The sequence below is a fragment of the Sander vitreus genome, chromosome 12, assembly GCF_031162955.1.
Source record: "Sander vitreus isolate 19-12246 chromosome 12, sanVit1, whole genome shotgun sequence".
Classification (NCBI taxonomy): Eukaryota; Metazoa; Chordata; class Actinopteri; order Perciformes; family Percidae; genus Sander; species Sander vitreus.
This window is the reverse complement of record NC_135866.1, coordinates 5,763,525-5,835,396: the sequence shown is the minus strand read 5'-3', so window position 1 is coordinate 5,835,396 and position 71,872 is coordinate 5,763,525. Positions and strand designations below refer to the sequence as shown.

Genomic DNA, 71,872 nt, shown 5'->3' with positions numbered 1-71,872 from the left:
CCCTATTAACTTACATTGTAGCTTGTTTCGCCGCTGCCGACTGCAGCGATCTCTCTTAATACTGGACCAATGTCAAAGATTGTTGTTCCCATCAGTCACTTGGACACAAAAACATAGGAAAAACACCTTGTTACCCTTTAACTGTAACACCTAAATACTACATGTTGCAGTTATGCAAGAGAAAACTAGTCAGCAAGCAAGTACAGAAGTTTAAACAGGTAGCTAAAAGTAATGAATAATTGGTTGAAATAGTTAGCTAAAAGGTTAGTGGATAAATGATCAAATATTCAGCTTCATTCTAAGTAGTAGTAGCCTAGTAAGCTAATATTAGTGGGATTGCTGACCAAACCAACCTTAATATTGATAGTTCAATTGTATGAAAAACGTAACAATATCTAATCATGAAGTGTCATACATTTGGAACATACATTGAGAATCGATGAATGGGTACAAGAGTTCATCTGACAGGGCTGTGGGGGAACCTCTGACCAGAAATGTTGGGAACCACTGCTCTAATCCATAACTCTGGCTTTTGTCTCTATTATCATTTGTTGTTATGAACCAGATGACACATTCAATGACATATACTGAGTTTAAAGGGCCGTCCACACCAAGAACGATAACTATATAACTATAAAATATAGTTTTAAAAACTGTTCTAACTCAGGCGGATGGCAGAGCACACACCACGACTATGACGTCAACGACAGTGGCGAACGATATCGTTGGGATCACTTTCAGAGTGATTTGATGAAGGATAGAAACACTGACAGCCAATCAAAATCAAGATCCCCAGCTCTCTGGAGATCTGTGCGCCGCTGTTGCTTGGAGAAGGCAGCGATGTCGGCCACCGGTATACTTTTTTGGTTCATGAAATGTACCTGAGTTTACGAATATCTAGGATATTACTACAGACGTTCCTCTTACGGTCTTACGTTGCAGCATCTGCTGTATTAGTGTATTATGTATTATCAGCTGGAGCAGGATGGATGCTCACATTGTTATGAATGAATGAATGATATTTTATTTACGTGTCATGCCGCTAAGTGACCCATTCCACACGGAATTACATGACACCAATACAAAAGACATTTCATCCACAGCTTCCGGGCCAGTGTCCACACACAACATACTCTACTTTGCACAAAATAAAGAATAAAGAAAACATATTACAGCAGCCACAAAACGATAGTGTGAGCCATAAATTGTCCAAGTAAAAATGTCATACATTAAAAAGCCACAGAAAAATAAATGAATAAGTAAATAAATAAATAGGGAATGCCACTTCCAGACAGAGAATCATCAATACAAAGCCGTCTTTCTTTTATTCTTTTAACCCATGCTTGTTCTACAAAAGTCTGCAAATACAAATGTTTTATGTTCAAACAACCAAACTAACAGATCTATATCCTGCCTCATCTCTTTTACTTCAACTTTGTTAAATAACTGCAATCTTAATTCATGATAATATGGACAATACAAAGCAAAATGAACTTTATAGTTATATTTATGTTTATAGTCATCGATCTTGGTGTGGACGGCCCTTTAACCTTAGATGTGAAACTCAAATGTCAAACTGTTATTTTGCTCTCTCTCTCTCTCTCTCTCTCTCTCTCACTTGAATATGAGCATGAGTTAAATACCTGAGATGCAATCTGCTAATCTCCCCTCCTCTCTGCATGTGTTGTCTTGTAGAAAGCACCACCAATAACTCATCGGGCCAGTCCCGGGCCATGATAGCAGCTGCTGCCCGCCGGAGAGACAACTCCCACAACGAGTTCTACTACGAGGAGGCCGAGATGGACCGCAGGGTCCGCAAACGCAAGGCCAGGTCAGATACACGCTCCTTACTTACAAACACCTGCTGGGATCTGACAGAAGCGGATTCATTGTGATGTGTGATTGGTTGGAGCAGCAAACAGACAACGGCAATGCACCGAGAGAGACGCACTGCAATGTAGTCTTGGTCTGTGTGTGGAGAGAGGGGAGTCGGTGACTAAAGGGGTCGTTTTAGGATGAACATTCAGATGTTTTATCTGAACCCATGTTTCAGTTTGACACTGGAAGATAAGTGGAAGACATGGGGCGGCATATCACAAGTAGGGCTGGATCCAAATCTTCAGATATTTGTTCGTTGGCTAGGTATTCGATTTTCAATTTTGGGATTCGAATATTGTTTTTTTAGTTTTCTTCTCTTTCAATACTGTAATAAAGTTGAGACCGATTCAACTTTCGGAGAAAAGCCACCCGACGCCACGCTGTTTTAAAACAGGTAAAAAAAAACAGGAGTTTGTGTAACAGCTGACTGTTTCCTCAGTCCCTCTGTCTCTTTTCTTTCTCTCTTTCTCCGGGAAATGAAGCTGCCTTCAAGTGTGGTCAAAAATGTTGAGATCTATAAACGATCTGCTGGAAAACAATACATATTATATACTAGAAATAAAAGACAAATAAAGTCTATTTGTGCTACATTGCGGCAATCGCTTGTTGGTCCGAATGTGCCCGGAGTCCTGATCAGTTCTTTGAGGGAGCCTCTTAAAAAAATTGTTTTTATGTTTTGTATAAAAAAATGAATATTGGCAGATGTATTCTAATCAGATAAAACTCTCAAATTGAATATTGTATGTCTGGGCTCTACCCGGCTACACAATGTGTCCTGCAGATATCGGGCATGTTGAATGTTGGGAACAGCAGGTCAACTCGTGCATTTGTATTTGTGTATGACAATTTCAGTTTGAATTGAGCTTTGCCTGCGTTGAAGCTGCCTTGAGTCTGTCTCGTGTGTAAACGGGCACTGGCTCTCACATATCTTCATTGTACCAGCTGTTTGTGAATTAATGCAGAAACTCTGCAATTAAACAGCTCCTCAGTTTGCTGAGAATCTCCTGGGTAATGTTTGGGGCTGCCTGCCATACAGTACCCTGGAAATCCAGAGTTCTCGCGAGAGCACAATTTGAATTTGCTCAGTGAGTCACTCTGGCGTTGAGTAATGATGCTCATTAACTTTGCCCTTGTAGCCGAGCTGCACCAACCACATCGGTGTATCTGATATAGGCGGGCCAGAGGCGAGCTAAACAGATGACGACAGTTTAATCTACCAGTTAGCTCCGCTGGTAGCTAAGCTTTCAGATTTGGGTCTGGATTTCCAGGCTAGCCATACAGCACATACAGTACAGATTCTCAAGGGAAACGCTACGTCAAATGCTAGCTAGAGGTCTCTGTTGAGAAATAACCACGTAGCTGCTGAGTCTGTTAACGGTGCTTTTTCTCAACCCTCTTATAGGTTGGTTGTGGCGGTGGAAGAGGCCTTCACACACATCAAGCGTCTCCACGAAGACGAGGTCGCCTCGTCCCCCAAACACCCGAGGGAGGTGATGGATCCTCGGGAGGCGGCTCAAGCCATCTTCGCCCCGATGGCCCGAGCCATGCAGAAATACCTGAGAACCACCCGACAGCAGGCCTTCCACAGCATGGAGAGCATCCTCACACACCTGCAGTTCTGCATCACACACAACATGACGCCCAGGGTAAAAGAATGGATCACTTTGATCTAGTTTGACACAGCAACTCAATTATTAGCTGTGTTTGAAACCGTTCCCTATCAGAATCAGAAAAAGGTTTTATTGCCACAGTAAGTACACTTATGTGGAATTTGCCATGGTGAAAGTGGCACACATAAACAAGCAAACATTAATATGAAATAAACAATTAATAAAGAAAAACAAATATATACATACAAAATAACTGTTAACTGCATAAGAAAAAAGAGGCTGAATGGGTTGAGTGCAGCATTTGCAAAGAATATACAGTATATGCAATGAAAATAGTGCACTATATAACATGTTCACCATTTTGTAGTGGTTAATTTCATTCAGTATATAGTCCGCTATAAAATACCCACAATGCACAGCTAATTGGAGCATACATGTACCCTACATTTTACTCCCATATACCACAATTACATTTTGAAGTGTAGTGTCCGAAATCTCATTTGGTCATTCCCTATATAATTCACTATTTAATAAGTGAGTGAGTGAGTGAATGAGGGGACGTTTTCAAACCCAGCCAGTTTTCCAGCGTTTTCCATGATAACTAAGCTGCTACATGGTCCCTGTCAGGCGTTCCTGGAGCGGTACCTCTCCCCGGGCCCCACCATGCAGTACCAGCAGCAGAACGGCAGGGGGCGCCAGTGGACCTTAGTGAGCGAGGAGCCGGTGACCTCGGCCCTGCGCCAGGGTCTGGTCTTCTCCCTGCGACGCCTGGACTTTTCCCTGGTCGTCACGGTGACGCCGCTCCCCTTCCTGCGGCTCGGGGAGGAGTTCATCGACCCAAAGAGCCACAAGTTCGTCATGAGGCTGCAGTCGGAGACCTCGGTGTGAAGGCGTCTTCTTCCCCCCCCCCCCCTCCTCCTCCTCCCCCACGCTGTCCTCTCTAGGTGCTCGATCCTGCTGGATGTGGACGGGACATGTGGGAGGCCATGTGGCCCACTCCCCCATCCAATCATCATCCTCCTCCTGTTCCACGATCATCACAGATGCTCTGATATCAAACTGTGATCAGCTCAACGATTGTTCAAACCTGGAATTAAACAGATGCCTTGACCTTTTATTTTTATTTTTATGTTTTTGTCTTTTCCTGTGTTGTAAAATCTCTCTTTGTAGAAAAAAGGGGGACTTTTTTTCTCTCTTTTTTGCTCCCTCTGTTGCTGTAACCACTGGACTGCTGACTCAACACATGAACAACAGATAAGGGGGATTACATCATATGTGTCACTTCCTCTTTCTTGTGTATTAAACACAGACTACCTGGAGCTCAGCTCTGACTGCAGCGCTGGTGTGCCACTGCCCATACGTTTCCGCTCAGTGGATTGTTTTGTGTCAAATGACAAGGACTGTTTTTATATCAAAGGGTGTGACTTTTTTTTTTTTACTTACAGAATGTAGCATTATGTGCTTTGAATTAACACGTGGCTTTTCAGCGGCCTAAAGGCCAAAACGTCTTTTATATATCTGACTGTAAAGAAAAATGGAAGTACCTTCCTAAGCTACTACAGACTACATAATTCATGATTGTCTACATATGCAGGTTTTGTTTTATTCTACACTGTCATTTTTACTATTCATTTTACAATTTAAGCAAGAAGACTAAACAAGGGCCCCATGTATACTTGTTATAATCATGCAATCTGTATCTGCTTATCTTACCTGGATAAGGATGTTAAAGCATAAGCCTTGAGTATTATTCTGAATTTTCTTTATTGTCAACAAATCCCATTAAAATCCCAGAAATCCAGCAGTGTGTTAGAATTTGTTTCGATACTTCCTGACTTCCCTGACCCTGTCTGGAAATCTGAAGTCCATTCTTTAAAAAAAAAAAAAAAACGTACACTTTAATAAAAAAAAAAAAAGACTAAACAGTAATTTCCCTAAACAGCTGGGCACAAACATAAATAAAACAAGAGTACGTGTTGCATTTACTGGGCACTATTTGAAGCCGCTGACTAATTTGCTCTATTGAGTATTTACAGCCCCAGGAAGTGCATGTGAGATAAACTCAAATTAACCACAGTGCTCGTGTTCATAATGAAGGAACATGTCGCCCAGTGCGGCGCTGTGACTCACTGATGTCTTCTTTATGGTTTTATATCAGGCTTTGGATGCACAGACGATACTTAGGAGGTTCGGAGGAGCAGTTCATTGTTTTTTTTTGTTTTTTTTGTCTTTTAATGGGATTCATTGAGAATAAGAAAAATAAAGATTATCTCCAGACTTATCTTTTAATGCAGGGTGTAAATGCCGAACTACTTAACGTGGAGCTGGTCTGTATTGCATTGGGATTCGATGTCAGCCAGGTGTACGTGCAATCTGTACAATTTTAGCACATTTAAAAAGGAAGAAAACAAAAAAATGACTCATCAAGTTGAAAAGTCATTTTAACAACAACGCTTCCTGTCTTCTCAAACTGTCTGGTAAAAATGGACAGGCGCTCCCTCCCTCTGCCCAACCCCAAATAGAGTTAGAAACAGCGTTCTCAACCCACAGTCCAACTTACTTGTTGTTTCGGAAGCTTTCAACCACATCTCAGCCTTCGTCAGTGGATGGAGTTATGTTTTCATGTTATCTAAATCTGGAATTTGGGAGGAAGAGGAGGAGGGGGGCCGTCAAAGACTAGGGTTACAATCTCCACCTCGTATATGACCATACTCGCACCTGAGCAACTCTATCTGGGGAGAAATGTTTGTTTTTGGTTTAATGACACTATTCTTATATAATGTATTTATAGTAATACAACATATCTGATTCATCACGGATAGAACGATAAAGTCGTGGACCTTTTTTATTTTTTATTTTTTTTTTATCAATACGGAGACAGGCATTCAATGTCGGATATTAAGATATTTTAGAGAAAGTCATTTTCAAAGAATCGATCAAATCTTTTGAGGAAGTACACAATGTGAAAAGGCTCTGGAAACCAAGATCATATAATTAAAGATAACGGTTCTGAAACAGTACTTAGGTACAAATATCAAATGAATGATTGATTTGAAACACATATTGAGGTCTCCTCTCATCTAAAATGAATACGATCTAGCAGCAATTGTTTAGCATTTGTCAGGACATGAGATGTTTTTCTTTTCCTTGATCTTGAACGCACCAAGTCCCTGAGCTCTGCCTTCCCAGAGCACATGTTAATACCAGCTGGATATGGGGACATGGCATAGGCGTAGATTTCAGGGGGGGGGGTGCAGGGTGTATGTCCCCCACGCAATATTTAGAAGAGGTAGATTTGGCCCCCCTTTAAAAAAATATAAAAGACAACGCACTGCCCCCCCCCCCCCCCAAAGGTGAAAATAACAGGCGGTTCAGGGGGCGCAAAACATGTATGGCAACCAACAACTGTGTCTATCTATGCAACATGGGGGGGGAGGGGTTAAAGAACAGGGCCGTAAAAAATAAAGATGTGATTTCATGTCTTTTATGCAGGAAATTTAATGTTGGATGCTCAAAACTCCAGACCCCCCCCAATGTTGAAACTAAACCTACGCCCTTGTGTCATGGTCTATTCCAGGCTTTTTAACAATGTACACATTAAGGAAGTCAGTCCAGTTCAGGCAGCTGTAGTTAAACTACAAGACGACGTCTGTTATTTTTTTTTTATTTTTTTTTAATGAATTTCAACATTTTTATGACTTTCAACAAAAATCCGAAACCTAGACGTGTGATTGTAACTCCTCTCTGCACAGCAGCAGCATTAGCATCACCGCCTCGCCTTGTGCCACAAGCTGATACAAGCACAGTGAACACGCTGCCTCCATCCCACAGCCTTACTCTCCACATCTGGAGGACCAGCGATGGGGCACATCTGTCCTCACTGGATCCTCCTCCTCCAGGTCCTGAACAAACTTACTGTAAAGCCGAAACTCGCCTGATGTAGACACTTGAGCCGATATATTGCATCTACCTACAGTTTGACTGACTGTTTTTCTTTCTGGTGAAAATATGGTTTTAAAAGGCCTTTACATTACTAAAAAAAAAATTTAATTAAATAAAAAAAAAAGATACCAAATACCAGGGCCAATGTGTATGGCATTTCATCAGAGTGGTTCAAAAGGCTGATGTTTATATATATAAAAAACAAGCATGCTAGAGTCATTTCGGGCTCCAAAACCTTTTTATAATAACTTGTTTCCTCTCATTTTGAAAGGTGCCTAAGTTATGACGATGCAATTTTTCTGAATGTTTTCACTTTTGAAAAACAAGTGGCTTGTAAAAAAGAAAGAAAAAAAAAAAACTTTGTAGAATTGTCATGTATTTTCTTCATTTTTGGTAACTGTAGCTTGTATAGTGTGATAGGCCTTTTTTCCATATTATTAAACCATTTATTCCTTATAAGGCTTCTTTTTTTTGTTGTGGCTTATTTTGAAGCTTGGGATGTTGATGGAGTTAAAGCTATCTTTTTAAAAATGACTCACGTTTTAAAAAGAGGAAGAACATTACTAGTTAGAAGAACATTACTAGTTAGAAGAACATTACTACGTGCATACGAACAAAATGACCATCTGTGTTTGGCTATTAGTGGTTTTGAGACATGGCCAGATTCTGCTTTCTGTTTAATATTGTGTCTGTTCTCATTTAATGGTGTTGACAGCGCTTTGTCACTGGATTTGAGCAATATTTCAACCAACGATAGGCAGGAACTTCTGTAAAGAGAGGATGGCAGTGTGGGAGGCGTGTGGTTTCACATTTTGAAGAAGAAAAAAAAAAACGGACAGAGCCCCGGACTTCCTGTTCGCTGCTGTTCGCACAGAGCTACTTTTTTTTTTTTTTTTCAAGAGATCTCGCTGACAGCCGACAAGGGAGCATCAAAACATACCCTTCATCTAATCTACAGCCCAGACGGTAAGATGGCACACGCAACGCTCATCGCTGCCTTTCTGATTATGTGTCCCACAGGCACCGGTGAGGAGGAGGAAATGTAATGGGGGGGGGATTTTTGTTTTGTTTTTAAAGATACCTGTAGCACTGCAAATTCTTAGACAGTAAATGGATGAAACTACTATTATGCTGGAGGTGATGAAGGGGAATGATGAGGGTGATGTGTTTTTCTGTGTGCAGAGGCCATCAGAGAAATGAACATTTGTTTCATCCTGGATGGGATTCTCATCGTTTACGGCGTCATTCTCACCGTCTTATACTGCAGACTGAGGGTAAGACAAACTGGAACAACATACGCACACACACACACACACACACACACACACACACACACACACACACACACACACACACACACACACACACACACCCCACCATGATGGCTGTTAGAAAGTTCACAACTGTTCCTTGTGCTTGCGTGTGAACGTTCTTCAGAGTTATAAAGCTGACAATCATGTAATCATCACAATATTTGAAGAGTTGTGTTCAAAGATGTTCTATATTTGAAGTGGCAAGAGACGTGAAAATGCTCCACCAGCTTAAAAAACAAACATAGATTATTCTGTCGTAAAATGATCATATAGCTCTGTATGCTTTTCCTTTTCATATTTTTTTGACTTTAATGTTCAAGTGTAGCAATGTATCTGACAAATTTTTTTTTCTCCAATCGTCGGCTCATTTTTAGAAGCAAAACTCTTCACATCGTCTTGAATATTTCAGCACTTTTATCAGATCCATCTCTCACACACTGAAGTCTAATTTACACCTGCTTATAAATATGACGTGAATCACTCCATCGTGTGCTTTATGATTTATTTATTCTTTATTTCTTTTTGACAGATGGGTCCAGCCAATAAAACGCTTGCCAACCCCCCTGAGGTAAAATTGAAGTTCTTTATTACTGTGAAAAAACTAAAACACAAAAATAAGACGGGTGTGATTTCTGTGAAATGTCCTGCGAAAATGATATTCAAATGCTTTGGCTCCTTTTTGATTTTTTTTTTTTGGGGGGTAGGCTATTTCGACCTTCAAAAGCAGTAGTTCTGCTTTAAAGCCAACCCCAGTCTATCATTTCCTGTAAACTCGAGCTGACCACCAACCTACATTATTTATACACTGTACACAGTCACAGTTTCCTCCAGTGTTGTTTCACAGAAAACAAATGTGTCAGATCCAACTTCCTGTTAATTGGTATAGCCTATACATGCAAAATGGCAATTAATTATTGATCCTCAAAGCTTAGAATGAATAAAATAATCCACACCCAAATGCATCGGTGGAGGAAGCATTCAGATCCTTTACTTCGATAAAAGTACTAACAACACACTGTAAAAAACACTCTGTTACCAGTAAAAGTCCTGAATTGAAAATATTACTTAAGTAAAAGTATGTAAGTAGCATCAGGAAAATGTACTTAAAGTATTAAAAGTCATTTGTAAAGGAACTAAAGCTGTCAGATGAAGTGGAGTAAAAAGGACAATATTTCTCTCTGAAATGTAGCGCAGTAGAAGTAGAAAGTGGCATGAAAAAGAAAAGACGTGTGTGTAGGCTACTTAAGTACAATAGCCTACTTGCGTAAATGTACTTAGTTACATTCCACCACCGGCCAAATGGCTGAAAAGAGGAACTGGATATTTCACATGACAGCCACGGCTCTGTTGTGTTTATGAAGAAAGGATTGTTACTGCAGCACTCTTATGATAATTCCTTTAAACTGTTTCCGTCCCACAGAAGCAGCCCACTGAGGGAGGCATCTATGCGGTGAGAGTTCTCATTGTAATGATTAAAAAGACATTTAAAAAGGCACTTGAAGGAAAAGTGACAGCTTAACGCACAGCGAATGGTAAAGGACATTTTTTTTTTTTTTTTTTTACTTGCCTACCTGTCAGTAAAGAAACACCACACTTAGACATTGTTTTGTAGAAATGTAACATAGATAGATAGATATATATACTAGCAGTCAAAAGTTTGGGGTCACTTAGAAATTTCCATTCCACTCCATTATAGACAGAATACCAGCTGATCTGAGTGGTTAGCTGATCTTTAATACAATATCTACATTGCCCGTTATCAGCAACCATTCATCCAATGTTCCAAAGGCTCATTCTGTTTACTAATCTGATATCATTTTAAAAGGCTAACTGAGAAAACACTGGAGAACCCTTTTGCAATTATGTAAGCACATAATGTAATCTAACAACTGCTGCCCTGGTTAAAATAACAATGCAACTGATCTCAGCTGGTATTCTGTCTATAATGGAGTGGAATGGAAATTTCTAAGTGACCCCAAACTTTTGACCGGTAGTGTGTATATATATATATATATTTTTATTTTTATTTTTTTTTTTAACTTTTTGAGTCAGGTATCTGTTACTTCTCACTAGCATCATGTTTGTGTCCTGCAGGGTCTGACCTCTCAAAGCACTGATACCTACGAGACCATCAAAATTTATAAAAAGCCTATCGTCTGATGGAAGAAGAGGGCCGGGTGCAGAGAGGATGCTGAGCACACAAACGCAGTGTCATATCTCTCCGAGCTTTATGCTGTATATTAAGTTGCGTGAGTTTCTATACATGACTTTTCTCCCTTTTCTTTTTGTAAAAAAAAAGAAAAAAAAACTACTCCCATTTCTAAACTTTGCATGTGTGAAATGATAAAACTAAATGAATGTAACAATTCACTAATAAAGGCTGCGTCCGAGTGTTTTCACTGTGCAGTCGCTCTGAGTTTCAGAGCTAGTTTTACCCGAGTAGAAAACAGAAGTTGAAATGGATCTTTTCTGTTCACGTGTTCCCTTTTTCTTTGGTTGAACTAAGAACTATTTTTACTTCGCTGTGTAAAAGAAAAAAACATGAAATGTGTTACAACTCATTAGTAGGGGTGCAACTAATGATTCTTTTTAATAACAATACATCTGATTATTATTACTTTTTCGATGTTTTGCTGTATAAAATGTCAGAGAATTATAAAATATGCTCTTCAAAATCTCCTAAAGCCTAAAGTGACGTCTTCAAATGTCTTTCTTTGTCTGACCAACGGTCCAAAACCTAAAGATAGTAAATTAACAATTATACAAAACAGAGAAAATCAGCAGATTCTCACAACAAAGAAGCTAGAACTAGCCATTTTTGGTTTTTAAAATGCATTTTCTATTGATCAACTAATTGATTAATCGACTAAACCCTACTTATTATTAACTACATTTGATTAGTCCACATTATGTAATGGTTTCAGGGGTTTGAAGCTGCCCATGAGTATTAATAAACAGACTTGGACTTGAGAAATGACTGGATATACTCTATACTGGATATAACACATTGTCATCAATCTGGTTATCCTATTTCAGTGTTTGAAACACAACATTTCATTATGGGAAACATTTGATTCCTGCAATATCACTCAAGCTTTCAAATACCAAAAAAACAACAACTGAAGAACTGGTTTTAATTGTTCTAGTTTTCTCTGACATGCTTTAAATAATAACACTCTTAACATTACATGTTCATTTGTGTCAAATCATCTTGATTTTTGGAGGAATATTTAAAACCAAAGTTAGTTTCGATCCTCTAAATAGAAATAATTAACCAATTCCCCCCTCAAGTCTGGACAGTATATATAAAGTCTCCCAAAATGCTCATTCATGGCAGAAAAATAAAACAGCACCAGAGGGCAATCACAATCTTTCACTGTAAAAGATGTTTCTTTCTGCATGTGTGACAGTCTCACCAAATATTTACATAGAAACATAACTGGGAAAGTATTCAAAACAGATTCATAAGAGCGTGTGCACTCTGTGGCTTTGCACTTTCCCTCAGGCTTTTTGACACAGGAAACTCACTCACTCATCCAGCCTCTCTTGCAACATACCCACCTGATCCTGGGAAAGAAAAGATACTCCGTTTTGGAGTCACAGCGGCATTTGGATACTGGTGAAATTTGTATTTATCAGCCTATACATGTTTTCTGGGTTATCGCTCATATGATCATTATCAATGATAGCCATTAAACATGCCTCTGTGAGAGAAGACAATAAGAAGACAATACATATATTTCAATCAACCTTGGCTTGTGTGTGTGTGTGTGTGTGTGTGTGTGTGTGTGTGTGTGTGTGTTTTGCACGTTTAAAAAGGCAAAGCCTACGTATGCAGCTATACTCCAAAATCAGAAATTAGAATCAGAAAGGGATTTATTGCCAACTAAGTAGCCTATCACTTACAAGGAATTTGCCTCGGTTGTTGGTGCATCCATTAACATATTAAACATGAATATGAAATAAACAATAAACACACAACAAACAATAAATACAGAAACATTGCCTAGCCTACTTTTACTCATTGGCTTGTAACTGTGTTAACCAACCTTTCTGCTGAGGCCTCTGTAGGAGTTTGTTGTCTCAAAGTAGGCCTACATTATAAAACCAAGGGACTTTTTTATTTTGTTTTCTCTCATATTCTCTCCTTTCTTTTTTATGGGTTTTCTTTTTTGTGTGTGAAAAGTGCCGTTAAGTTGAATTAAGCTGAGTGTGTGTGTGTGTGTTTTACTGCTGCCGTTTTATAGACTTTAAGCTCTCTATGCACTTTTCTGTTAACAGTGTAACATTCCACAGAGATGCATTTGATGTATTAAGCTGATGATAAAGGGAATGACTGCAGCAGGGGTGTTTCACTTGTTTCAACATGCTGTGTATATACATTTTGGGGGAGAACAGGCCATGTGAATAAACACCCATATGCATGAAACGGTCTGATTTCATTTCATGTTTTTCATCATCATCATCATCACAATTTATTTGAAGAGCACTTTAAAAAACCACCACAGTGGGCCAAATTGCTGCACAGAGGAATAAATAAAAGACATAAAATAGACAACTCACACAAGGTGTAAAATACAAAGAACATGAGAAAAAGATAATACCAGCCATACAGTAAAAACAAATCAATACAATCAAGTAATTTCCACATCATACAAAGTGTCAAAAGCCATGGAAAAGAGGTGGGTTTTAAGAAGAGATTTTAATACAGAAGCCTGTCTAACACGCAGAGGTAGATCCTTCTACAATTTAGGAGCCGCAACAGCCGAGGCTTGAGAGCATATACTGTACTTATACTTAGATTTTGGGTGACCAATTCACAGTCTTACTTTACTTCTAACTTAAACATTCTAAATGTGCCAAGTTGACTTCCTGTTGCAGTGTGTGTGAATGACATCAACTGACAGGAAGTTAACAAGTGGCCAGGCTGTTGCCTAGCAGTGGAATTCCATTTAAAAAGGTCTCAGAGATGTAGGGTGGGCAAGTCCATTAAGGGATTTAAAAGCAAATAAAATCATTTAAAAGTGGATCTTAAAATGTGCGGGCAGCTAGTGGAGTGAGGCAAAAAAACAAAATAAGCTTTCTCAAGACAATGCACGAGCCATGCACAGCAACAGGGAGCAGCAAAACATTAGTACAGTAATGAAATAATTACTGTACTAATGTTACTGTACAGGTACAGGTACAATAATTAAATAATTACTGTACCTGTACTAATGTTTTGCTGCTTCCTGTTGCTGTGCATGGCTCGTGCATTGTATTGAGAAATCATTTAAAAAGGCTAACTGAGAAAACATTGGAGAACCCTTTTGCAATTATGTAAGCACATAATGTAATCTGAAAACTGCTGCCCTGGTTAAAAAAAATAATGCAACTGATCTTAGCTGGTATTCTGTCTATAATGGAGTGGAATGTGGTAGTGTGTATATATATATATATATATATATATATATATATATATATTTAGTACAGTAATACATCAACAATGTCCACTATTCAGTACATGTAGCCAATGCAAGCAACACAAGCAACAAAACACTGCCAAACAATACCAGGGGCCCGTTTCAGAAAGCAGGTTTAGTGAAAACTCGGAGTTTGTTAACCCTGAGATGAGGGAAACTCATCTCAGGGTTAACTTAAACTTAAACTCAGAGTCAGTTACTATGGTAACTGAGCCTGTGAACCTAACCTGAGGCCTGTTGCACAAAACCAGGATAAGGGATTAAGCCGGGATATTCAAGTTATCCTGGATGAATTTAGCTCTGATTTGGTTGCACAAAAGCAGGTTGAATTAAACCCAGCTAAGTAACCATGGAGATTTATTCTTTGCAAAGCTAATGCTTTGAGAGTGGGCTAACATGGCCAATAGCTGCTAATACTAAGCAGTAGCTTGAAGACAGTTTCGTAGGCTACACTACAGTGAGCCGTAACAGTCATGGCTAACAGTTTCACGTGCTACACAGCCGGGCTAACAGCTGCTAACAGCTAAGCTAACAGCCGGGTTAACAGTGGCGTGATGCTAACATGCCAATGAGCTGGTTAACAGCTCTAGGGCTAACGAGCTGCAATAAGATTAATCCTGGAGTTCTGATGTGTTAAATCAGCTGTCTGTCCTGATCCCAAAATAAACATGTTTAACAGTTATTCTTTAGTCTTCTGAACGTGTTCTGCTTTATTTTATGATTAACATGCATTACTTGTTCACTATTACGATCACAAGCTTTGATTTAAATCCTACTATTGCAGTTGTTTCAGATAATGGTAAATGGTTGCACTGGTGCCTGGAGATAAAGTGTGGACAATGCGGAGGAAAGGGCTTTTCTCTCTGCTCATCCCGTGAATATGCCCTGCAGCGATGGAGGCATGGGGAGGCGGGGAGCCTCCTACACCGTCAGCAGAGGACTCTAGAAGGAGACTTTTTAGCGCTATCAATTACATTACAATGGCACCTGACCAACGTCCGTATTTTACGAGATAGAGTGGGAATGCTGGAATGCACACAAAAGCTTCTTAATCTTTTTATTTTGGTGCTGTCACGCATCTGGGAGTGAGAAAAACCCCCTGAATAATAATAATAATAATAATAATAATAATAATATAATAATAATAGGCTATATTGTTTTACAGATATGCTTACAGTGTGTTTGTCACTCACTTTTTTCTAGTTTTTGTCCAGTCATGTTTGTTCCGTATGAACATTAATTGTAGAAAGATATTTAGAATTATAGCTTATAGAGATTTGTGGATATGGTTGTAAAACATATTCTCTCATTATGAATAAGGGTTTAAATTAAGCCTAGTCCTTAGGGTAAATTGCCTGGATGGAACATTGGAACATGAATTCCCTCTGCTCACTTTTAAGGCAAAGTAGGCTAAATAATAAAATGTTTATTTATATAGTGCTTTACAGGCTACTCAAAGACACTTTACAGTAAAACCTGCACATTTAGCACATAAAAACAGATAAAGCAATACAACCAACACATAAAACAAGCATATTAAAAGCAATTAAAACTTTGTAAAAATGTGGAGTGACTAGTAGGCCCTAAGTAGATCTTTTTAAATCCTTACGCATTGTTTTGTCTGTTGGACTTTTTCTCTCTGTCTGATAACAACAGCCGTATTTCCCTTTCTGCATATTATATGTTTCACCTCCTCGTAATTTTCCATTAACAGCTGCTGCTCAGCGGGTCAAACATATGCCGCACGCGTCTTCTCCATTTCTGCATCAGTAAATCTGTGATGGATACCGTGGTCTATTTAAGAAAGCCGTGAACGTGCACTTATCCCAGCTATCTACACCTGGCTTGACACAGCTTCACCTTCTCATCCTGGCTCGGCAAACGTGCAACCGATTAAGCCGCGATGAGCGGACCACACTAAGACAAGCTGCGCTTTCTCAGTTATCCTGGATTTCTTCATTCTACTTTTGTGCAACAGGCCCCCGGTCGGGAGCAGGTTTATCTTCAATAAACCTCGAGTTTCTCTCAGTCTCCTCCCTCTCATACAGTGTCATAAATTGAAGTATCTGATTGACTTAAGTATTTGTTATAACACTAGTATCTGATTGACTTAAAGTCTGAGTTATAACAAACAGGGTTCCATTTGGCTGAGGTATATGGTTAGAGGGCACATTCCAGAGGAAGTGGCTCTGTGGGAGCAAATGGGGTTTCTGATTGATTGACCCCAGGACCTGGATTCATCTACCCCCATCACAACGTCTCATGTTACACACAGCTCAGGGTACATGTCTTCAGGTTTGAACAGAATAACGTCAGAGCGACAATATTTGAGGATTGGGTTGGTCGTCTCTCCGAGCTCCTGCAGAAGCTTGTACATTGATGCTGGAATCTTTGATGTAATAAACCTTTTTTATAATCAAGAACAGTGTCAACGAAGTTCCTTTCCCACACATCGGCAACGCAGTGCTGCAACTTAATTTACCACAAAATCAAACTTATTGTTAGGCGGATTATAAAACGTTTTTTTCTCAAACACGTCATGTCCTTTTGTCGACGATCCCGTTGATGAAAAAGCTGTATTACTTCACAGAGAGTTTACGTCGGGAGATGATTTTGAGTCCCGACTAAATGTATTTTCAGTCACATTTTTTCACAGTCCATCAGCTATGTAGATATCCGTCCTCATATCACTAACATCCACCATCGTGGACATGCTTTATTAACATCCAAGCAGATTCTTTGTGTCGCATTACGTTTTTTGCAAACGGCAGTTTTCTTTATAACATTGGTGATGCGGATCATACTGTAATAGTAAAGGGCTGTATGCAGAGCCGTCAGAAAAGTGTGACTCGCTCTGAAACGTTTTTTAAACGTTTTTTGTAGTTGTTCCCTGGAGACAAACCAGTGAGAGCCATTAAAAAGAAATACATGTTTATAAATTACAGTTCTGTTTAATGATCATGGTGCTGCAGCCTCAGAATGAGATATAGTAGTAGCTTACTTTTTCGCCCGCAGGATTGCACCCAAATGAAATTATAGGTGTAATACAATTCCAGTTTTCACCAGTAATATTATAAGTTAACTGTGATTAAATAGGAAATGAATACACTGTTAATGCTTATGCATTGACTCCAGCAGCAATTTTCTCCCACACCAATTCTCTCTCTGTTGCAGCAGCAGCCGCTGTCCTGCTTCCTTAACGAAATGCATGTTCAAACTCGTTGTTTGTGCGCATGAGTATTTCCGCCGACCCGTTTGTTTGTGGTTGTTGCCATGGTGAATCGTAGTATCATGGCTCCATTCATGCTGGCTTTTTATTGTGGTGTTGCACAGGCGTGAACATACTCTGAGTTGATTGAACCAACTCATATCAGCTGTTCTGGAACCGAAAACTCAGAGTTTCCCATCTCAGGGTACATCAGCTCAGACATCAGGGTTAGACTCAGAGTTTGTTAAACCTTCTACCTGGGGTGGGATAAGAGATCCTTTAAAGGTGCACTATGAGTTCCTGCATGACGTCACTTCTGTTGACGTTCCAAGTAAATAGCAAACAAAACAGAGCAATCTCGCCCCTCCCCCCATGTTTCTGTAACTGTCATGACTAACTGACTAACTGTCACTAACCCCCACCCCCTCCCCCAACCATCTCATCTGTGATTGGCTGGAGTGGTTTGTTGTATTTTGGTGCCTATCCTGTGCCTCTAGTCTTTGTTTGACATTTACGACCCCCTGTGTTGTCTCCCGAGACCGGACAAAAATGAAATTGGGCTGAAACCATGCAGGAACTCATAGTGCACCTTTAAGTAAAAGTACTTATACCACACTGTAAAAATACTCAAGTACAAGTAGAAGTTAAAGTTCTGCATTTAAAATGTGACTTAAGTAAAAGTATGTAAGTATCATCAGGACAATGTACTTAAAGAAATAAAAGTAAAAGTAGTAATGCAGAAAAATCCTCACATTTTAGAAACTGGAAACGATCCAAACAGTTGTGTGTTTAATGTTCTAATCATTTCAGCTGGACTCGTAGGCTGTTATATTGTTGGCTGGTTTGATTTATAATAAAACATCATATTTTATAAACTACATGTGTTTTCTGGGCAAAAATCTTAATGTGTAAAGTAACTAGTACCTAAAGCTGTTGTTTTTTTTCTTCTTTTTCTTTCTAGTCTGTTGACTATGTGTTGAGGATGTCAGAAACGTTGATAAAAGGGGTTGGTGATGTAATGTAATGGATGCTGATGTTGTTGACGATGGTCGTTGTTGATTATATTGTGTCAACTTCGTAGGCTGATATGCACTTTCCCTACCCTATGTAGGTTACTTTGACGCTGCTATCCATGCACTTTGTACTGGTATTTATTTGTCCTCGTACTGTCACGGTTGTGTTCCAGTTGGACTGTGTGTAGAACTTGTATGTATTTATGTGTCTTGTATGTGTTTATACTTACTGCACACCTAATCGCCCTTCGGGGACACAAATAAAGTTGAAGTTGATGAATGTAGTGGAGTAAAAAGTATAATATTTCCCTCTGAAATGTAGCGGAGAAGAAGTACAAAGTGGCATTAAAAGAAAAGACTCAAGCAAAGTACAAGTTCCTCAACATGTGTAGGCTACTTAAGTACAATAGCCTACTTGCGTAAATGTACTTAGTTACATTCCACCACCGGCCAAATGGCTGAAAAGGGGAACTGGATATTTCACATAACAGCCACGGCTCTGTTGTGTTTATAAAGAAAGGATTGTTACTGCAGCACTCTTATGATAATTCCTTTAAACTGTTTCCGTCCCACGTACCTCAACATGTGTACTTAAGTACAGTACCTGTGTAAATGTACTCAGTTACATTCCACCACTGAGCAATACTGATTATATCCATTTTTGACCCATGTAAACATGCAGAGCAGCAATAAGCAATGAGACATAGGGAATAGATAGATAGATAGATAGATAGATAGATAGATAGATAGATAGATAGATAGATAGATAGATAGATAGATAGATAGATAGATACTTTATTGATCCCCAAGGGGTATATTCAAGGTCCCACTAGATTACATACATCACACACAACATACACATACATCATAACAGGATGATAAAATAAAATAAAATAACTAAAAACAAACAAATCCACATGAATAATATGGACAATAAAAGAAAAGGTACTAAATAAACTAAATAAAAAATCCACATGAATGTGTTAAGGGATGTAGAAGCATAAGACGCTTGCAGTGACAGGGCAATTGTATTGTGCATAAGGTGCTCTGTGGTAAGGTGCTCTATGAGAGTGTGTGTCATGGTGATAGTGCAAATAAGTCCAATAGTGCAAGGATAAAGGGAGGGTTTGTGCATATGGGCTAATATAGACAGTAAACAGTCTAAACAGTGTAAGCAGTAAACAGTGGGCCAGTGGACAGTCAGTACTTAACTATTATTATAGGAGGAAGTGGAAGTGGTGGAAAGGGAGGAGAGGCAGACAGCTATCCCTCCTCTATTACTCTTCCCTTTTCTGAAACATTGCATGTGTAACAGAGTGTGTGGTGTTGTAGTTGCAGATTAATAAGCGTCATCAGATAGAAACTTCCTGTCAGAGATAAACTGTCAAAGATTGTTTTGGAAAAACTGGATCATTTGGAATTTCGCACGAAATCATGCTGCGTTCCTGTCCTCCTGGGAGATTCAAGCTTCTGTATGTGAGAATTGTTGATGGGCCTATATGTGTTGTGTGAAGAAAGGGCAAAATCACTTTAACACAACATTTTTGGAGAAATTAATGTAGAGATGCCAATGTGTTTACAGCTCTTATAACCAAAAGCAGTGTGTATTATTTTCACTACTACTACTGCTACTACTACTACTACTACTACAGGTAAGCTTCCAAGTTTTCCTCTATGCCAGGGGTCTTCAACGTTTTTTAGGCCAAGGACCCCTAAACTGAAAGAGAGACCGACTAGGTACCTCCTAGTTTGTACATATATTGTATACAATTGAGTTGCATATTAAACTGGGCCGGATGGATGTAAATGAATAGATATGGATTATGTATACATAATGTTTTATTGTTAAATATAAGTTTTTTTTGTGTGTGCATCAAAGTTTTTTTTCTTCTTCTTTTAGATCATTTGTTGAGCATTTTAGCCTTTAAAAGACAGGACAGCTGTAGACAGGAAAGGGGGGAGAGAGAGGGGGAAGACATGCAGCAAATCGGACTCGAGCCCTGAGCCACTGCGGCGAGGACTGAGCCTCTGCATATGGGCGCTTGCTCTACCAGGTGAGCATTTTTAAAAACATAATTTGGCGGCCACCCCCTGCATTAACTCTGAGGACCCCATAGGGGTCACGGACCCCCTGTTGAATACCTCTGCTTTATATATATATATCTCTATATTTTTATAAACATGGTCTACTTTTACTCATTGGCTTGTAACTGTGTTACCTTTCTGCTGAAGCCTCTGTAGGAGTTTGTTGTCTCAAAGTAGGCCTACATTGTGAAACCAAGGGATTTTTTTTTTTTAACTATATTTGAGTTTTTAGTTTTCTTTTATATTATCTCCTTTCTTATGCTCTGTTTTTCTCTCTGTTGTGTGAATAGTGCTGTTAAGTTGAATTTAGTTGACGTGTTAACCGCCATTGTTTAAATAAGTCGAAAAGAGTAAATCACCTTGTTAAGCCCCAAAATGTCTATTCTTGTGTTTTAATTTTCCGACAAGATATTAGAAGAACTGACCTTCTCAACGTCACGTGAACGCAGCATTGAGTAGGCGTTTCCACCTGAGCAGTGGGCGGAGCCACACAGACAGGTGTAATGCTCCAACCTGTTGGAGGTGCGTCTCTCCTCCCTGTGCGTGACAAGCCAACAGGTTTCTGTTTGGTCAGGACGAGCTTTATTTTCCTTCTCTGCATTAGCTCAACTATTATTCCCACGGTTTCTCTTCATCGGTCTACTTTTTGCTGTCTCTGTTCGTCCAGGTGCTGCGGAGGACTTTGCACTCGCAGTTTACAACTTGCATTAAACAACATTCAACTAGTGGACAACAGGTGGAGGAATCTTGTTCCTGAAGCATCATATATTGAATATTGGGAATTGAAGAGAAACACCTGTTGCACCTGCCTACCTGCTTTGGACTTTTTTAGGTTAGGTTTTTTCCTGTCTGAACGTCATGCAGATATCGACAATGAAAGCTTGATCACAAGAGTTGAACTTTTTACCGCTCAGAAAGGAAGGTTTGATTTTTGGACTAACTATGGAGTTGACGGTGCAAAGGGCAAAGTGTCTGCCGCTGCTCTTATTAGTTGGTGAGTTATTCTGTTACATTGATTCATTAACATTGACAATTCACAGCTTCATGTTACCTTCAATGTCTATGCTGTCATTTCTGTTGCTGTTTTGTAAGCTGTGGGGGTCCAGAAATGACAATATAACAAAAAAAAGATATGTAGGCTTATTATCTTCTTGTAGCCTACTTTTACGCAATGTTATTCCATTTTCTATAGAGTCATTCATATTCCTATAACATTCATAGCATTGGAAGAACAGAAAACAGAAGTAAGCAAACTGCTTTACAGTAAAACGAAAACAGGGAAGATGGAAATAAATAGTATCTTTATATAGTCCTTCCTGGTAACTTACATTTCCGTTCATGTTGCTATAACAACACTAATATATATATAATATATTATAATATTCCTATGTGCAACTGGAGGGAGCCTATAGTCACGTTTGCTTTTAAAGGAGTACATCCTATTATATTTGTATAATATTGGTTACTCTTTGAATATTGTTCTCTAGTGACATGGTATGGCCAAAAGTATGTGGACACCACCACGTATTTTGCCCCACCACACTGGTTCATAGTGTATTTCTGCCTCATTTGTTATTTGATGTGTGGTGGTGTATTTCTTTTCCTTTGTCTGGAGATAAATGACCAAACATTAAGGATGATGTTTCAAAGCTCAGGTTTCTCTGTAAAATTGACTGTTAACTGACCGACAGTCTATCTGTTTTGTTGTCTCATTTAAGAAAGGGGCTAGTAAAATAAGATTTTTGTCTTCACCCAGCTCCTTTTCCGATCATGGATATGTAATGTAATATAGCGAATCATCTATGGTTGGATTATAAGATGTGTCTATTTCCACGAGTATAATTAAAAACAATTTGAAGTGAAGTATATGGACAGCCGTGTCCAGGCCTCTTAGTTCCAGCGAAGGGATAGTCTGAATGTTACAGCATACAATGGTGCTTTTAGACAGTAGTGCGCTTCCAACCTTGTGGCAACAGTTTGGGGAAGCCCCTCTCTTTTTTTCCAACCACCTGCTCATCAGCTCCTGTGCACAAAGCCAGGTCCATCAGGAAACTATAAAAGTTTCCTTAAGAAGATGGTTTTCCCAGTTTGGTGTGGAACAGTCTATATCCACGACGTTCCACTTCTGGGATTGCTCCGGTGCCGCCGGAAATTGCGCCGGGTGTCCTTATTTTCGGCCGGATGTCCCTCACCTTCCTCTTTCTTTGTGTTGGCATTCTAAACTCCGGTTGATTTATGAAGACTATGGTTAACTGTTCTTCAGATATCTGCAGGGTAAATCCAGACAGCTAGCTAGACTATCTGTCCAATCTGACTTTTCTGTTGCACGACTAAAACAACTTTTGAACGTACACACGTTCCACCAAAACAAGTTCCTTCCTGAGGCTATTTTGCAGCGGCACCGTTGATTGTGATTGGTTTAAAGAAATGCCAATAAACCAGAACACGTTTTTCTCCCATCCCGGAATGCTGTGTGGACTAACCAGACCCTCCTTCCTGTGGAGGAAGGTCTGGCAATGCGAGACTAGGTGTGGAAGAACTTAACTGGCCTGCACAGAGCTCTGACCACCTCAACTTCACCCAACACCTGTGTGAATTGGAAAAGTCGACTGTGAGCCAGGCCTTATCGCCGAGGCTTAATATTAAGGAGGCACTGGCCATCCTTGCACCCCCCCAGAACCGCCACTGTGCACAGTCCAACCTCACTAGTGCTCCTGTGGCTCAATGGGAGCAAATCCCCGCAGCCAGGCTCTGCAGTCTGCTGCAAAGTCTTCACAGAAGAGTGGAGGCTGTTATAGCTGCACATTAATACAGATGCTTTTGGAACCAAATGTTCAACAGTCACTCATGGGTGTAATGTTTTGGTGTCCACTAGGGCTGCACAATATGAGGAAAATAAAATTCAACGTTGTTGAATATCGCGTTAACGACATTACTTGTGATAAATAAACAGATATTAAAGTGTACTCAGTTCTGCTGCTTTCAGTATTCTGCTAAAATACAACAAACTGCTCGTTGTATTGAAAGCGAATGAAAGGAAATCATTTTGAACTTTCTTTTATTGCACAAATTGAACATTGAATTGACTATAAAAGGCACACTTAAAAAAAAAGTGACAGTTACATTATAAAGTGCAGTTTTCTGCTGATATTTTCTAACCAATCACACAAAAAATCTCTGTCTTTCGCGATGTGTCGCAGCCTTTCTCGATGTGTTTATTGCGCCAGTTGATATCGTGATGACGATTTAAAAAAAAACTGATAATTTGTGCGGCCCTAGAGTTCATATACTTTCGGCTCTGCGGTGTATGTATGTGTGTGTGTGTGTGTGTGTGTGTGTGTGTGTGTGTGTGTGTTTGTCCCTGTAGGTGTGGAAAAAGAAGCAGTATAACAGAATGCGGCTCAGTCACATTCTTACTTCTAGTCAACATGAATCAGAACTTATTACCCAACTTGCATCTTCCTGTGGTTTTTGTGACTAATTCTGTTGACGCACGGTTGCTCTTGTTTCTTTCTTCGGTGGAGATTAAATTTAAGCTGTGCATATGTATATATAGTGCACATATTAAGGTATTGTTTTTCTTTAATCCTGCAAGCACATGTGTGATAATGTTACTGTGAGCCAGAGTGAACAGGAAAAGCTTGTATGGCAGCCTTGTGACTTATGTGGACCTGTGTTTGTCTAGAATGTGTGTTTAACCCTTTCTTTCAGCTTGGTGTTCATCTCTGTTCACTCTCACCTCTGTCTTCATTTCTCTTTGCCTTCCTCTAACGTCAGTCTTACCCTCGTGTCTACCTCTGTCTCTTCCCTTTCTCTCCCTTCATTGGCATGAATCATTGAAGTGTTCTTCTTCTGTCGCTCTTTTACAACTCTGTCTCTTTATCTCTCTCCACTCCACAATTGGGTCATCCACACTGTTGTTCTTTGTTGGCCAAATTGAAACTTTTCTGTGTGAAGAGACCTGTTTCCCTTCCTCTCTGCGTCACCGTTTTGTCCATGTGTCCGACTACGTGTGGGATTTCATCTGTGGGAATCCGTGTCCCATATTGGCTGTAGTATAATCATTAATTGAGCTCATGAATCAGTAACCACAGGGAAAAAAAAGAAAATGTGTGTTAACCTCAGAAATCAAAGGGCAAATGTTTGGTTTTCCCTTTTTCGAGTTGATGGAGCATTGCTCTCACGCACCCTTTTCACTCATGTGTGTCTGTTCCAAGCTTAGATGTAGACTTTTAACCAGGTGTGATAAAGGTACAGTCAGTCTTAGTCATTCATCAGAACTGATGACAGCTTTGACAGTTCAACACCTCACTGCTATGAGACATAGCCAGTGGTGGAATGTAACTAAGTTTACTCAAGTACTGTACAAGAGTACACATTTTGAGGTACTTGTACTTTACTTGAGTCTTTTCTTTTCATGCCACTTTCTACTTCTACTCCGCTACATTTCAGAGAGAAATATTATACTTTTTACTCCACTACATTCATCTGACAGCTTTAGGTACTAGTTACTTTACACATTAAGACATTTGCACACAAAACACATGTAGTTTATAAAATCTGATGTTTTATTATAAATGAAAATACCCAACAATATAACGACCTACGAGTCCAGCTGAAATGATTAGACCATTAAACACACAACTGTTTGGATCGTTTCCAGTTTCTAAAATGTGAGGATTTTTCTGCGTTGAGTACTTTTACTTTTAATACTTTAAGTACATTTTCCTGATGATACTTTACATACTTTTACTTAAGTAACATTTTCAATGCAGGACTTTTACTTGCTACTGAGTATTATTAAAGTGTGGTATTAGTACTTTTACTTAAGTAATAGTACTATAATAATAGTGTACTGAAGCTGTTAAAAGCCATTATGTTGGGTTAATACTGAATATTCTTTTCTAATCTTTAAAAAAAGAAAAGAGTACATTTTCATGCAAACTTTTAAACTTTTGGGCTGGCAGTAGTTCAGTCCGTAGGGAGTTGGGCTGGGAAAGGGAGGGTCGCTGGTTCAAGTCCCCGTACGGACCAAAGTACAGAGTGTAGATTGGGAGCTGAGACCAGCTACCTGGCAGCCCCCTCACTTTGAAATCTCTCCATTTTGTGCATGAAAGGACCTGAGCATGTGTGTGTATTTCAGGCCTGTGAGTAGTGATTTCTAACAAAGGGAATGTAAATTGTAATTTCCCCACTGGGGATCAATAAAAAGTATAAAATTAAATAAACATGGACTTTTGCCAGGCATTATATTCACAAAAACATCTTTATACTAAAGCACCAAGCTGCAATTTTAAATTCATGAGGCAATTACCACATCCATAGTTGATAAAAACATGAATATTATAACACAGGTGGCATACTGTAATGTCAGGATCACAATACAATACAAATGAGAAAAAAGGAAAAGTATATATTATATCCTGTAAGATATTAGATGGGCAATGAAAAACAAAAGATTTTTTTTTTTTATTCGTTATGTGATTGGACAAAAAACTGTCTCAAACATTTTGTTATGACAGCAGAATAATTCACTATCAAGGAATTTGAAGTAAATAATCTAATGTAAAATATCCATGTGGAAGAACCTCTAAAACGGCACCTAAACCATCACATACCACTAAAACTCTCCACGGTATCACAGTAGCTCTTTCTAAACGTGTCTGTTAACAAACAGCGAAACATTTCTGCTTTTAAAGAAAGAATAAAGACACATAAAAGCACTATTGTTCGACTTGTTTGCACTGTCGCCTCCCAGCATCAAGATCCTGTGTTCAAACTATTCCTTCATCTCCTTTGTGGAGTTTGCATTACTCTCTGTGTCTGCATGCCAAAAGACAAGCTGTCTGTAGGTGGGAATGTGTTTATCTGTCTACACACAAACCTGTCTGGGCTATACCTCACCTCTCGCCCCAATGCATCATGGGATAACATCAAGGCCGCCTCCTGCCATCTTGAACAGGACACAGTGTGTTAGAAATGGATGGATGGTTTTTCGTGCAAATGAATAAATACATGTATAAAAGGAAAGTTGTTTTAAGATTTACATATGTCTGCAATTGTAGTCTAGAAGAAAGCTACATACTGTATCAATGTAGAAAATAAAAAATTAGGGCTGCAACTAGCATTTATTTTTATTGTAGCCTAATCTATAAATTGTTTAGTCCGTGAAGTTATAGAAAACAGTGGGAAATAGTCATCACAAGTTCCCAGAGCTTAGGTGATGTCTTCAAATGTTGTTTTATCTGACCAACGATACAAAACCCAAAGATATTCAACTTGCAATGTCGGTTGGTCAGTCAGTCTGGACAGCTATTGGATGGATTACCATGAACTTTTGTACAGACATTCATGTTCCCCTCAGGATGAATTGTAATAACTGTAAAGTACTGTAACTTAAAGTGCTCACATTGTGCTCATTTTCAGGTTCATAATTGTATTTCAAAAAACACCATATTTTTGTTGTACTGCACATTGCTGCAGCTCCTCTTTTCACCCTGTGTGTTGAGCTCTCTGTTCTAGCTACAGAGTGAGGCATCTCACTTCTGTTCCATCTTTGTTGGGAGTCGCACATGGGCAGTAGCTAGGTAAGGACTACTAGCCAGTCAGAAGCAGAGTATGAGGGCGTGCCACGCTAGCAGCTAGGCGAGCATTATAACGTGTGTTACAAAGTGACGCATGTTTGTCTCTGAAGTAAAGGCTGGACTACAACAGAGCTGTTTGGAGCAGTTTGTGAACAGTGTTTTCTGTTGGAGATGGTAAGTCCCTTTGGGGTGGACTTTGGGATTTTTCACTTTGTAAACCTATAACATGCACAAAAAGATATAACACAATAAAGGTAAGGGAAAAGCATAATATGAGCACTTTAACTATTTTTCACTTTAGTCTATAAATGATAAACAGTCAAAAATAATGGCAATTACTAGGGGGTGGGATTTTTTTTTTTAAATCGATTCTTTTCCCTACAATTTATATTTTATTTATTTATTTCATAACCACTGATTCACCTAAATATGTTCTGTTTATACGATACCGCCGATGGCGACTACATCATCTCTGTTTCCAGCAAAACAGAAAGTCCATGTTCTGTTCTTCTTTACAAATGAAATAAATGTCAGACTGACTGACTGACGTGATGTGCATTCTTCTTAGAAAACAATTAGTTTTTAGAAATGTCTCATGATATATTGTCTCTAGAAGTTTATTATTCAGCTTTTGTTTTTGTTAAAGAAGAGAAAGAAAATCACAATACTCAATACTATCCAATCGCAATAAATGAAAATCGCAATACAAATCAAATCGGCGCCCATGTATGGTGAAAGAATCGAATCAGGGAAAAAGCATGTGGTCCAAGCCCTAGTATTTAACAGAGGCTAACATTACCTTCCAATGACTCACTATAAGCAATTCACAGCACTCTCCACATCCCTCTTACTGTACAATCTTTAATCTGATGATCTCCTCTCTTGTCAGCGGTGTGTGTGCAGGGCGGCTTTGTGGAGCCTCCCCAGGCCGTCACCTCCCTGCGTTCCTTCGCAGAGAGCCAGACCAGGCTCCCCTGTCACTACCAGGTGGACGAGGGGGAGAAGGTGGTGCAGGTCACCTGGTACAAGGAGCTCCCAGACGGCAGCACAGACCAGATCATCACGGCCCACTTCACGGACGGCCACACAGGTAGGCTGCAGCGAGGGCTTCACACTGGAGAGATACCAGTGGTGGAGGAAGTATTCAGATCCTTTACTTAGGTTAAAGTACTAACACCACACTGTAAAAATACCCTGTTACAAGTAAAAGTCCTGCATTGAAAATGTTACTTAAGTTAAAGTATATAAGCATCATCAGGAAAATGTACTTAAAGTATTAAAAGTAAAAGTACTCAATGCAGAAAAATCTTTAGAAACTGGAAACGATCCAAACAGTTGTGTGTTTAATGGTCTAATCATTTCATCTGGACTCGTAGGCCGTTATTTTGTTGGGTAGTTTCATTTATAATAAAACATCAGATTTTATAAGCCACATGTGTTTTAGTCAGAATCCGAATCAGAAAAGGTTTGATTGCCACAATAAGAACAGTTATGTGGAATTCGCCATGGTGAAAGGTGCATACATTAACAAACAAACAAACAAACAAACATATAAAACATTAATATGAAATAAACAATAAATATAGAAAAAGAAATGTATACATACCCTCTTGTCACAAACCGGCTCAACGCATGTGACAAAGAGGGGAGACCAGACAGGCTAAAGTGCCAATTAACTGTTTAAACAAGTTAACTATTAACAAAAGAATCATAACATGTGTGGAATCAATGGTATCAGTACTGTGTGTGTGGTGTGTGGGTGAGTGAAAGATGTGTGGACAAATGATGACTGCAACAGAAGACCAGTAGATGTGGAGCCTAGGAGAAGGAGAAGTCAGAGACACAACAATAGGCACGTTCGAGATGAGCCAGGTCTGCGCAGAATCGATCACCGGCGAACGCCGCCCAATGCATGCCGGTTAGATTTGTGTCCGACTTGATCCAGACTTGCTCTGACGTCAAGCACACGTGGGCAACGATAACCTCACGAGATCAAGGCGGCCGCAGTTCTGAGACGCAGGCAGCGCAGTTGCTTTTCACCGACTGCAAGACCCAGGCTGACCCAGGGCATGCTGGGAAACGCCGGCCTCTCAGCTGATCTAACAGCTGATTGGTTCAGAATCGACTCAACATGATGACGTTTTATATAAACTTTTTATTGATTTTGAATTGGAGGGATTTTAACTGCTATTTGTCTGATTTTAAAGGCTTATTCTGTACAGAACACATGTTGTGTGGCTGATAGTTAAGTTTAGAAGTCAGAGAGACTAAATCCGTTCAGATTACAGATCATCTACAGTGTGTTGTTAATTAAAATCAGCAACAGATCACATGTAGAGCATTTTGACGGCTACTCTGTCATAATTAAAACAACTGGAGACTGTGTACAAGCTAAGCTGAAGGTTGCTGGAATCGGCTGGAAACTGTCCGACTTGACAGCGGATTTTTGTCACCGCCCCCGGCTGCTGCCGCCTGCTCTCGTCTACTTTACAGGCGAGGCACAGTTCTCGAACAAGCCTAATGAGACATGACTTGCATAAATAGTCTTGGTTGAGGCCTACCCAGGTGTCCACCAGTTAACTAACGAACCCTCCCAAACTGCCAGCTCGGTCAGGCAAGCCAGAGAAGCCAAAAGCAGGCAACAAAGGGAGGGGTCGTAACAGCCCCCTCCATAAGAACAGGGTTCCTCTAAGAACCACGTCAACAATCATAACACTACACCTCTAAAGTTATGTCCGAAGGCAAATTGGCTAGATGTTCAATACATTACCCATAGTCCCATGTAAATACCACTCTCCTTCTGGCTACATCCTCCAATGCAGTCCATCTGTCTCCAAGATCCAGCAACCCTGAGTACCACAGGAGCAATTTAAGGCAATGAATGACAGAGGAATAGGGGATAGCTCAGAAAAGAGAACAGTTGTGAACATTCAGGATCTATGGGCGCGCGAGACAGCGCGTCTGTAATTACATTGGTCAACCCCTATGATATGACGAATATCGAAATTATATAGCTGCAAGAACAACGACCACCTCATCAGTCTCTGGACTGGGAGGGTAACCCACCCTCCCAGTCACCAGTCGCACACTGGGAGGGTAACCCATCTTCCCAGTCACCAGTCGCACACTGGGAGGGTAACCCATCCTCCCAGTCACCAGTCGCACACTGGGAGGGTAACCCATCTTCCCAGTCACCAGACAACTCTTACGGTGAACGTCTCCATTACTTCCAAAAACACTTTTGTGGGTCAACACATACTCATCTGCCAATATTGCAGCCTCTCTAGGAGTTTTTACTTTGTGTTCATTAATAAATGTAGCAACACTCTCTGGAACTGAGTTTTTGAGCTGCTCTAAGATAACCAGATCACAAAGATTCTAAAAAGTGTCAACCTTAGATGCTGTACACCAGCGCTAAAACAACGATATCAAGTCACAAATTCAATAAAAACGGGGTTCCTCTAATCTTGTACGCTCAGTTGTGTGCCCCATGGTCCGAAGCTGCTTCTCCTTGTCATATCTCAACGTCTCTAACTCCACTTGCTGCTTAAGTTGCAACTCCAACAACTCCTGAATGGGTTGAGTGCAAATTTTGGAGTAAATAAGTACAATATTTCCCTCTGAAATGTAGCGGAGTAGAAGTAGAAAGTGGTATTAAAAGAAAAGACAAGTGAAGTACAACATTTTTACTTAAGTGCAGTACTTGAGTAAATGTACTTAGTTACATTCCACCAGTGGAGAGAGTTATCCTCAGACTGTTCTGTGCGTTTCTACAGTTACCGTTTGGACATGAGGCCCAGTGCAAGCATCCTTAGGTTGCAAGTGCACTTAAAGGATCTGTCCTTATCAGGCTTTTGTTCCGGAATTGGACCTTTAGACATTCAATATTACATCAACCTTAATGCCAATAATAATATACAATGTTCTACTACTGAAATATAACTGTTATTTGATTTAATATCTTCTTTAAGCAAACACAGTCCTAAATAATCATAAAGGACTCTATATTAAATATATGTACTTGAATACAAAAAAAGTATCTTATTTAAAATGTACTGCATGTAAATAGAACTTTGATGACTTCAAAGGCCAGATTTCTGTTCTTTATTTCACTACATATGACCCATAGTTGCCCTTACACCAGCTGTGCTCTATAATGGATGTGATTTCAACTATAGTCAAGAACTCTACTTAAGTAGAGAATGACTGAAATGAAAATGTTGAAAATGTTTTTGTTCTTTTTGTACCAATTGGGCGATTTCCTCCAAGTTAGCCTATATACCTATAAATTGCCCCCTCCTCTTATCTGAGTAGTATGATTAGCATTGACAGGCACTGAGTTCAGCAGGTAGGGGCAGTCCAGTTTATTACATCCATCTTCATCCGCTTATCCGGGTCGGGTCGCGGGGTAGCAGCTCCAGCAGGGGACCCCAAACTTCCCTTTCCCGGGCCACATTAACCAGCTCCGACTGGGGATCCCGAGGCGTTCCCAGGCCAGGTTAGAGATATAATCCCTCCACCTAGTCCTGGGTCTCCCCCGAGGCCTCCTCCCAGCTGGGACGTGCCTGGAACACCTCCCTAGGGAGGCGCCCAGGGGGCATCCTTACCAGATGCCCGAACCACCTCAACTGGCTCCTTTCGACGCAAAGGAGCAGCGGCTCTACTCCGAGCTCCTCACGGATAACTGAGCTTCTCACCCGATCTCTAAGGGAGACGCCAGCTACCCTCCTGAGGAAACCCATTTCGGCCGCTTGTACCCTGGATCTTGTTCTTTCGGTCATGACCAGTTTATTACAGCTAAGGCTAAACCTTTTTTCTCTTCAAAGTATTATTGGGTCATAGCTCTGTGATGAAACGGAGCACTACAGCACTACAGTGAGAAATTAAATGAGATCATCTCTGTTTGGATTATTTGCCTGTAGGGTGGGGTTTTGACATAATTGGATAAGTGCTGGTTTATCAGATGTCTAATAATAATATATTTTTTTGAAGTTAATGTTTTGACTAAATATTTCTCATTGGGAACGTACTGTTTCCATGGTTTGGTTGACCGATTTTCAAAGTTTTTTATATCAGAAATATGGCTTTCTACAATCAAATTGCCCAAAAATGGATGTACGTTGTATGGAACCCATACAACATTCGGTAACACTTTACTTGAAGGTATCTATATAAGAGTGACATGACACTGTCATGAACACATGACACAGTCATGACACATGAACACTAACCCTAACCCTAACCCTAACTTGTCATGACAAAAACCGAATGACACTTAATTACAGAAGCGTTATGTCATAAACGTTTATAACTTCTTGTTTATAATGTTTATGACACGTTCATGACAGTGTCATGTCACTCTTATGTAGATACCTTCAAGTAAAGTGTAACCCAAAAGTCTTTGCAGGTAAAATTAATGATTACTTCCATTGAATTTTACGTGTTTTATTCAATTTCATATTTTTTCATTTTTTTAAAATGGTTTTAAAACAGTATCCTGACTAAACGTTGACATAAACCAGTCTGTGATCCACTCAGCATCCTCTGATCTGAACTTCTGATCTGAATTTCTGCCTTTCTTTTTTTTTTTTTAAATAGCACCAAATTAAACTTCTTTTTTCAATTTTGACCCTGAAGGACAACAAGTTCATGGTCGATGGGAAGACAACACAAGGGTTAAAGTGTGTTTTTGTGTCTGTCTGAGTGTTGTTTAAAGGGTGATGGACATATTATCTGGCCTGAAGCTGAAGCTGAAGTCTCTGTTATGTATTCCAGAGTTTGGGCGTTACTCCGGTCGGGTGAGATTCGAGAGCGGGAGCCCCACGGTGAACTCGGCTCTGCTCATCCCCAGCACAGAGGAGTCGGACGAGGGCAGCTACGTCTGCCGCATCTCCACCTTCCCCAACGGGAACTTTGACAGGCACATCACACTCACCGTTTGGAGTAAGAGTCATCCTCGTCCTCTCTCTTTCTCTCAATTTCATTCAATTTTTCTTTGTTGGCATGAACAAAGACATGTTGTTGCCAAAGCAGTTCACACAAAATGCATATATAGTAATTATCACATATTAACAGGGTTTTTCCTGACTCAGAAAGAGCCTTTGGGGTTGGGGGAGGTGTGGGGGGGGTGACTACGCAAGACAGAAAGCATGATCGGTCCGCGTACAGTAAAGGCAATGAGTCTGTGTTACATTATTTGACAGAAATCTATGCATTTTCCTGTTATTATTTCTGACAATTTGATAGTGGAGCGCCAAAAATTCCTCTATGCAGGAAAAAGCCTGATTAAATACATACAGTACAGGAGGTGTCACATCGATTCTATACTGTACTGATTGCTATACACCACACTACAAAATGATTACATTACACAATATAATATGTTACAGTTTTGTATAATATAGTTACTGTACAATACTAAACCAATCTGTAATTGTGGGATCTTACAGTGGCTGGAGTCCCTCAGGCTGTGGTAGACAGATACATATTTAGCTGCCAGTGGAGCTGCTGTCCCTTCTCCTAGGAGAACTTCCAGCTTCTTTTCTGGTGTTAACATTGGGGAAGTTTGCTATTTTTTTGGGCTATTTTTTCAAAGTGTAAATCTCTTAGTTAAGAGAATATTTCACACTGGAGGAGGAAGTGCATCTCTGTTTCTACAGCAGCATGGTGGCCCAGTGGATAGCACTGTGGCCTCGCAGCAAGAAGGTTCCGGTTGTCCCAGGCCTTATTTTGTGGAGTTTGCGTGTTTGCGTGGGTTTCCTCCAGGTGCTCCGGTTTCCCCACCATCAATCACATGTAGATTAGGTTCTCAAGTCAGTGCCCTAGATCTGGCTCAGATCTGGAGTTGGTCCCCGGGCGCTGTAAGTTGCTGCCCACTGCTCCCTTGAGGGATGGGTTGAAATGCAGAGAATAAAATTCGCTATATGTATGTGTATGTGACAATAAAGTACCTTTACCTTACCTTTTACATCCCCTGTTGAGCAGTGAGCACATATACGCTCCTCTCTGGGCCGCCATGTCTCTCTCTCTCTGTCTCTCACCTTCCTAATCCTGTCAGAGCTGCTGTAATGATGTAATGATGTTTAAACCAAAAAAAGCACTGCCAACCAGGGGAAATTCAGCAGGTCTGCCAACGTGGCCACAAACACTGACAGCATATGTAAAAGCTTCAGTGGGTTAAAATTGGGTTTATTTTTTAACATTCCTTGTAATTGCTTAATAATACCAAGCGGAAAATACTTAACATGTAAGTTTGAAATGGAACCAAAAACTAAAAATATACCCAAACCTGCTTGTAGCAAAAATAGCAGATTTTTATTGGTACATAAGGCACGTTGGTGATTTAGATTGTAGCTCAGCCCAAGCAATGTGCAGAGGGTGTTTTACAATAAAAGACAAACCGGTTCAAAGACCAGGGGTTGATTTAGTTTCCAAGTTAAGTCAAGTGAACTTTATGCATACAGCACAGAACCGCAAATATGCCACAAAGGGCTTCACAACTTCTATCCTTAGACTCTTCGATTCATAGAAAAACTCTGCAATAGATGTTATATATAATACAGAGCTTACACAAATAACAACAGTAAAAACACAATATGGAGAAACAGAACGACAATATTAGGTAAATACAGTACATAAAACATGTGGATCGGACAACTTCGTCGAGCAACTTCCACCAAGCACTACTTGTAAGACCTAGAATAGAGTCTTCACTCTGTAGAAGATGTCCAAAACTGTGTCTTCAGTCTTAAAACCACACCTTATCTAACTCAGGAAATATATAAGGGGGATTACTAAACTACTAGGGTCAAGAAAACAGTTCATTCCACATGCAAAGTCTCAAAACAAGTAGGTTTTCATTGGAAACAACTTTCTGCGAAACTCTTCAATTATTTTTTTTCAATTCACGCAAAAACACAATTTCGATTCAAAACCAGATGAAATGTTCAATTTCTGCAGTGCTGTCATTGTCCCTTGCATAGATTGCAGGTTTCAGATCTCCTCCTTTAATCGGTGGAACCATACTAGCAGCTGTGGGGAATGGGATGCTTTTTTTGTAATGGATCCTCATTCAAGTCCAACCTGCAGCGCTGCTGTTTGTTCTAAATGACTTTCTCATGTTGCTGCCACACATCAACAGTGACAGCTCAGTCATAAACTTGTCCCAACACGCCACAGATCAGACTAACCTTCAGAAGTACACACAATAGTAACTAACAAACCTCTAGCACTGAATTCCCTCGACTCCCTAAACCATTAACATTCAACCATAAAATATCGAATCCATAAGCTTGTCCATGTGCAGATTTCAAAATTGAAGTCTAACCTACCTTCTGCTATGATTCCATTATGTTTTGGATCTAAAAACATCTTTCTAAAAGTCTTTTCTTTTGGTCCGTTCATTGATTTATAGGATTTGTGTGCATCTGAATGTATTTAGGTGGTTTTATATGGGTCATATATAGGGGTCATGGTCATTTTCCTTCATTTGGGCTGTTTTGTTTTTGGTGTGGTTATGGTATTTTCCCTGCATGAAAAACATCTTCCCAGATCTCCCCTGTCAATCAAACACTGGGCGGGACTATGATGTCATGTATTTTAAAGTTTGAGTTTCTACAGGTGGTGTCATTTTTCTTTGTCTGTTAATCCATAATGGCTATTTCTGCTATCGCTAACTACCTGTTTGGCCTTCTGCATTAATAATCCAAACACCAATGGAAAAGACTTAGCAGGTGTTTACAACAGCAGAGGTTGTCATGACCGGGGTGTGGATCACAATCGTGTTAAACCAGTTGGTAACAGAGAGTAACAAAACAGAAATGTACTTACTGTAATATCACAACAGGTGACATTTGCCCCCATGGTTTTTGTTGTCTTGCACAACTATGATGAACATGATTGATGGTTTTAGTTCATCTGAAAGTTGGCTGGAGAATTAGCCTCATGGTTAATGTTCATGTTTGGAATAGAAGAATAGAATATTCAACTGTATATTGTCATTATACATGTGCAATGGAATTGAATGCAGTCCTTTCAGTGCAAAACATCAGTAAAATGCCAAGCAGGTGAATAAATAAATATAAAAGAGCCTCTAAAGTCACTATAAAAATATATAAAAGAGGTAGGTTATTGATAAAAAGATGAAATCAAAACACAGGCATACCACACAAACAAGACATTCACTGCACGATCCATCCTTAAAACTCCAAACTCAAGTAGCACTTAAGTGCAGTTATGGCTCTTGGATAAAACTGTTTCTGAGTCTGTTTTTTTCTTAATAATAAAAATAATAACTTTTATTTATATAGCGCCTTTCATGAAACCCAAGGACACTTTACAGAATTACTGTGGCTAAGCTAAAGGACGTTGTAGGCTGTGGTAAACAGGTGGTGTTTCAGGAGTTTTTTTTTTTTGTTATTTTTTTTTTTTTAAATGTCCAGGGATGTAGCATTTCGGATATCTGCAGGGAGGGTGTTCCAGAGCGATGGGGCTGCAACACTAAAGGCTCTAGGATTTAATTGTCCTGAAACGTCTGCCCGAGGGCAGCTAAGCAGTTCAAATAGAGATTGTCTGCGGTTAGATGGATTTTTTTTTAGGATGCTTTGGGCTTTTTTTGAAGCAGCGGGAACTGTAAAGATCCTCCAGGGAGGGGAGAGGGCAGCCAACGAGCCTCTGGGCGGTGGAGACAACAATGTTGTCGCTCTGCATCACAGTCCTGGATTCCTCAGTCAGATCCTGGTGGTAGATAGTTTTCTTGATTACGGTCTTCTCTGTGTTCCAGGATGTATTTAAGCTTCTTTATTTAATACAACGATATTCTTATCTGAATCTCTTGAAGAGCTCGTTGCTCAAACTTGTCCCTGGCATACTGTACGATGACAGTGACGTCCTGGTTTTAAAGGATTTAATTACAGCCACTTTAGGTCATTTTAGGATAAAGACAAATTAGCTTCGAGCAGCTTTAGGAAGTATTAATTCAATCTTAATGTCGTAATTGTAGGGAATGTGCATTACACAAATGTCTTAGCTCATCTGTTACTGTCTGTAAGACAACACAATACAGTCTGTGCAAGAAGATACAAAATCTAAAAACATAACACAATACACATATAACACTGTACAATTATACACAACATAGAAAAGGTTTTAGAAAAGCACATTATTAAACTAATACCTTCAGTTGGTAGAGAAAAAAAGAAAAAGTTAGTAAGCAAAGTAGTTCCATATTAGTTATCTGTAATGGGTAAACGTGGGTGACCTTTTTGTTGTCATTACCTTCATCTTTATTATTATATATTCAGATAAATAACTCATTATTTAATGGTGTGTGGGTACAGGGTTTTTCCTGGCTCTGAATTAATTAATTTTTTGGGGGTGGGGGGTGACACACAACTGTAAGCAGGATCAGTCCGCTGCTCCGCGCACAGTAAAGCAACAAGTCTGTGTTACATTATTTGACAGAAATCTATGCATTTTCCTGTTATTTCTGACAATTTGATAAACAAAAATGTATATTATGCTTGAGTAAATGAAACCCCAATTAACAAAACTGGTTAAAAAGATAATATTAATATTTAAATAAATCACCGGGAGAGTCCAGTACAGCCTGACTCTGGAGATAAAACTGAGATTAGCTCTCATATTCAAGTTTATGTTCTGCTTGTTTAACGGTTGTTTGGTAAATTGCTCTTAAACACATTTAAAGAGGCTTTAGATTGCTATTTTTATTATCAATTCTTATTATTTTGGTGCTGGTGATTTTCCTTTGGGGTTGGCTCAAACCTCTCTGCAGGAAAAAACCCTGGCATAAAACTGACATGACACTGACATAATTATGGCATGACACCTGTCATGAACATGAAGGAGTCTTTTTAAATGTTCATGACTGTTGTCATTAAGCGTCATTAGGTACATTATGACACTTGTAATGCGAAGTTAGCATTGTTTGAGATGTTTTTGTTATGGCAACTTGACATTGATGAAGGCAACAATCTGTGTTGCCTTCATCAATCACAGTCACAGTCACAGTCACGGACATTCAAAAAGACTCCTTTATGTTACTGACCGGTGTCACAGTCTTGCATGCACACCCCTTCAAATAAAGTGTTACCAAATCATTTAATGGATTTTCATTTTACAGCATATAAAAAATAGTCTGCTTGGAATGATAATTTGTGTCTGGTGTATTTTGTTTGGCCAAAAAGGTTAAATTACCTTGTTAAAAAAAATCTTTATTAATTACATCTATACTCTTTGACCCGGAAACATCCACATATGAAAATATTCTTTTCAAAAGTTAAACTGCTGGACACAAGATGTCTCCTACTTCACTGTAAAGTCTGTTCACAGTGTATGTGCACTGGAGGTTTCATATTGGACCACCATTGGCTTCCAAACTAGTTGTGATGTCACAAAAATCATCAAACGCCCACGTGTTAAACTCAGATATAAGCAGAACGCAGAGAAACGTTCCACCTCCAGCAGATGAATGTGACAACAGACTTTAAGGCTACATTTACACCGCTATGTTTTGTTTTTTAAGCAGAGTTTTGAGCTAAAGGCGATCTCCGTGCACACAAGTGGTTTTAGCTCCAGTAGAAGAACTAATCGCCATTTAAACTAACACGGCCAAAACCGCATGTCTCATCAACATTCTCGTATACTGGGCATGCGCACGCCGGGGTAAACGGGAGGCAGCAAGAATGCTCCGCCCATTGCTGGTAGTTGCCATGTTAACGTTAGTAGCTTAGTCTCAAAGAACGAGATGTCATGACCGATGAGACCTAATCAGGTGGCGAAACATTGGCGTCGGTGTTGCCAAAGGTCTCCGTTTGCGGCCGTCGAGACTGCAACACAACCTCGCAGATTCCAAACCAAAAAGGGTCAGAAGTGTTATTACATTTCTTCGGTTTAGGGGCTCTGAAACGCCAGAGCCGTGTGAATGCGAGGTGTAAACGTAGAAAAAGATAATCGTTTTTTTAAACCAAAAACGTAGCAGTGTAAATACAGCCTAAGTGTCAAAAGTCAAACATCAAACATCCATGTGAAGTAACAATAAGCAAAACCCATTTTTGAGTCTGTAATGGCTTCAAACTTACCCTGTCCCTCCTCTTCTTCTCTTAGTTCTACCCATCTCCTCCCTGGAGCCGGAGCTCCTGACAGAGGGCAAGCCGTTTGGGGTGGTCGCCTCCTGTCGAGCCGTGGGCCGCCCGCCTCCTCGTCTCTCCTGGGACACCGAGCTGCCAGGCCGCTCCCAAAACCGCAGCAAAGAGGGCGGGGCCGTGTCCAGCTTTTACTCCCTGCACCCCCTGCGCAGCATGAATGGGAAGAAGCTGGACTGTCTGGTGTGGCATCCCGGCCTGGAGCAGCCGCGCAGGATCTCTCACCGCCTGCTGGTGCAGTGTGAGTACAGCTGATAGGAAGGAACTAGGGCTGCACGATATTAGAAAAATATGAGCTATGCGAACGTTTAATACCGCGATAACGATATTACTTGCGATAAACAGATATTGAAGTGTACTCAGTTCTGCCTGTCTGCTGCTTTCAGTATTCTGCTAAAATATAGCAATCTACTATTTATTGCAATAACGTTACTGGTACAACGCCACTGTAAAACCCTGATTAGCCTACCGCATGCATTTTGAGGCCAGTCTTACACAGTCATCTCTGCAGCTCTCATACAGTAGCTCATATTTGCGGAGAGTCTTGCAGAAGGTCAAATACCCCACACACAGAAACCCATACACAAACACACACACACACACACACACACACACACACACACACACACACAAAACAATGTAGCCGTTATATCTGTAGTGACTTTCAGCAAAACTAATATAGGCCTGTCTAAATAAGCCACTGAGGTGTGAACGGGTGACTTTGTTTCGGATGCGAATAATAAACCAATGCCCGGTGCGCTGTATAACTTTGGATTTGGCGATCCATTTATTCACAGTTCTTTATACACATGCTCCCTGTAATGTTCCACTACAAGTCGGAGACAAGTGTAAAGGGCTCACAGTAAAAGGTTTATTAAAGCACTCAAAACAGTGCAGAGGAAACTTACAGATGTGTCACAATGTCTCACAGAAAACAGCGCTCTCACTCCCCTCCAAAATCCAACCACCTGGTAACCACAAGAACAACAACAACAACAACAACAGAGATACATGAAAAACATTGTAGCACGGTGCGTACAGGTTTATGGCTGCCGGTGTCATGCCAAAAAGTGATCATCCACTAAAACGTGATTGCCGTCCGTGGGAGCGTGTTGACAGTGTATACGTATACAACTTACTTGGAAAACTGTGTGTTACTGGATGTTTTTCTCCTTTAAAAAGGTAAAAGTACTGTGTGGGCTATACTCTGTCAGATATAACCCTTAAGAATGAAATCAAGTCATTTTCAGGCAGAAACAACCTTTCTGTGACAAGGTAGGAGCTGCAATCACTTTCTGGCAAGTGCAAAAGTGCGTGTTAGGGGTTGTATTGCTACTTTAAAAAGGTATTTCAACTGGTAAAAAAGTACTTGGTGGGCTATAATCTGTCAGATATAAGCCTCATGAATGAAATCAAGTCATTTTGAGGCAGAAACAACCTTTCAGTGACAAGGTAGGAAGCTGCAATCACTTCTTGGCAAGTGGAAAAAGGATGGATTGGTTATAATCTAGGGCACAGGGCGTTCCGGCAGACAGCAATCACTTTTTGGCAGACCATCACTTTTTGGCGCCACACCGGCGCCACTGATGCTACATACCAACTGTATATAGCATGTACTGTTCTAATGTCACACTGTTTTGTAGTTGGTATTCTAGAAATCAATATACCTGTACATTTTGTACTAACAGGAAACATGCAGTACACCTGTAGATAGGCACTGATCAAACTGTGATCTTTGATGAAATGTCCACGTTACAAAAACTTGACAAGAGTGAAGATTTAATGCTTCCTCGAGCTGTCTCGCCACCATCCACAGTTCTTTTTGCCGTTGTGTCTAGCTGAAATGAAGCGTTTATTAGTACGCGTACTGACCTTTTTGAGTATACCGAATTCTCTTTGTTTTTCAATGCAAACACTCTAAATTCTCAAAACCTGCTGAGAAGTTCTGCAGTATGTAGTAACTTGGCCTCTGCTTTTGACTCTCATAGCAGGAACAAAAACTAACAACAATAATGATCAGTAGTATTTAGCCTAGGTGTGTCAGTAAGGAAGTCATACCAGAGCCCTGCAACGGGAACACCTACATGAAATGCTTTAAATGTTATTGTTATTAATTATTATTAGTTACAGCTGTGATTTTCCTGCATGTCCACTTTCCGGCAGTGTAACTGTTCCATTCAAAACACAGAAAAATACGACAAGGATGTAATCTGTCATGGCTTTATTAGATTAGTAATGTGAAGGCTTACCAAGATGAGCTATCTTCGAGCTTGTTCAAACTTGACTTTAACTCGGATACCTTTCTAACCTAATAACTTAGTCAGCATTGCTATGTTCCAGATCCACACTACAAACTGATTGTGTACAGGATATTTGCTAATCGTTATAGTGTACAGTTTTTTTGCAGTTAGTATATAAGTAATAATGTATGTGCATATTCAAGCAATATTGCTTTCACTTACTTTTATTTACATAATCACATGAAATTGTTGTAGTATTTTTGTCTATGGACCCCAGGAAGAGTAGCTGTTCTGCAGCTGATGTCGATCCAAATACATAAACACGTAATCCGTTCCAAAAATGTAAATACATTTTTAGTTTTCTGAGATTTTTCCTGAATAGTTCTACCATTATTATGTTATTATGATTTAGTTTTCACAGCCGTGAGTTCCTCCTCCATTTCTTCTGTTCATGCACTTTGAGTATTCCTAATTTTGTCACTTCTCCAGTGTGAACACACTGCATGGTTTGAATCTGCTTAGAAATAGAGTGAAGTATGGATCTATGGACACAGCGGTGGTTGTCCGAGTTCTGAGCTCGGAAATCCGAGGTCAGGGGGTGTGTTCCCGACTTTGACTTTGGAAAATCTGAGTTCCGAGTACAAATGGAACGCACTTTTACTGTATGTTCAGCTCAACCTTCTCCACTGGGCTATGGGACGCTTTTCTTTAGCTCCTCCCGCTAATGGCTAATTTAACCAATGACATTCTTTCCCCTTCTAGCTGTCCTGCAAGAGATATTTGTATAGCTTAACCTTCCCGTTGGGAAAATAAATGGGTGGCAGTAAACTAAACATTAGACAATATTGGCAGGTTGCTGGGAAAGTGTATGAGTAATGCTTTGGTCCTCGACTATTACTGCTGGTGCAGTTGGAGTGAAGGCACCCAAACGTCAGTTCTTTCTGTGTGCAACAACTGCTCTTTGTCCAGTGTGATTTGATAGTTCAGTGGCGCCCAGAGGAGTGGACTCGAGTCAGGGTCGAGACATGAATGTGATGACTTTAGACTTGTCAAAAATCAAACATTGCAAACAGACTTGCTACTTGACCTTAATGTCATTTGTAGTCTCACATTGCCAGAGGGTCTGGCTAGTCCACAAAGCATTCCGGGAGAAAAATGTGCAGTGGTTTATTGGCATTTCTTTAAACCAGTCACAATCGTCTTGGGCGGCGCTAAGCCCCAGACACAATGACGGTGCCGCTGCAAAATAGCCTCGGGAAGGAACTTGTTTTGGTGGAAGATATGTATGTTCAAAAGTTGTTTTAGTCGTGCGAGAGAAAACTCAGATTGGACAGATAGTCTAGCTAGCTGTCTGGATTTACCCTGCAGAGATCTGAGGAGCAGTTAACCATAGTCCTCAGAAATCCACCGGAGTTTAGAACGCCAACACAAAGAAAGCAGAAGGTGACGGGACATCCGGCCTAAAAAGAGGGACATCTGGCGGAATTTCAGGCGGCACCGGAGTAATCCCCGAAATATAACGTCGTCGATATAGACTACATGACTTGTGACTTCATGTGGACTTTAACCTTTTGACTTGGAATTACCTATTGTTCTCCCCAAGCCCGAAGATTAAAAATTACTTTATCAAAAACAATTATGCAGAAATCAACCTTTTTAATTATCCTGACAACAGGTGTGCAGTACTTGAATCAATCACAGTGCCCGAGCAGGAAGAGAAGATGCCTCTAGCAGTGCAGACCAGCAGACAGACATCACATAATACCTCGGATTGTCACATTCAGATGGAAAGACTGCTGGCGTCAGCAACATGCAAAAACATTCAACTCAGACAGGACATATAATTGACATACTGTACCAGAACACACTCATTATTTCTTGTAAATTGAATATTACCGTTGGCATGAGATTAGGTTTGGTGAATAACGACTCAAAGCACAAAGGGAAGTACTTTGACTTGACTCGGGACTTCATAGCCAAGTCTTGAGACTTGAGTTGTGACTTGCTATACAATGACTTTCTCTCACCTCTGCCAACTTTATCAGTGTGAGAACATAGAATACTGCTGATGTATCTGACCAAAAATCTTCATTGGCCCCTTTTTTATCTTAATACTTTTTATCGGCACATTTTATCATATGTTGTTATTATTGGCACCCTAATCTCTCTGTCTGTATGTCTGTCTGTCTGTCTGTCTCGGAATTAACAGTGTTGATTCTGAGGAAACTTCATCTTTGGATGAATAAAGACAACCTCATCTAGTGTGTTTTAAGGTTTAAACACATTTGTTTAAATGACCATCTCTGCTGATAGAAATCCTAACATACAAGGTTTTATCTTTGCTCTACCATGCAACATACTGTATCGGTGAATATTTAGCGACACTGCATGCTTATGTCTGTGTTTGTGTGTCAGACCCCCCAGATGCCACCATCTCCTCTGGGACAGCGGACTGGTTTGTGGGTTTGGAGAAAGCTGAGCTGGTGTGCAGCAGCGGAGGATACCCCAAACCTCAGAACTTCACCTGGACCTGGTAAAGTCATTCATCAGCAATCTGACAATTACATGTTAATTCATTCCCACTGTAATGCTGTCTGCGCTGCTAAATTGCTCTTTACATGGCACTGGAATGTGTCTCCAAACATACATATAAGCCACTGCTAACACACACACACACACACACACACACAGACTACACACCCGTGAACAACAAAGAAGTGTGCTTCAATCTAAAGGTGGGCGTCTCACTCTCCTGGCTCAATTCAGCACGGAATAAAAGCTGTGGTGTCGTGTTGCGCAATTTGAAGTTAAAAAAGGAGCGAGGGAGATATTTTCACATGAGGGAGGGAGTACGCGACACAAGGAAGAGCAGGAGACACATGCTAAGCACTTAATCATAGTGCCATGCTTTAAATATCACTCTAATGCCTGGTAAAACACAGGGTCTCTACTTAAATTAGAGACACTGTACCAGCCATTACAGCTCAACTGAACACACAATGGTAAATTGTTGTGTGCTTAGTGAAAGATATTTCAGCCATGAGGCAATCTTGAGATATAAAGATTATTGTGGATTAAAGCTTTTCAACCCCCGCAGACCATTGGCACGTTCATTCAGTACAAACTCATGCTGTGTGGACAAGCATTGTTCAAACTCACAGAGGCTTGTTTTGTTTTTATTATTTGTTAAAGAAATACTTCAACTTTTTGGGAAATGCGCTTATTTACTTCATTGTGGAGAGTTAGATGAGAAGATCAATACCACCTCTCATGGAAAAAATTAAGCTACAACCTGCTTAGCTTAGTTTAGCTTAGCATAAAGACTGGAAACGGGGGAAACAGCTAACCTGGCTCTGCCCAAAGCTAACAAAATACACGTACCTGCATCTCATTGCAGTGATAATGTGATAATAGACTCACAAACATTCAATCAACAAAGTAAGTGAGCATTCTTGTAATTTTTGTGTGTTTTTTTTTTTTTTTGCTCCCGTTTTTAATCTTGTTTTGCTCTGTAGCACTTTGGGATTGATTTAAACAATGAAAAGTGCTCTACAAATAAAATGTATAATTATTATTGAGTCAAGAGATTTCTTTGGCTGCTAAAGTTGGACAACTCCCTTTATCTGTATCATTTTCAACCATTTACTGTGTGTCAGATGCAATCTCCACCTGTGACTCTATTATAAAGGGCTGGTTAGAGAAGCTAGGTGGGGTTTTGAGAAAAGAAATGTGAGCCGGGCTCCAGTTTGGGGGGTGAAGCGGCAGTTAAATAGCTGCAGCAGCACAGTGAAACTGAGGGCAACATGAGCCCTCTCGGCGGACCTGATCAGAAACTGCCTCTCCATTATGTGGCCTGTGATGTCAGCTGCACTGGGTGGGACTTGCTGGACTTGCCTAAATCCCTCAAACCTAGTATTTATGCAGCCTGTTCAGATCAATGGGCGCCAGTTGAAAGCCCAGCAGCAGGTTTTGGTTCAGGTGCAAGCCAATTGGTGGTTCCACTCAGCTGTGAACCTGATCCGGTAATGTGTGTGTTATTTAAGCACACTTAAACACTTCTATGATGCAAGCCAGTTGCAGCATTTCATGCTGCGGATGTAGATCAGATATCATTAGATAATTTGTGTGTTTCCTCCTCTGACTCTTCAACAGAAATATTCTGAACTGGAATGCAAGTTTGTACTTTGTTATCTTTAGTCACCAAAAATGAGTGGCAGCTATTGTTCGGAACAGTGAGTCCCAGGTTTCTGTATTTGTTTTAGCGATGGGTTCACATCTGTTCACACCTGATTGCCAATTAAAGGTGCAGTAAGCGATGCTGCGCAAAGATTGTTGATATTTGAACCCTAACCCCCCCCCCCCATTTCATAAGCTTCGCTCCCCAGATTTATGGACAGATAACTGCTGGTCGGCCGGCACATTCACATGCTGCCCCCCGCCAGTCAACTGTTGCCGCCTGTTGCCGATTGGCTGGAATAGTGTTTTGTGGCTCGTGCGCTCGTTTTCCATTTACACGGCCAGGGCTGTGTAATAACACTGGATTTGTAAAACGGAGAGCTAATGACCGTGAGGAGCTATTCGCTGAATTTGACTAAAAGTTTATTGGATTAACATCACTTACTATACTATTTAATGGTGACATTTCCCTCTGATTATCCACAGGAAGGGAGGAGCTTTGCCAGATGGGGCGTCTGTGGTTGGAGAACGACTTGTTTTTGGGCGGGGCCTCCGCATGGATGACAGCGGGCTCTATGAGTGTGTGGTCAAGAACGCCGTGGGGGTGGCAAAAGCAGAGTTTATTTTGACATTAACAGGTGAGTGCACTTTAGCTTTGTTAGTGGTTAACGTCACATGGGTTTTTATCTTTATTTATCCAGGTAAGCCGATTGAGAACAAATTCTCATTTGCAACGACCACCTGATCACATTCACCCAGTTACACATTCATATCTGGAAGCTGCCCAGTCCAACCACAGTCTGATCTGCTGGCCACTCAGCAGCTCCACTGGAGCATTTGTTTTTGGGATGAGGGCCTTGCTTAAGGGCACCTCAGTGGTGGTAATGAGGAAGGAAGGCTGCTCTTTCACTTCCCCACCCAGATTTATCTCAGTCTTGGTATTGAATCAACAACATCCCAGTCAAAAGCTCACTTCTCTAACCTTCAGGCCACCACTGATTGTGTGCTTTGTTGGTGTTGTAGAAGGAGGAAGTGAGAGGAAGAGTATTTGAAAATCATGAGACAGTTTAAAAAAAAAAAAAAAAAAACGCTGAGGATTTCTCCTTTTGATTTGGAGTAACTGTGCGGAAGTGCTGCCCCCTTGTGATAATAAGACGGCATGAACGGATGCTTTTTTAACTGAATCAGGATCCAAAGTTCTGCACGAAAGACATCACTGTAGTTTTGTGGCTGTGTGAATGTGTTTGTGTGAGTGACATTCATTAAATGTCTTCCCTTCCTCGTCTTTCTTCCAGAGACATCCCAACGCAAGGGCGAGTTCCCCATGGACAACATGATGCTCATCATTATCGGGGCTTCAGCCGGAGCTTTGGTCCTGGTCCTGGTCCTGGTGGTCCTGCTGGTCAACCGCTACCATCGACACAGAAACAAAAAGCTTGAGAAGGAGCTCAGCGAGAAAACGTACGCTCACCTACATTTTCTTAAAAAAAAAGGCCATGTAGTGAGAGAAATACTTTTATTTATTCCCCCAAACGTGATCACAGCTGAACTGTAAATTTCTTGTGTTGTATTTAAACTGTTTACACAGCAAGGTTTTTCCTGCTACTGTAAGGTTTAGGTAAACCGAATGAATGTAACTAAAATACTTTTCTCAGATCTAATGACTGTAGTTGGACAGTTGTTCTTTAAGCTAGTTAGTTAGTTAGTTAGTTAGTTATTTATTTATTTATTATCTGCGTCTAGATATTCAAATGTTTTAGACACAGATATGGTGATAATAACGGTCCAAAATGATGTGAAAAAGAGACGCAAAACTACCGCAAAGGGACACAAACCGACTAGAAAGAGACGCCAAATGACCACAAAGAGACACAAAGGAAAACAAAAATTACCAAAAAGAGACACAACACGACTACAAAGAGACGCAAAATCCCACAAAGAGACGCAAAATCCCACAAAGAGACACAAAATGTGTGTGGAAGTTGCTTTTTTTTGAGGAAGGACGCCTGAACCCCTTGCCAAATACGCACACCTAAGTCTTCCACAAACCGAGGGTAAACACTGCACACTATGACCTGTTGTCTGACATTACAGCGGGCCTATCATCACTAGCAGACATTCAACAAAAACATTAATTTTTAAGGCTATTAACGGAATTCTCCCTCCTTCCATTGCTGCACTGTTAGAGTAACCTTTATCACACACCATCCAACAACCTGCTCTTACTTAAGGTCCCAGGGGTACAGTCAGCTGGGGAAATCAGCGTTCTTTTTTAATGCTCTAACCACCTGGAACAGGCTTCAACAGTCAGTGAAATCAAAATGTATTTTTGACATATGGGCGGTTTAGAGCAATGGTGTTGAATAGTCCTGTTTCTGGATGTAATTGGCATTCGAATGTCCTTGATTTTATCTGGATTCTTTTATTATTTAATAGATTTATGTCCTTGATTTTACACAATTGTTTTAGTGACTGGCATGTCCTTGTTTCTTCTCTGGTCAGTGTCCTGTTTGTATATTGTGTTCTAAAGTTTATTTTCTGTAATCTCTCGGCTATATTGAAAATATGGGCTTGCCCTCGATTGTACCTCCGAGAACTAAATAAAGGTCGGAGATTATGATGATTATATATATCCAAACGTGCTGTCTTTTTTTGTTTTCCCCTCAGGGAGGAAATTCAAAGCTTCTCCCGACAAGCCTCCTTTAGGAGACTGAACTCTGTCAGCACAGATCCCAGAGTGCAGGTACACACACACATACACACACACACACACACACACACACACACACACACACACACACACACATACTATTTTAGTGTGCGTTTTTCAACACTTGGCCACGGACAACAAATAACTTACATTTTTTTCTATTGATCAATGAGCATTGTCTCTGATAAATAGAGTCATAACATAGAAACAACACACCTACAATCACTTACTTGACTCATTAGCAGGGACACACACTTCTATGAATACACGGCACGCACGCACGCACGCACGCATGCACGCTGATGATTACAGGCTGCTGCAGATAACATGCAGTGTTCATAGACACTTATTTTTATTATCTTATTCTGGGAGATTCATTTTATATATATTTTGCGTTCATGTTCACTAACTTTTTTTCACTTTCTCTATTTGTTTGCCAGCCTGAAGATTACGCTCTGCTCAGAGTAGACAGCCGAATGAAAAACAGCCAATTATCTCTGGTGAGTTCCTCAAAAATGTGATGGAATGATTTATTTGGGTACAGCAAAGGAAAATGAGTGCATCTGATGCTACGTCATAAGACTATCATGATCTGAGGTTAGCGAGATTTATTCAGTAAAAAAAAAAGAAGGACAGACTTGTGATAGCGATGAAAAACAAGTGATGCTCACTGAGCAATTACATCAGCCAAAACAAAATTTTGTTTGGGTTTTTCATAGAGAAATATAGTTCATGGTCTTGACACTATAATTTAATAACTCTTTTTGATACTTGCTTCCCCAATACAGTTAACAGTTGATAAGAAATCAATAGCTTCCAAAGGAGTTTGTGGCAAATAAAGTTTGGCAACAATTGAATTAGTTGATAAACTGCAAATTATCGACAATAATTCTAATAATTGCTTAATCGTTTGAGTCATTAATCAGGCAAACATTTAAAATATGTGCTGATTCCAGCTTCTGAAATGTGAAGATATAGTATTGTCTCTGTTTTATATGATTGGAAAATAAATATCTTTGGGTTTCATCGAATAAAAGAGGCAATATGAGATTTTCTTTAACTTTTTAAAGAATACCAATACATTGATTTATCTGAAAAATAATCAAGGAGTTAAATAATCATGCTAATATCAGTTTGCTTAATAATAATTAGTTAGTCGCAGCCCTGCTACTGTGATTAGTACATCTAATGGCTGAGCTGAGAAATCACTCCCTTGTGGTTTGGGAGGATTTTCCTCAGTGAACACAACTAAAGTATTTCAGTAGTCTGGCTTTTTGAACAGCAACATCATGTTTACAGTAAAAACCACCTGGGGTAAATGCTGAATATTCGCGGCCGTTGAGACTGCAGCACAACCAACGCAGATTCCAAACCAAATGTCTCCAGTTAAGGGGCTCTGAAACACCAGAGCAGTTTGAATGTGAGGTGTAAACACAGCAAAAGATATTTTTTTTAAACCAAAACGTAGCAATGTAAATATAGCCTAAGACAGAAAACCGTTGTTATCAGTTTTGTGACTGTTTGGGTCGCCTCCTGCAGGAACGAACCATGTACAGAGGCAGCCAGTCCACTCTGGGCGGGAAGTGGGGGTCTGCAGGAGGGGTGGAGGTGGACGAACTGGGACGTCCCGTTGTCTGGCACGACGGCAGAGAGAGCCTGAGAGGAGCAGAGATGGACGGAGAGAAAGAGGAGCAAAGGAGGAGGGTGGAGTCCTACCTGAAGAACAGTAACATGTCACTGGTATGTCAGCATCTGAGAGATGAGGCTGCAATGCAGTCAGTTTGGTTAGTAATGTGTCATACGGTATCGTGTTTTACCTACTGCTGGAGTCATGCAGACAGAGCAAAGAACTGCAAACAAAAAGTGGAAACAGATGACACAAGACTACAGACATCCTCTTTATTCTATCAGCCACTGTCAATTGTTCGTTATAAACAAATATTTGCATGGGCAGCTCTGTTCCTTTTTGAACATTTTCTTTCATTTATTTACTAATTTTGGACCAACTCCAGTCCACCTTAAACACTTTTTTACAGATTTTTTTCAGGCCGTGTATTATTGATCAACCTGTAGTGAAACGATGGCACTTTATGCTTCTGCTATAGAAGACCACCAACCTCTGAGTAACTCTAACCACCTTAAAGTGGCTTTATGTAACTTTCAGTTTGTGTTGATTGTAGCGGCCGCTTTGGACAAAAGCGGTAGTGTTTTTTCCACACCTGCTGTCGTAAAGGTCTTCTCTTTACGGTGCTTTATTGCCCACTGTATGCATCGTTTGCAAGTGTTGCATACGGTAACTTAAGGCCATTTTACAGTTGTGCGGAGGCTCCACGCAGAGCTCTCGCCGTAGCCTACGTAAGTGGCCTGATGTTTATACTGGTGTGTGCTTCGAGCCGCCATGTGTGTTTGTGGGGAGTGGGTGATAGAGCGAGGGAGAAGTGAGAGAGTGACAGCGATTAACTTTGCAGCGAGTACCGACTCTAGAGTCATAGTGAGAGAAAAAAAAGAGTCTCCCCTGTTCTTTCTGACCACGGTGGGAAATCTGGAGCAGGAAAAGTTAACCCTCTCCTTGATTTCATGTTGTTTATGGAGAAGAGAACCAGGAAATGAGTCGGGGGAAATGCAATGCTACCAAGCCACGGCCGAGCGACGTGTAGTTACATTTTTCGAGAGGTGCGCGTCAGGCTACGGCGTATGGTCCGGCGTAGACGCAGAGGGGTCTGCGGGGGTCTGCGGGGCTACGTTGTCGATTTTACGCACGACTATAAAATGGCCTTTAGCCTACTTTGGATGTCTCGTGAGCTAAACCGGATATTACTATCACCGTGTTACGAGCCAAAGCATTAAGAGTTTGTTGTAGCAACCAACGTAATAATAACTTAGATTATTATATAGCGCATGTCATTAAACAGACGTGTTACACAAGTAACGTTACAGGGGGACAAGGGAAAAGAAAATAGTGAGCCAACACAAACACGGAGTAAAAGGAAAACCATCCATCTTCATCCAGATGGATGGTTTTTTCAGCCTCCCCGGTAAAGTCTACTCCAAGGTGCTGGAAAGGAGGGTTCGGTCGATAGTCGAATCTCAGGTTGAAGAGGAACAATACGGATTCCGTCCTGGTCGTGGAACAACGGACCAGATCTTTACTCTCGCAAGGATCCTGGGAGTATGCCCAACCAGTCTACATGTGTTTTGTGGATCTGGAGAAGGCGTATGACCGGGTGCCCCGGGAGATACTGTGGGAGGTGCTGCGGGAGTACAGGGTGAGGGGGTCCCTTCTCAGGGCCATCCAATCTCTGTACGACCAAAGCGAGAGCTGTGTCCGGGTTCTCGGCAGTAAGTCGGACTCGTTTCAGGTGAGAGTTGGCCTCCGCCAGGGCTGCGCTTTGTCACCAATCCTGTTTGTAGTATTTATGGACAGGATATCGAGGCGTAGTCGGGGTGGAGAGGGGTTGCAGTTCGGTGGGCTGGGGATCTCATCGCTGCTTTTTTGCAGATGATGTGGTCCTGATGGCATCATCGGCCTGTGACCTTCAGCACTCACTGGATCGGTTCGCAGCCGAGTGTGAAGCGGCTGGGATGAGGATCAGCACCTCTAAATCGGAGGCCATGGTTCTCAGCAGGAAACCGATGGAGTGCCTTCTCCAGGTAGGGAATGAGTCTTTACCCCCAAGTGAAGGAGTTCAAGTACCTTGGGGGTCTTGTTCGCGAGTGAGGGGACAATGGAGCGGGAGATTGGTCGGAGAATCGGCACAGCAGGTGCGGTATTACATTCAATTTATCGCACCGTTGTGACGAAAAAGAGAGCTGAGCCAGAAGGCAAAGCTCTCAATCTACCGGTCAGTTTTTTGTTCCTACCCTCACCTATGGTCATGAAGGCTGGGTCATGACCGAAAGAACAAGATCCAGGGTACAAGCGGCCGAAATGGGTTTCCTCAGGAGGGTAGCTGGCGTCTCCCTTAGAGATAGGGTGAGAAGCTCAGTTATCCGTGAGGAGCTCGGAGTAGAGCCGCTGCTCCTTTGCGTCGAAAGGAGCCAGTTGAGGTGGTTTGGGCATCTGGTAAGGATGCCCCTGGGCGCCTCCCTAGGGAGGTGTTCCAGGCACGTCCAGCTGGGAGGAGGCCTCGGGGGAGACCCAGGACTAGGTGGAGGGATTATATCTCTAACCTGGCCTGGGAACGCCTCGGGATCCCCCAGTCGGAGCTGGTTAATGTGGCCCGGGAAAGGGAAGTTTGGGGTCCCCTGCTGGAGCTGCTACCCCCGCGACCCGACCCCGGATAAGCGGATGTGTGATGGCCCTGCCCCAGTATCAACCATAACTACAGCAGATAACTTCTAAAATAACATTTAAATACAATTAGGCCTATATGAAGACATCTCCTGCTTCCTTTTACCTGGCTCCGCTGGCGTACGCTAACACAGGCTTTCCCGGTGTTAAAAAGAAATCTGTGACCCGTCAGAATATGTCACTGTAGCGCCATCTACCTGCTGCAAATCATTCTGTGACTGCGTGGGAAAAATCAGACCCGGGCAGATGCCTTACTAAAAACTATTTAAAGATGAAAGCGTTCTTTTCACTGTTAGTCTCATTTGCTGTTACAGGTTATTTAAGACCATTGTATGAAAAATGACAGAGCTTTAGAAACATTAAAAAAGTTACATATAGTCACTTTAAATAGGGTGGTATAGGTTGTAGGGTGTGACACACGCTCCATGTTGTCATTTACATTTATATCTGTCCTCTTCAGTATTTACCCTGGATACATTTTTACTTCATTTTGTTGCAAAGTTGGGGAATGTCTAGTTTAACCAAAGTATTTCCAACTTGAACACACCACCTTATTTAGGTTTTTGGAGCAGGTATTTTCAACCCATTTTATATCGTCAGTGACAGAATAAGGACTTTTGGATCTTGCCCCATTTAAATGTATGAAAAGTAATAGTGCTAATATTAGCCAGGTTTTTTTTTCCTTATCAGAGAAATAGTAATGTGTTTGTATGCTGTTTATACCAGGACTCAGGTCTGCCCTCTTCCCTGGTTCCTCTGAAGGCCCAGCAGGATGAAGGCGGCGTGGTGCCCAGAGAGTCAGACCTGAGCCACGTCAGAGAGGGAGACTCCCCTCGTGGAGAGGACTGGCCTCTGCCTCCCACCCAGACGGTAGCCGAGGGACACGAGGATGATGATGAAAGCAGCTCCTACCAGCTGTCAGAGGCCCTCACACATCACTTCTACTACAGTAACGGTATCCTCCGGCCCAGGCCACACTCCAACGCCATTCTGCTGCACCCCAGAGGACAGATCGTCTAGAACGCAGACTCTCATCCAAAACATGACAGGAGAGAATGTCTGCCTGCATTCCTGCAGTGAAAATAACCTTATTCCTTATTAATGGGATGTTAGTTTTGTACACATTGACTGCAGTGGGTAATTAGCCTCAAGAACAATCCAAACCTTTTTATTTTTTACCTCTGGCTTGTGAGATTTTGATCCCTTACCCTAACCCTATAATAACTGGGAAGTTTATGAATCGTTTTGGTGCATTTTATGCCTTTTATTAGACAGGAAAGGAGAGAGATGGTGAATGTTATGCAGCAAAGATCCCCATCCAGACTCGAGCCAGAGATGTTGTGGTTCATGGCCACCAGGGCACCCCATTATTGGGACGTTTTTTTGATGTTTTGGGGCATTTTATGCCTTTATTCGACAGGCAAGAAAACTCGAGGAGCGAGATGGCGATGTTCTCCAGCCAGACTCGATCCTTTATTATTTCTCTGATGGAGACTTAGGTACACCGGCGAGTTTTTGCCTTTCCACGGTGGCATGTAAATGAAAAATCTTTCTCTCCTTGAACGTGCAAGGAATAAAGGTTCCTGTGTTATCTGCAGCGCTAAAATCTTGCACCCACTGCTATGGGGACTTGCACATATTTTAAATTCACAAAGTAGGAGTCCCAATGAATCCTCACTGCCAACTTCAGGTGCCTTGTTTTTTTGTTTTTTTTTTAACATCAAAAACATTTGAGGAGGAACATATGGACAAGAACACCATTTCTAAGCTCCAAATGCCTGGCCCAGTCAAGAATAAACTGTCCTCAAAGCTTTAATATTTTCAGCTTGGATGCACCTGTGGAGAAGAAGTTTGATGTGTGATTTTGTGCATGTGTATATAATATGTAAGGAATAGTCATAAGGAGACACTGTATGTTTTATGATCATGTCGTTAACAGCCACCTGCAACTACAAAACGGCTGAGGTCCTGGAACACAGACAAAGTAAATTGGTGGCTGTTCATGGATACACGCAGCAAACTGGTTTCCATGACCAGGTTTAAACCATACCAGTGCACAGCAATGAACAGACTGGATGAAACGTGCAGCAGATGAACAGTAAAGCAATGTTCTGTATCAAAGCACTGGCAGTTGTGTATATGTCGTTGTGTGAATTGTTTTTATATTCTTTGTGTTTTTCTATGAAACTGAAAAGCTGACGTGTAAAATGTTAAAATGTTTATTCACAAAAGTACAGCATGAGTCATTGTTCTTTATTACAACCTGGGACAATTGAGCTTGTTTCACCTCGTACAGGAGGATAAAAAGGCATTATTGATCACAGCTGCTGCAGTAATGTAGCATTTGTGTTAGACTTGTATTAGGTTTGCTGGTTTAACATTGTTTGGATGTTTACATCCTTATTAGTTCGGTAATGACTGAAATAATCAGGATTGTGGATACAAGTAGGGAAAAAAAGGTGGATTTTCCCAGGGTGGCTGGTCTCACTGTGTGACAGGGTGATTTACCCATTTAGTAATCTTGGGAACCTCTATGTAACGATTAGCTTCGCCATTTTGGGAAATATGCTTATTCACTTTCTTGTTGATAGTTACGTAGATGAGAAGACCAATACCAGCCTCATGTCCGAGAGTTGAGACTCTTTATTAATCCCAATGGGCAGTTCATTTGCAGCTTCCCAGTCCATACAATCAGTTCCAACGAACACAACTACCAAACAGTAGTTAAAAATGTTAAAGATGCCGGAGGAAACATTAAAAAGATATGGGGACATGTTACAATAACTAAAGCATTAAATAAAAGCCAGTGTTTCCCCCAGAAAAGTTATTTAGCTCGGTGGCAAGTGTCTTTATTTTTGGCGAGGGCCCGGCTGGGGCCAGTCACAGACTGATGGCAGCATTAAAGAGAGCCCAATAGTTTCTGTGATAACAGAATCATGGGCGAAATTTAGAATTTAAAAAAAGCTATAAGACCCTACATTAAGTCAGTGCTAAAAGCCAAGTGGAGATTTAAAAATATGACGTCTAAGTTTCCAATTGAGCCGCCCCACTGTAACAGTGGTTAATAAAAACGTCTTAAAAATAAATTAAACAATAATTCCCAGTGGCTTAGGCCTGGTGGGGGGGGGAACTAGGCCCGGTGGGTCACCAGGCTTGCAATACACTGGGGGAAACCCTGAAAGCAATACATCAGAGACAATAAATCAACCTCCTCATCTAACTCTCTTCAAGAGAGCGACTAGGTGAATTTCCCAAAATGACAAACTGTTCCTTTAAGATGCTGCTCCTGATTTCAGAGTGGAATCTCTGGGTGGTAGTGGACTCCCTTAGGGCGCTGACACACCAACCCGATTATCGGCCGTCGGACAGTCTGGCGAGGTCGGTGACCCGAGTCTGTTTGGTGTGTTTTGTGCCGTTCGTTTGGGCCGATTTGACATGTTGACTCGGCCAGTGGGCAGTTAGACTCAATGACCAATTACCGGAAATGACGAGCGGGATGAGCGTGACGAACGCCTCTCAAAATCTGACGAAAATCTTTAAAACTGACCTTTGTCGATCTGAAATGAAGACAGATTCAGCAACTGCACGGCCTATTTCTCGCTTAAAATGTTTTCAGAAATACGTTTCGCTGAAATATTTCCGGAAAATACGAGATCGTATTCCGAACGAGCCGCCATTATGGTCTGGCTTTGAAATTCGGGAGAAGCCAGACCCACGTGACGCGTTCGTCCAATCAGCTGCCGGTTTTCATTTTTTGGGCGACAATACAGATTAGCGCCGCCTGCTGTTATGGAGATGTATTACGTCTCGCGCGCGCAGAACGTACGCTCAAGTCGGCGTTGCTTCGGTGTGTTCTGAGGCCCTTTTTTTGACCAACTCGGGGAGACTTATCAGTCCGACTGTCTTTTCTGCCGACGGTCGGTGATCGGGTTGGTGTGTCAGAGCCTTTAGACTACCTACAAGAGGACCTACATTTCCCAGAATGCTATGTCTTTGTTAGCCTTAGATACTTTCCAAAGTCTCACAATTTACAATAATGACATGTATGTGACCCAACTTTCCATTGCAGCAGTATTACAAAGACAACACTTCAGGAACTCATTATGTCATGGCAACTGTTACATGATGTCATTGTCTAGAGTGAGTCCATTCTCATCTACTTGCTTGATTTTCACTGTGAGCCCGATAATGGACAATGTATGGTAAAATGTAATGCTAAGGGATTTCGGAGGGGCTACAGTGATTGTAGTAGAGCCGCGCAATATATCGTTTTTTTTAATCGCGATATCAACTGGCACACATCGCGAAAGGCTGCGACACATCGCGAAAGACACTCAGAGATTTTGTGTTAGTTGAAAGAAAATATCAGTAGAAAACGGCACTTTGAAATGTAACTGTCTTTTTTTTTGTGGTACCTTTTATACTCAATTCAACGTTTAATTTGTGTAATAAATTATCATTGGAAGTAATTTCCTTTTGTTAGTTTTAAATTTAACAAGCAATTTGTTGTGTTTCAGCAGAACTGAGTACACTTTAAAGTGCTCATATTATGCTTTTTGGCTTTTCCCCTTTCCTTTATTGTGTTATATCTTTTTGTGCACGTTATAGGTTTACAAAGTGAAAAAGCCCAAATTCCACCCCAAAGGGACTTATCATCTCCAACAGAAAACACTGTTCACAAACTGCTCCAAACAGCTCTATTGTAGTCCAGCCTTTACTTCAGAGACAAACGTGGTCACTTTGTAACACACGTTATAATGCTCGCCTAGCTGATAGCGAGGCACGCCCTCATACTCTGCTTCTGACTGGCTAGCAGTGCTTACCTAGTTACTGCGCATGTATGGAACAGAAGTGTGATGTCTCACTCTGTAGCTAAAACAGAGAGCTCAACACACAGGGTGAAAAGAGGAGCTGCAGCAATGTGCAGTACAACAAAAATATGGTGTTTTTTGAAAATTAAACCACATAAAGCTATTCTGGTACAACCTCTAAATACAATTATGAACCTGAAAATGAGCATAATATGAGCACTTTAATATCTGTTTATCGCAAATATCGTTATCGCAATATTCAACAAATATATACTTTCCACATATCGTGCAGCCCTAGATCGTAGATGCAGAGGTTTGCTTTTGCAATTGACCTTGTGTATAACCTATAGAAGTCTATATCCAGCTATGTCACTGGGGCTGGATGTCCCTACATTTTTTTTTCTTTTTATAAAACTCTTAACTGGTTGGGTTTACAAACAGTACGTAAGTGCCAAAATTAGTTCTTACAGTCCAAGCTACGTCAAAGTTATAGTTTGTCCAAAAGAAAAAAAGAAGTGCACAGTAAAACAGTCAGCTACATTACTTCTCAGTAATATCAAAATACTAAGAGAAATTTGTTAGTTAAAGGTGCTCTGAGTTGGGTGATGTCACTTTTTGTTGACGTTCGAAGTATTGTCAAACAAAACGCAGGCTAGCTTGCCCCTCCCTCCTCCTCATCCCGTCCCCTCCCCCTCCCTTCCTGTCGGTTATTGGCTGGAACTCTGTTATGTTTCGTGGTGCGGGTTGGCGCAATTTGTTTTTGTTGGCGTTTGTGGAGCCTGGGCTGTCTACAGAGGCCGAGATTTTTTACAGTGTGTTCAGGGGACAGGCAGCTAGCGGACAGTGAGGAGACGTTTGCTGTATGTGACAAAAAAATGTTACGCCTAAAAAACGCGTGACATCGCATAGAGCACCTTTAATCTAGACATGAATGCCACACAGATATTTCTAGCTTTTCTCACTCAAAACTCAATACCTATTGAATCAAACTGCATTTTGGGATAGAGCCTCTTTGTGAGTCCGCTGGTGAGTGCGAAGGTTGCTCCTCTGAGAAAAACACTTGCCACACGTATCGCACGTGTACGGTTTCTCTCCGGTGTGGATTCGCTGGTGGATCTCCAGGTGGCTGACGCGATCGAAGCTCTTGCCGCAGAACGGGCAGATGAACCATTTCTCCTTGATGCGGCGACTCGCTATCGTTTTATGCAGCTCGGGGTCGTTTAAAAGAAAGAATCTGCTGTCCGGGTTAAAAGCCGACGCGTTTTTAGTTTGGGGTTGTTTCTCTGCGAGGAATCTGACGGACACTCCTCTCTCGGGGTGAGTATTTGCATCTATGGGCTGACTTGGCTGAGCTTGGCTAAAAGTCACAGGAGCTCTTGATTTACTTGACGCACCTTGTCCGTTGTCCCTCGCAAACCTGTCAGAGTACGCCGTCTCTGCCGAATGATCAAAAATGTCCAAAGCATTCTGAATGAGCAGGATTTCGGAGTCCAGATTTTGGGACAGCTGCTTTGGCTCGAAAAAGCAGTCTGAGTCATCGGCAGTGTCGCTGTCTCCCACTGAAACCGACGACCACTGCTGGCTCTCTTGTTCTTCCATAACCTCGGCGGGCTGGAGGTTGACTTCCATCTCGTGGCGTCCCGCTCCGTCGCTGACGCTATGATCGGAGTCCACCGTCTGCTCCACGATCTGGACGTCGTCCTCGTCCTCTAGCTTGACTATCAAGTCTTCGCCGTCGTCGTCTCTGCCGTCGCTTTCACACGCGCCGGATTTGAGCTGCTCGCACTGTTTCTCTTCCGTCTGGGATGGCGGTGGCGTTCTGTGATTGGCTGAGGTGTCCGCCTTCTCTCTGATGCTCTGATCAGAAGACAGTGTCTGGACTGAATCTATAATCGGCCCTGAAACAACAGAGCAGGTGCATTTAAAAACAAAAAATGATTTCACGCGTTAAGAACCATAGGTCAGGGTTTTTCCGGCATAGTCGGACTCTCCCTGTGATCTTAACGGTGTGACGTAAATATGAGTATTATTTTTTAAAGCAGTTTTGTTGATTGGGGTTTGACTTACTTAAGCATTATCGACATTTTTGTTTATATTTAGAAATAACAGGCAAATGCATATAAGATAAGAGATAAGATAAGCCTTTATTGTCTCCTATATGAGAAATTCATCTTGCGCATTCGAGAGAAACGAAATGGAGACACATCGCGCATAAACACACAATAAACATACAGTTAACCTACATAGAAGCATAATCATACATTATCTCATCCAATGCTTCAATGACAATCTAATAAACCTCACACAATACCCCCCTACCTTTCCTCACAATCACAGAACAACAGAAGAGAACCCACAACAGATTTCTGTCAAATAAGGTAACACAGACTCATTGTCTTTACTGTAAAAATAAATCAAAAATCATATGTATCTTGGGTATATTGTTTTTTTTTAACAGTTTTTAAAATAGATTTTTTCCCCCCTAGAATCGAGATAGATATATATTCTGTTTATACGGTACCGCCGACAGCGACTACATCCGTTTCTAGCAAAACAGAGTGAAAGCAGAAAGTCCATGTTATGTTCTTATATACAAATGAAATAAATGTCAGACTGACTGACTGTGACTGACATGTGATGTGCATTCTTCTTAGAAAACAATTCATTTTTAGAAATGTTTCTTATATTGTCTCTAGAAGTTTATTATTCAGCTTTTGCTTTTGTTAAAGAAGGAAAAGAACACTCAATACTATCGAATTGCAATACTTCTAGAATTGCAATAAATGAAAATCGCAATACAAATCCACGTATCGTCAAAGAATCGGGACAAAAGCATATCTTGTTACATTACATTACGTGTCATTTAGCTGAAGCTTTTATCCAAAGCGACTTACAATAAGTGCTTTCATCCCTGAAGGTTCAAACTCCAGACAACAAGTAGTAAGTGCAAGTACGCTAGCTTTAAATAAGCAAAGCTACAAAGAGCCATATGAAGGTGCAGATTCAAGATTATTTGTTTTATCTTCCCAGCCCTAAGTTATATAATTAATTAAAACATAACAAGGTATTGGTTATTATGCATTATGTAGTCAGTAGTCATCCTTACCATCACCGGTGGGCGGCAGCAACTGGGTCTGTTGCTCTCTCTTAGAGGAAGATGATGAAGACGGATTGGTAACGTTAGTCTGAGCCTGAGACAGCACCGCTAACCGCTCGTTTTCCATCATCATTAACTTTCTGTTCAGGGCTTCAATCTCGCTCTCTCTCCGGCGGAGCTCGACCTGTACGAGGGCGAAGCCGTCCTCCCACAGCTGGCTGATTTCCACCACGGCAGCTTTAGCTAGCATCTCCATGATGGAGGTTAGCTTGCTCTGGAAAGCCACACAGTTGGCCATGTTGCCCTGGACCAGCACCTCCGCCAGCTGTAGCGACGCGACACGACGTTACACTAAACTTTCTATGTGCGACAGATCACACGACAGTGACTATTCCGTCCGGTGTAGTTTACATTACGGTTTGTGTTTGAGGCGAAAAACATGGAAGTGTAACAGGAAATGCTGGTGGCCATGTGACGCAGGATATACAGTACGGTGCTGATGGTAGGACAAAATGTCTCAGGACTCACGACTAAAAACAAAACAATTTAGCGTTTGGGCAGTACAACGGTTAATAAATGGTTTATAACAAACTATAATGTTGTTGTGAGCAGACATAACACATTTGTTAAGGGACCGTTCGGTATTTATGGAATGGACCACCGGAGGAAAATAGGGGAGGGTCATGTCTTTTTATTCTTTGCTGAGGGGAGGGTCATCCAACATTTTTCAGTCCAGATGGGGGGGGGGGGGTCACCCAACTTTTGTATTCATGAAACAGCAACATTTCAAAGTAGCTTGTTTGGTGCATATTTTTCCATGTAGCTCTTAGTCTCGGCCCTCCTTCGCTATCAGATGGGTCTGACCCATGAGTTTGCTGGGGGGGGCAGGGGGCGCTGTCCCCCTGGTGGCTGAAACGGATAATTGCATTGTTTAAAAAATGAGTGGAATAATTACGTCTGACATGATCAGATATTTTATAAATATCTTAAATAACACAAAACAACTAAATGGTGGTAGGTAATGCATCAGATTTCATATACTGCTTTAGTAAAAAAAAAGATTACCTGGCTGACGATGGGAGCAGCAGGATGCAAAAAACGAAAATGACTGTTGTACTATGTCTGGACGTCTTACCGTGATTTTCTTTGTGATATAAGACAGTAAATTAAATCACAATAATGCTCAACTCAAGCCATGTGTCATTCTGTGTGTCCTGCTTTATAAACTTTAACACTGCGTTTCATTTTAAACAAGATTGTTATCTGTTCTAGATAACTAGAAAACAACATTGTGGAAAGTAATTAAGTATATTAACTCAAGTACTGTACTTAAGTACAATGTTATGGTACTTTAATTGAGTATTTTCATTTTACGTTATTTCATACTTTATACTCTACATTTATTTGACAACTTTTAGAACGCTTTTTAGGGCTGAACAATTAATCGTCTTCAAATCAAAATCGAGATTTGGAAGAATGCGATTAGCTTATCGTGAAGACTGAGATCAATCAAATGTGCAATATTTAGTTGAATGTTTGGTTCAACATTTTTATATTCCTCTTTTTATTATTACATTTACTATTTTTTATAAGATAAATGCTGGAATAATGTAAAGCATGGATTAACAGAAATGTCCTATTTTCAGTGGATTTTTCATTTATTTGTATTACTTTATTTAACATTATTGTAGAAGGTGTAATATGTAGATGCTGCTGTTGAACTGAAGCGTATCAGACATTTCAGTTTACAGGAAAGTACTGATGTTTTTTATTGGAATTGTGTTTTTTTTATTATAACTTTAGCTTCTGTGATAAATGTTCTGTGTTTGAAGTTTAATGTTCCATGCTTATTAAAAGAAAAACACTTACTGCCGGCATTTCATATCTATGTTCTCATCCTTGCATAAGAATATAGAGCAGTTTTTATGGTGTCTCATGTTATAATGCTCCATGACATGTTTTATCTGTTACACAGGGAATATTGAACTTTAGCTAAAGTTAAAAAAAAATAATAATCGCAAATCGAATCGTAATCGCAATATCTGGCAGAAAAATCAAAAATAGATTTTTTTTCCCCAAAATCGTTCAGCCCTAGCGCTTTCACAACTGCCTCGTTTAGTTCGGTTGAATCGTACTAGAGTTAGTTTGCCCCGCTGGTGCAGTTCGTTTGGGCAGGTGAGAACGCGGCAATCACACTCGGGTGCGCACCAATAGCAGAACCAAACAAGCGTACTGAGACCTGCTTGATGAGGTGGTCTGGGTACGCTTTCAATCCAACTCTGGAGCGGTTTGTTTGTGGTGAGAACATGATCCGACCTCGAACCGACCCAACTATACGTATGTACTCAACAAGTCTGAGCTAATGTCTCCTGTAGTCAGGTGTGATTTGCAATCTGCGATGCAGCAGAGCAGCAGACTGTAGCAGCTTGCAGTGTTTCTCTCACAGAAACAGACGGCAGTCAAGCTCGCCGTCAGTCATTCGCATCTCCATGGTCAAACCAGCCGCCGCTAAAGTTGGATACAGACGCCGGCAGAGCAGAGCAAAGTCTCGGTGACCAGAGCAGACGTAGTAACGTCGCTCGAGAAACAATGTCTGATTATTGAAATGAAATGAGCTGGTTTGACCATGGAGATGGAAGAAATATGTACTAGTCCAGAACACATGACTTTCTTCCTGTACTTACTTTCTTGCTCCCGCCCCAGACACTTCCGACCAATAAGAGGAGTGAACGTTATTGCGTGATTTGTAACAACTAGAGATGCACCGATTGACCGGCTGGTGACCGGAATTGGCCGGTTTTCACGTCATCGGCCATGACCGGCGACCTGCCGGTCAGTCTGACATATGCCGATTTTATGCCGGTCAAATTCACACGGGAGGCGCATGATTTACATCGCGCAACATCAGCACCACACGTGCACATACAGGGTTTTCGCTATATGCATGTAACAGCGGCGCACTGCCGCACAATCAGCTGTTTATGAAATGTCATAAAGTCGTAATTATACACGGCTCTGTAGAGCCGTCTGCTCTACTGATCTCAGGCTAACAGTCAGCCGCTCTCTCTCCCCTCTGAGGCTGAAGAACTGGAACATGAAAACCGCACTCACGCGGGTCCCGTGAAATATGACAGCTACAGTTTATCGGAAAATAGCGTTGGGCACACTGACTTTGATGAATTTACTGTTTATCAGACCCCAGATTCTCCCCAGACCCCAGACAAGAAGTTAACGTTAGCGAACGCTGCGGTCCCTCTGCCTCTGACACCCCGCTGGCCGCTGTGTAAAAAAAAAAGAGACGCTGTATTCCTCCGACACGCTGTATTACCGTTACTGTTTAAAACGCATTCCAGGTTAGTGGGGATGCATAGCGCTCAAAACCAACATTAAAAACCTACCGCCGGTAGCTAATGTTAGCAGCAGATAAGCCCGTTGACAGCAACGGTAGTGTTCATATTTATACACAATGACAAATAAAGCAAACTTGCTAAACAAAGGAACTACACGCTGTTTTCAGGTAACGTTACTGTTGACGTTCAAACAGGCCTGTGTGTGTTTTGAGAAATATCTTTATACTGCATTAAGGCTATATTTTTTTTATTTTTATTTGTTATTTATATATTATTTTATTGCCCTTACCTGTTTTCCCTGTTTTCATACATACAGAAGTTTAGTTTGTTAATTTTACGACAAACAACAATTAAGTATTGTAATTTTAAAGTCAAATTAACATAATTAGTTTCATTATTCAGCTATATCCCAATTTGCTCACTCTACTCAAATATTTTTTGGAAACGGCTTGCACACACAACTTTTAATTTAGTACAGTATGGTAACATTAAGGTTTTGAGTACACTAGACATAAAATAAATGTCACAATGAGTCTTATCTAAAAGGAAATTTATGTCAGTTTAACAACTTTTTTTTAGTCATGCAACAAAAATAATTAGTGTTTTCTTAACATATAATTCTATGTTATATTAACATAGAATGATCAGGTTACCTAATGTGTATATTTATGTTTAAACACAAAACTTGAAACTGCTTGCACACAAAACTTTCAGTACAGTAACATTAAAGTTATGAGTAAAATAAATGTCACATGAACCTTGCCTGACTAGATATCTATGTCAGTTGAACACAAACTTTTTAATAAAACGATAAAATTGTTTGTTTTTATAACATAAAATTCCGTGTCATATAAAGTGGGATTATCTAGTATACATAACTTATTGAGTTGTCTTTATGTACAACATTTACCTTTTTTAAACACACATAATTATGTGACAGAATAAAATTATTTTGTGTACAAATAACTAATGCGTATTAAAGCCTTACAGTCGACTTAACATTACATTTTTAATTTTCCAACCAGTATTTTATGGTTATAAAATATGGTTACACATTTGTAATTGTACATTTGAACTATATATTTTAAGTAGTTTGAACCTGTTTTTCCACAATTACACCGGTGTTCTATACACAGAAATCAAGTCAAAATGTCTATTTTCCATGCTAAATGTACCCTAAAAATTAAGCAAAATTCACACAATTGTTATACTTACAAATCTTTCATGTCAGCTCTACATTTTCACTGCTAATACAAAATACTAGAGATGCACCAATAGACCGGCCGGTTTTCACGTGCTCGGCCATGACCGGCGACCGGCAGGTCAGTCTGACGTATGCTGATTTCATGCCGGTCTCGATGCTACAATTAACGGACAACATAAGTTATACGTGTTACAGTTTTCAAGGACGCACGCACACACGGACGCGACAGCACAGTCTCTTTTTCCTTTCTCTCAACTTTTCCGCCGTGTGAAGCGCGTACCCGCGCTATTCTCGCACATGTAGGGAACCTCGTGAATTAACCTGCAACATGTCAGCTGTTTGGAAATTCTTCAGCGTGTGTGCAGAAGATAACAAGTTTGCAATATGCAACACCTGCTAGGAAAAAGTAGGGCGTGGAGGGACGACACCAAAAACCCAAATCACATTTTTTTAGTTGGATATTGGATCTGAAAAGAAGGAAATGGTTCTAACGTTGCACTTTAGATGTGTGTGAGTTTCCCACACCAGGAGTAATTTATATAGTTCTATTTTATAGTGATCCAGCCTACCAGTACTCAGCCTGGAGGACATACAGCAAGCCATACAAATACAGGAGTGCACCAGGACAGCACTCAGTTCCCTACAAAACAACCTGATCCTGGAGCCAGACTTGGATTTCACCAGGATAGAATGGCACCATGTTTACATCCTCACTGTCAGCAATTATGGACACAATGGTAGCAGATCTTTTAATGGTAGAGTCTTGGTCTGCACCCTCCTCCATTAAAGGACAATTCCGGCGCAAAACGAACCTAGGGGTTAACAGATGTGTACCCGGTCGCTCTCTGGGACATGTTTTCATGCTAATCGAATGGGTTTGTAGCTTGAAAGACGCTAGCGCAGACCGCTGATTAGCTTACAACGCTAGTATTCGGGGCACAGGGAAAGTAAAAACAAATCGCTATTTATATCACTAAAAAGGCTCACAATATCACCAAACTTCAACAGTAGCATAATGAGGGTCCCTAAATGTTGCAATAACGTATTGTTTACAGAGAATGAGCTGAACAGCTAGTGGTCCCTCCGACGTTAGCGGTCAGTCCGACGTTAGCGGTCCGCTGACCCACTGCCGCTGCGTCTAACGTTAACAGTCCGCTGCCCCGGATTGTGGGGAAAAAAATGTATTTGTTTCAAATCGGTAACATAGACGTAATGAGTGGCACATAACGTGAAGCAACATGGCATTTTATTTTGTTTTATTTGAGTTTTAACTTGTCCAGTGGGGCAAGTAAATTTCTCTTCCACTTGCCCTACAAAAAAATCCACTTGTCCCAGACAAGCCTTAATGTCTAGCCCTGGTCCTGATTCAAAACTTTAAAGTTGATTAGCTTAAATTATGTATAGGATATGAATGAATGTTCAACTGGGAAAATGTGACTCCTAAAGTTGACATGAAGTGATCTGCTCAAGAGAAAACACTCCAGTCCACTCATGATTGTACAGGTATTAGAGCATGGAGCTTCTTCCCTCACAAATGAGCTTTGGCTATGTACAAAAGTTTACTTTTGGCAGGTGGTACAGTAACCCGCTGCTATGACCTGCCACTGGCAACATTTGCCATTTTAAGCTGAGAAAGCTGTGGTGGCTAAATATGAAAAGCTGCTAGTTGAGTGTTGGGTAAACTGCCCTTTGCTAAAAAGGAAGAGAGGGGAGATAGCATATTTGGAAATGGTTAATAGTAATCCATGTTTTCACTTCATATACAAGCAAAATGCTTGCACTATAACGCTAGCAAGCTGAGGTGGACTAAACAAAAGTGGAGTACAGTAAAGAAAATGATTGGATTTTTATCTATTTAAATGTTATTTAAGTCGGTATTGATCCAATAAATATGTTTGGATTGCCTCTGTACTAATCCTATGATCTGCTCAGGATGTTACCATTATTTACCTCAGAGTATGCCTTTAAAATGGAAGATATCTTCTGGGCACTTTGACCAGATTTTCCCTGCATCCCTCTGGCTAAAGCCAGCAAACGATCCTTGTGTTGATCCAATCCAGCATACAGTTCATCTCTCAGCCGCTGGTTGCTGATGCGTTGATATTCTGCACAAACCTGATAAAAAACAGTGACCTCAATCACTCACCCATTACATCAAAAACAAATCTACTTATCTCAATCTATGCATCTCAGATGATAGCCAACTACAACACACAATATTACAAGTACAAAAATAATTAAATCAACTATAGCTCGAAATACATTAACTTTATTTACCTGATGTTCCAGGTTTCCCCGAGGAAGCTGCGGTAGATAATTAACTTCTGCACGCCGTGGCCGCTTAATTGAAGCATGTGGTGAAGCTGCATTAGGATTGGCTCTGCTCCTCCTGCCACTGTTAACTTTGACCTCTGGGCATCCAGATTTGCACAGCTTGCGTCGGTAGTTGTTCATTTTGTTTGACAGGCTGTCCTTCCAGCCATCCCAACCATTTTTGGACCCCGTCTCCTCTAAACATGGATGTTTGAGCACCAAAGCCTCAGCAGCCTTAAAGATTTCGCTGCCACTTGGGTAAGATTTGTACTCGTAGATTGCACAAGCCGTTCCATCAAGGATCTTGCTCTTTTGTTAAAGTCAGGCGCCTTCCATGCTGTTTCTCAGTATTTGCTTTACTTAATAGAAACTCAATATTGTGTGAGAATGTCGGAACAGGAAATACTCGTGGCCATGCAGAGGTTCTTTGGGGTGTTTGGCTGCTTAAACTTTCCCCACTATCACTAGCCCAGCTTGATGTTGAGCTAATGTCATGCTCTAATTCATTCAAATGTGACTCTTTCAATTCCACTCTCTGGTAGGATGACACGTAGACGAAATATCTCTGGTTCTGCCATGGTCCTACAACTGGTGAGAAGGGTATAGGGTTACAATCCATTTTATTTGTCTGTGTGGGTTGCACAATTAGACTTGTAATGAGGTTATTTTCTGATTTCACCCATACAGTGTTCTGTTGTGACTTTGAAAACCACAGTCTCCATTCCATCATTCTTCAACCCAATTCTAATGGCTAAATTACATTTTATAACTTCATGTTCACCTAGTGCCACCTGCATTTAGTCCAGAAGAATGGAGTGCTTGATGGTGAACAGGTTTTGTCTCAATAGCTAATTACACCCTTCATGACAATAGTACGTGGGTGAATTTATTTTTAAAACTCACATTTAAATGATACAGGCCAAATGATGCAAATAATGTTAATATTTACACATATCACATGTGCGGCATCCCCCAGTCGGAGCTGGTTAATGTGGCCCGGGAAAGGGAAGTTTGGGGTCCCCTGCTGGAGCTGCTACCCCCGCGACCCGACCCCGGATAAGCGGATGAAGATGGATGGATGGATGGACATGTGCGGCATTTGTAGAAAAGCAAACATTTTGAAAATGTAATGGAAAAAGTACGATTTTGAATGTGGATAGACCTGCCTCGATAGACACACATGCAAATAGTGGCCGCCGACATATCGCAGCAGCAAGCAATGCGTTGGCCCTATTACATGACAAAATGGCTGCTGTGAAAAGGGCCTATTAAATACAAACCCACCTGAAGTTAACTCACACACCACCATGCTTTCATTAAAACACATTCTAACCTACAATTCTCTGTTTAACTATGAGTCCATAATATCACTATTGTAAGGACATTTCAGAGCAACAAGTCTAATTGTATTGGTGATACTCAGTTCTAGTCTATTTACCGTTGCATAAAATCGTCTATTATAGAGAATGTGAGGTTGACCTTATGCCGTGCTTAATTTTATGGGGCGCCATCTTTTGAAGAACGTGCTCTGTTGGTGCATGGATTGATGTTGCCTGCATACCCTTTGTAAGTTAGGCTAAACGTTTGGTTAAATGTAACTGAGAAGGGAAGAAAAAAAAGGTAAAAAAAGATAGGATATTTTATTAACAATGCCAAATTTGCTGTATAAATACACTGCCTATGACTCAACAAAACAATCACATAGTGTTAGCTGAATGTTTATTATAGTCAGACTCCCTGTTCTCTTTTTAGCCGAGGCAAACCAAACAGGTAGGCCTAACGTTTAGGTGACCACGCACTGTAGCAGGCACAGGTTAACAGAGCGCGTCCTCACAATACCCCCATACCGAAATATCACATAGGCCTACCTTAACATTTCTAGTCAAGACAAAGTTTAGCTTGCTAGCAACTTACAACACGGGGCACACTATTGTTTGTGGCTAAGAAAGTAACTGTAGCGACAAAGACTACCGTTTCAACGACACGTGAACCTATCCAGCAGAATCCACAGCATTTGAGTCTGGCAGGGCGCCGGAATGACCAACGGACGTTAACGCAGGCGTCCTGCTGATTGGCTTTGATTGGCTGGCCGCGGCAGGATCAAAACTGGCTCTGGTTCAAAGGAGGCGCTGGATCAAACTCGTCAACCTCCTCGGTTACATATTTTGGGCGCCTGAAACTTGAACTTTAGAAGAATCTGCATATTTCCTTGCAAAAAAAAAATCCATATTTCTTAACATTATGTTGCAAAGTATGCCTAATAAATGACATGAACATGTACATTGTATTACGTTTTGGTAGCTGATAAATTAAAGTGCAAGTGCACAGAGGTTTGTAGAGTCATTTAGATTATGATTTTTATGCAGGTTGTTCTTAATGCTAATCACATTATTTTTCAATAAAATTGATAATTGATAAAAACATTCACAGAAAATACCTCCTCATATGCACACGCACCTTTTTCTGGACATCATTCTTATCATCTCAACCTCATGCAGCCCACCGTTTTGGCTACATTCACATATTTATTTATTCCAGTTATACAATTATTTTTGACCTATTCATAACCTGCCTGTTGAATCTTAAACTTAAACAGCTAATTAGCTGCATCTGAGGCACAGTGTGAGGTTGTCTGTCATTAATGTTTCTGTGAGTCAGGCTATCGCCATGTGCAATCACGCCAATCGGTCCCAAAACATCAGTTAGAGAGTAAATACGGTAAACATATTCTTTGTAAATCTTGACAATTATTCCCTGCAAGAACCAAGCCGGCCCATCTTGTGCACGATCCAAATTTTCTTCAAAACTATACATTTTCAGTGCGTGGCTGCTAGCTCCAAGTTTGTTGTTGTTTCTTGTAGTGAAGGAATTTTGACAACTGAAACACACACAGAGCGGAAGGTGAGGGGCAAAGCCTGACATCACGTCCCGGACGTCAGGCTTTATCCTGAAAATGTACTTATCTTGATCCAAACTAGAATCCAATCTTTTTCAGCTAATATTTGGGCCACTATCATATTGTCCTAAATACATATCTGATTTTGTGCAATGTGGCCACTCTTACCCACCCGTCCATTTACAGCCACAACCCAACTCCTTGCTGCGAGAGTCTTGTCAAGAGACGCTAACAGATGTAGTTAAACTAGCCCTTGAAGTCTTGAAATTCCTGATGCAATCTGTTTCAGTGAAGCCATTCATGGTACAGTCCCACCACTCCTGGCTCCAACTCTCCAGACACACACCTCAGACGCAGCAGCCATTGTTCCACACAAAGTTGTAATTAAAAATGTTGGCTCCCTTTCTCCTCATCCTCATTATCATCTGATCACAAATTTGCTGGCTCATGAATGAACTTATGAATTATCTTATTCAATATCATTATTACTTATTCAATTATCATTGAATATGAACTTATAAATTAAATCATAAACGCTGACTTCAGTGGTCTCCATGTTTAAGTCCTTACAAAAAAGTGCTGCATGCTACGGCTTTGTTATTGTGTCACTTCAGGACTATGACCGCTTGTGTGAACTTGCAGTGTAAACAAGTGCTGGTTGTGCTCAGGTGCATCAGTATTGAAATTTGAATCCATTCATCCATTTTATAACTTTTTTTTTCCAGCAAGCTAGCTTTCACCCATTATATCTAGAATACCAATAATAATAATAATACCTGCTGGTAGCAGGGCCAACCTGTGGCGGTCTCCTCCCCTCAGTTTTGTCCTCTTCAACTAAACTTGTCTTTCTGTGCTGGAGACCAGAGTGAAAGCTCTATTTTAAGGGTCTTTATGTGGTTTGGAGTTTGGTTGAATTCCCGTTTTCCTGTTTATACTTTCAGATGAGTCTTATTTTGCGTTTACTTATCACTTTCAATCATTTTGGAGCTCTGCTTTTACTGCTAAAGCATACCAAACCTCTCCTGCTGTTGCAGCTACACATTGAAAGCTTTACACTGGTGAACCGGGGGGGGGGGGGACTGAGCTTTTATTATGAAAAAAGTTATATGAAAAAAACAAAAAAACTATGAGCTAAGACAATTGATTCAAACGGTTTTATAACATGATTTGATGTTGAATTATTTTATTGACAGAGTGGCACCAGTATTGTGATAGTGTTGTATTTCTGAGCCAGAGTTACTGTATTCCTTTTTTTCTCTTTCTGGCAGTTGCACCTTATGTCAGTTTATGCCTGAATGATGTGTGTGTGTGTGTGTGTGTGTGTGTGTGTGTGTGTGTGTGTGTGTGTGTGTGTGTGTGTGTGTGTGTGTGTGTGTGTGTGTGTGTGTGTGTTGTGTGTGTTAAAAATGCTGACTGTTTTTTGGACACTCAGTATAGCTCAGCTATCTGTAAAACTTTGAAACCTATTTTTAATTAAATAAAAACTAAATAGCTGCATTTTGAGAAACATTTTACTTTTTATAGGGGT

At 40.8% G+C, this 71,872-nt stretch overlaps 4 protein-coding genes across 10 annotated transcripts in view; 3 read left to right on the top strand and 1 right to left on the bottom strand.

Annotated features, from left to right (window-relative positions):
* Positions 1–6,833, top strand: part of LOC144526148 (vang-like protein 2) — a 27,156-nt gene extending 20,323 nt beyond the window's left edge. For all 4 annotated transcript variants that reach the window (XM_078263370.1, XM_078263373.1, XM_078263374.1 and 1 more), the window contains 3 exons: positions 1,696–1,831; positions 3,281–3,524; positions 4,116–6,833. In XM_078263370.1, coding sequence (XP_078119496.1) covers positions 1,696–1,831; positions 3,281–3,524; positions 4,116–4,376 — 641 coding nt within the window. In that variant the 3' untranslated portion in view covers positions 4,377–6,833. The remainder of the gene's footprint in view (positions 1–1,695; positions 1,832–3,280; positions 3,525–4,115) is intronic.
* Positions 6,834–8,233: 1,400 nt separating this feature from the next.
* fcer1gl (Fc receptor, IgE, high affinity I, gamma polypeptide like) lies at positions 8,234–13,172 on the top strand. 2 transcript variants are annotated; one of them, XM_078263375.1, is made up of 5 exons: positions 8,234–8,456; positions 8,613–8,704; positions 9,273–9,311; positions 10,164–10,275; positions 10,838–13,172. In XM_078263375.1, the coding sequence occupies exons 1-4, from the start codon at positions 8,402–8,404 to the stop codon at positions 10,260–10,262; spliced, it is 285 nt and encodes a 94-aa protein (XP_078119501.1). In that variant the 5' UTR covers positions 8,234–8,401; the 3' UTR covers positions 10,263–10,275; positions 10,838–13,172. The 2 variants fall into 2 exon arrangements, with proteins under 2 accessions (XP_078119501.1, XP_078119502.1); XM_078263376.1 differs by having other exon boundaries at positions 8,265–8,456; positions 10,164–10,193.
* Positions 13,173–19,769: 6,597 nt separating this feature from the next.
* On the top strand, positions 19,770–54,907 carry nectin4b (nectin cell adhesion molecule 4b). Of its 2 annotated transcripts, XM_078263366.1 has the most exons (14): positions 19,770–20,078; positions 20,327–20,480; positions 20,920–21,033; positions 21,179–21,505; positions 27,985–28,185; positions 32,871–33,038; positions 39,219–39,497; positions 43,912–44,029; positions 46,159–46,310; positions 46,968–47,133; positions 48,340–48,415; positions 48,823–48,882; positions 49,922–50,122; positions 53,400–54,907. In XM_078263366.1, exons 4-14 carry the CDS (start codon positions 21,454–21,456, stop codon positions 53,691–53,693), a joined length of 1,767 nt encoding a protein of 588 aa, XP_078119492.1. In that variant the 5' UTR covers positions 19,770–20,078; positions 20,327–20,480; positions 20,920–21,033; positions 21,179–21,453; the 3' UTR covers positions 53,694–54,907. The 2 variants fall into 2 exon arrangements, with proteins under 2 accessions (XP_078119492.1, XP_078119493.1); XM_078263367.1 differs by lacking the exons at positions 19,770–20,078; positions 20,327–20,480; positions 20,920–21,033 and having other exon boundaries at positions 21,040–21,505; positions 53,436–54,907.
* LOC144526147 (uncharacterized) lies at positions 54,877–61,209 on the bottom strand. 2 transcript variants are annotated; one of them, XM_078263369.1, is made up of 2 exons: positions 60,591–61,209; positions 54,877–59,370 (listed from the first exon to the last, which is right to left on the bottom strand). In XM_078263369.1, exons 1-2 carry the CDS (start codon positions 60,877–60,879, stop codon positions 58,469–58,471), a joined length of 1,191 nt encoding a protein of 396 aa, XP_078119495.1. In that variant the 5' UTR covers positions 60,880–61,209; the 3' UTR covers positions 54,877–58,468. The 2 variants fall into 2 exon arrangements, with proteins under 2 accessions (XP_078119495.1, XP_078119494.1); XM_078263368.1 differs by having other exon boundaries at positions 54,877–59,382; positions 60,591–61,206.
* Between the last annotated feature and the right edge of the window lie 10,663 nt (positions 61,210–71,872).

Coding starts and splice junctions, on each gene's coding strand:
- LOC144526147 (XM_078263368.1), bottom strand. CDS start 60,879: ATGGCCAACTGTGTGGCTTTCCAGAGCAAGCTAACCTCCATCATGGAG. Junction 59,383..60,590: donor GCTGCCGCCCACCGGTGATG/GTAAGGATGACT, acceptor CTGTTGTTTCAG/GGCCGATTATAGATTCAGTC.
- nectin4b (XM_078263366.1), top strand. CDS start 21,454: ATGGAGTTGACGGTGCAAAGGGCAAAGTGTCTGCCGCTGCTCTTATTA. Junction 44,030..46,158: donor CAGAACTTCACCTGGACCTG/GTAAAGTCATTC, acceptor GATTATCCACAG/GAAGGGAGGAGCTTTGCCAG. Junction 48,883..49,921: donor AAAACAGCCAATTATCTCTG/GTGAGTTCCTCA, acceptor CGCCTCCTGCAG/GAACGAACCATGTACAGAGG.
- fcer1gl (XM_078263375.1), top strand. CDS start 8,402: ATGGCACACGCAACGCTCATCGCTGCCTTTCTGATTATGTGTCCCACA. Junction 8,457..8,612: donor TATGTGTCCCACAGGCACCG/GTGAGGAGGAGG, acceptor TTCTGTGTGCAG/AGGCCATCAGAGAAATGAAC. Junction 8,705..9,272: donor TCTTATACTGCAGACTGAGG/GTAAGACAAACT, acceptor TCTTTTTGACAG/ATGGGTCCAGCCAATAAAAC.